Source organism: Bidens hawaiensis, unplaced genomic scaffold (genome assembly GCF_021521415.1).
Source record: "Bidens hawaiensis isolate Kalapana, Puna unplaced genomic scaffold, B.hawaiensis_p1.1 tig00036673_1, whole genome shotgun sequence".
Taxonomy (NCBI): domain Eukaryota; kingdom Viridiplantae; phylum Streptophyta; class Magnoliopsida; order Asterales; family Asteraceae; genus Bidens; species Bidens hawaiensis.
In genome coordinates this window covers 49,511-121,599 of record NW_027496390.1, presented here as the reverse complement: position 1 = coordinate 121,599, position 72,089 = coordinate 49,511, and the positions used below count along the sequence as shown (strand labels likewise).

The 72,089-nt window shown below is 39.5% G+C and overlaps 3 protein-coding genes and 2 pseudogenes across 5 annotated transcripts; 1 reads left to right on the top strand and 4 right to left on the bottom strand.

Moving 5' to 3' along the window:
* Positions 1 to 7,450: 7,450 nt before the first annotated feature.
* LOC143588645 (nuclear transport factor 2-like) lies at positions 7,451 to 13,209 on the bottom strand. Of its 2 annotated transcripts, none has more exons than XM_077069598.1 (9): positions 13,039 to 13,209; positions 12,807 to 12,941; positions 11,796 to 12,096; positions 10,771 to 11,117; positions 10,031 to 10,202; positions 9,136 to 9,257; positions 8,975 to 9,040; positions 8,244 to 8,328; positions 7,451 to 7,716 (listed from the first exon to the last, which is right to left on the bottom strand). In XM_077069598.1, the coding sequence occupies exons 1-9, from the start codon at positions 13,075 to 13,077 to the stop codon at positions 7,628 to 7,630; spliced, it is 1,356 nt and encodes a 451-aa protein (XP_076925713.1). In that variant the 5' UTR covers positions 13,078 to 13,209; the 3' UTR covers positions 7,451 to 7,627. The 2 variants fall into 2 exon arrangements, with proteins under 2 accessions (XP_076925713.1, XP_076925714.1); XM_077069599.1 differs by having other exon boundaries at positions 7,451 to 7,713.
* A 1,135-nt stretch (positions 13,210 to 14,344) lies between these two features.
* LOC143588651 (uncharacterized) lies at positions 14,345 to 22,556 on the bottom strand. Its single transcript, XM_077069605.1, has 3 exons — positions 21,691 to 22,556; positions 20,511 to 20,760; positions 14,345 to 14,658 (listed from the first exon to the last, which is right to left on the bottom strand). The coding sequence occupies exons 1-3, from the start codon at positions 22,500 to 22,502 to the stop codon at positions 14,467 to 14,469; spliced, it is 1,254 nt and encodes a 417-aa protein (XP_076925720.1). The 5' UTR covers positions 22,503 to 22,556; the 3' UTR covers positions 14,345 to 14,466.
* Positions 22,557 to 37,067: 14,511 nt separating this feature from the next.
* LOC143588655 (UDP-glycosyltransferase 83A1 pseudogene) lies at positions 37,068 to 38,844 on the bottom strand (annotated as a pseudogene). The gene is made up of 2 exons (XR_013145142.1): positions 38,358 to 38,844; positions 37,068 to 38,147 (listed from the first exon to the last, which is right to left on the bottom strand). The product of XR_013145142.1 is annotated as a UDP-glycosyltransferase 83A1 pseudogene (transcript).
* A 2,987-nt stretch (positions 38,845 to 41,831) lies between these two features.
* On the bottom strand, positions 41,832 to 53,228 carry LOC143588643 (UDP-glycosyltransferase 83A1-like; annotated as a pseudogene).
* A 2,521-nt stretch (positions 53,229 to 55,749) lies between these two features.
* On the top strand, positions 55,750 to 57,853 carry LOC143588644 (large ribosomal subunit protein uL14). The gene is made up of 4 exons (XM_077069597.1): positions 55,750 to 55,827; positions 55,907 to 56,191; positions 57,509 to 57,550; positions 57,642 to 57,853. The coding sequence occupies exons 1-4, from the start codon at positions 55,815 to 55,817 to the stop codon at positions 57,722 to 57,724; spliced, it is 423 nt and encodes a 140-aa protein (XP_076925712.1). The 5' UTR covers positions 55,750 to 55,814; the 3' UTR covers positions 57,725 to 57,853.
* The last annotated feature ends 14,236 nt before the right edge of the window (positions 57,854 to 72,089 follow it).

The window sequence follows — 72,089 nt, the reverse complement described above, 5'->3', positions numbered from 1 at the left end:
ACCGTATTTTTGGGACCTCCAGTGGAGGTTGGCTTCCTTCCCTATGTGTTGCGGAGGCTTAGGAATTTTCTCGGCTGAGGATGTCTCTGCATATGCCTTTGTGGCTTCCAGGGCCCAGTCGTGGAAATTGCAGGACCACATCTTGCGAAGCGCTGGGGTTATGGGGGTAGATACTGACTGCTCCCTTGCACTTGGTAATATTGGAACAACTCTTTCGGACCTTGATCTAGGCGGTTTTACTGATAAGGAGACCGCCCCCAAGAAACCTTAACAAACCTTGGCGAGTGCTCTTTATGGTAAACACGTACATGATTTGGAGGAGCGATTCGATATGACACCGAGACAAAAGGCAGTTTTTGCTTGTCTCAAGGGGGCTCATGCCCTAGATTTTTTGACTGTTGTACCCATTGAAGGTCTTGGGCAACGGATGTCGGCATTTGAATACAGAGCCATCCTTAAATACCGGCTCATGATTCCTATTTTCCATCCAAACGAATCATGCCCAATTTGTAAAAAAGCCTGTCTGGATAAATTTGGTGAGCATGCCCTCCACTGTAAGGAATTGCCGGGGTTCAAGTATCGTCACGACTGGATTAGAGATGTCTTATGGAATGTGCTTAGGCGTGCCGGGATCTCAGCCAAAAAAGAGGCACATGTTAACTTTCTGACTGATCCGAGAGAAGGAAGATCTACACTGCGTCCTGCGGACGTTCTTGTGTTTGGATGGGCCTCACTGGGGTGTCCCCGTTGGTGGGGCTGAGAGACAGTGGGTTCGTTCCGAGACAGGCGGTTTTGAGGGCGGAATCTAGGAAGGTTGCTAAGCATGAGGCAGCGTGTTTGGAGAATCAACACGTGTTCATTCCATTTGCCTTCGACACATTTGGATCTCTAGCTCCCGAGGCGGTTCGCTTCTTGGAACGGGTGCAGAAGGTGGTCCACAGTGACTCGCAGAGCCCGAGGAACCAAGAATTTATATTTAGTAGAATAGGCTTTGCGATCCAAAAGGGGATAGCGGCACAACTTGTTGCTCGCTTACATATTATCCAGATGTAGTTTGGTTGGTGTTAAATGTTAATAAAATCAAAAGTCAAAACTGACTAAAAAAAATTATCTTCTAAAAAAAATCAAATTGTCTCGTATAGTTCATACAACTCGTATAGGCCTCTATTCGTACAGGTCTTCTCGTATTAACTAGTCAACGGATTCTGACAAAAATATGACCCCTATACGAGTAGTATGAGCTATACGACTCGTATAGGTAGACCAAGGTGTCCAAACAGCAAAATGAATGTTTTAATAGACAAGACCTTAAAAAACGAATATGTATATTTCGGATAACCAAGTCGGGTATTATCTAATACAGTATTTGGACCCATACCCGTATAAAATTTATAGCTAATCTCATATTTGGTCTTGTGCCCAAGTTCTTATATTATTTTAGTACGTTGTTAATAATAGTGGTATTTATTGCAATAATATTTTATTAATATCATCTGATGAAATAACAAAACTTGTTAATCAAGACATGTTATTTAACAAAACAACACAAATACAAATAAAACAACATTCAATCACGTGGATACAAATAAACACTACTGAAATTTAAAACACCATGTTGAAAACACATACTTAAGGAAAATGCTTTTTTACATGGGTGAAGCTTATATAGGGATTGTTTTTTGCTCAGTAGTGCAAATTCACATGTTTTCGTTCGAAAATTTTTTGTAGTTAGTATGAATTTACCCGTTTTCGTCCCAAGCCATGTGAAGTAGAGTTTCTCCATAGCAAATGTTCTAGTCCGAATCTTGATATTCAATTCCCTTAACATGTAATACACATCAAAACAGGTCAACTTATAGTGATGAATTCCCTTAACTAGTAAGCTTTCGAAAGCGTTTGGAATTCGTCAATGTGCCAATACGAGTCCTTAGTTTAGTTAGTTCAAATACAATTTAGATTGTTCTTCGGGTGACTTAGTATGGAAAGCTAGCCTACGAGATCTTCTTCACGGAGGCCATCCAACCACACTATAACAATAGAATTCCCATCTCAAAAGCTTCAGTTTTGACCTTTATTTTAATCAAAGTTTTTATGTTTCATAAGGGATTACTCTATAAAATAGTAACCAACTTTGCAAGTTGTTCCAATCAGGTCACTGATACAAACTTTTGTTCCAATCAGGTCACTGAACTTTCATTTTTGTTCCAATCCTAGATATTTTACCTGAATAGCAGGTAATCTAGTTTTTTTTTTAATTTTCAATGTTTTTACTTTGCATAATAACTTTAAAAGGTTGCGAAAATTAGTAAAAATGCGAAATATAATTTTAAAATTCTGAAAATTTAAAAAAGAAGTTCGGAAAATTGAGGTTCGTTTTTGAACCAACGAATCAGCGCGTTTTCAACAAGTTACAACTCGTTTTAACAGAAAAAGCTCGTTTAAGCTATTTTTTCAGTTCGTTTCAGCACTTAACAGCTCGTTTAAGCGATTTTTTCAGTTCGTTTCAGCACTTAACAGCTCGTTTAAGCGATTTTTCAGTTTGTTTCAGCACTTAACATCTCGTTTAAGCGATATTAGGTTCGTTTCAGCACTTAACAACTCGTTTAAGCGATTTTTAAGTTCGTTTCAGCACTTAACAGCTCGTTTAAGTGATTTTCAGTTCGTTTCAGCACTTAACAGCTCGTTTAAGCGATTTTTCAGTTCGTTTCAGCACTTAACAGCTCGTTTAAGCGAATTTTAGGTTCGTTTCAGCACTTAACAGCTCGTTTAAGCGTTTTAAGTTCGTTTCAGCACTTAACAGCTCGTTTAAGCGATTTTTTTAGTTCGTTTCAGCACTTAACAGCTCGTTTAAGCGATTTTTAGGTTCGTTTAAGCACTTAACAGCTCGTTTAAGCGATTTTTAAGTTCGTTTCAGCACTTAACGAGCTGAAAAATCACTTAAACGAGCTGTTAAGTGCTGAAACGAACTGAAAAATCACTTAAACGAGCTGTTAAGTGATGAAACGAACTTAAAACGAGTTGTAACGTGTTGAAAACGCGCTGATTTGTTGGTTCAAAAAAAAATAAAACTTACCCGAAACCTGTTTTGACCTGTTCCGACCTTGACCCGTTCTAACCCGAACCTCAATTTTCCAAACTTTTTTTGCAAATTTTCGGAATTTTAAAATTATATTTCGCATTTTTTATAATTTTCGCAACCTTTAAAAGTTATTATGCATGGTAAAAACATTGAAAATTAGAAAAAAAAAACTTAGATTACCTGCTATTCAGGTAAAATATATAGGATTGGAAAAAAAATGAAAGTTCAGTGACCTGATTGGAACAAAAGTTTGTATCATTGACCCGATTGGAACAACTTGCAAAGTTGGTTACTATTCTATGGAGTAATCTCGTTTCATAAAAAAACATGTTAATATTAAAAGTTCCAAGATAGGGTCAAGTTATTCTACAAGGGGTAACAAAAATGAGAAGGGTGAGAAACCATAAATAATTGACATGTGTCAAATGGGGACCAAAAGAAAAAGAATATAGAGGTAATTGTACACATGTTCTCTCTTCACATGCAAGACACGTGTTAATACCCCCATCATTTTACAACGTCTATAACTTTTTCGCATGATATATTTTTTTAAAAAAAATTATCATAATAAAAAGCGTTTTTTTATCTTTAATATGAGTATGATTTTGTTATATAAAATTTAAAACAAAAATTACGTCATTGTGTCTTTTCGCACACCATTGTGTCTTTTTCGCTTATCATTGTGTCTTTTTTAGTTATTGTGTCATTTCGCGCACCATTGTGTTTTTTCGCTTATAATTGTGTCTTTTTTCGTCATTGTGTCTTTTCGCACACCATTGTGTCTTTTCGCTTATCATTGTGTCTTTTTTCGTCATTGTGTCTTTTCAGACACCATTATGTCTTTCCGCTCATTATTGTGTCTTTTTTCGTCATTGTGTCTTTTCGATTATAATTGTGTATTTTTTTCGCACACCATTGTGTCTTTTCGCATACCATTGTGTCTTTTCGCTTATCATTGTGTCTTTTTTTCGTCATTGTATCTTTTCTCGTCATTGTGTCATTTCGCACACCATTGTGTCTTTTTTCGTCATTGTGTCTTTTCACACACCATTGTGTCTTTTCGCTTATCATTGTGTCTTTTTTCGTCATTGTGTTATTTCGCACACCATTGTGTCTTTTCGTTTATCATTGTGTCTTTTTTCATCATTGTGTCTTTTTTCGTCATTGTGTCTTTTCACACACCATTTTGTCTTTTCGCACACCATTGTGTCTTTTCGCTTATCATTGTGTCTTTTTTCGTCATTGTGTCTTTTTTCATCATTGTGTCTTTTCGCACACCATTGTGTCTTTTCGCTTATCATTGTGTATTTTTTCGTCATTGTGTCTTTTCGCACACCATTGTGTCTTTTTTCGCCATTGTGTATTTTCGCACGCTATTGTGTCTTTTTTCGCTATTAATACATGTTACACAATAACTTGAAACGTAAAACACAATGGTGAATACGTATAAAACAATGACTTAAAACGTAAGACACAATGGCGAATACGTATAACACAATGGCCTAAAACGTAACACACGATGGTGAATATATATAACACAATGACTTGAAATGTAAAACACAATGGAAACAACATATTACACAATGACACAATGAAAAACAAAAAAACACAATTAAAAACAAAAAAAACACAATTAAAAAACCCATTATTTTTTTTTATTTTTATATAACAATATGATAGTCATATTAAAGATAAAAAAACACTTATTATTATGGTGAATTTTTTTTTTAAAAATAATGTCGTATGAAAAAGTTATGGACATTTTAAAATGATGGGGGAATTGACATGTGCCTTGCATGTGGAGAGAGAAAGTCAACAAAGATGGGTTATTACCTTCATGCCCTTTTCATCATTTTTTATTTATTAAATTAATCTCAGTCATTCAAATCTAAGATCAATAGACTGAATTCCTTCTCACCCTTCTCATTTTTGTTGTCCTTTGTATTTAAACTTTACCCTCCAAATTATATCAACAAATCAGAAGCAAATATAAAACTACTATCATCATGTAATGATCGATATACGCTTGTTACATAAAAAGAACTAGTATAGTAGAAGTTGGATTCAAACATGTAGAATCTACCGTAAGGAATCACACGCGTAAATCACCTTTAACTTTGATCTCTTCCTCTTTCGTTGGACATAACCAAACATAACCTAGCAAGCACCAATTAAAAGTAACCGTGCTAAATAATCATGAAACCCGAGTAAATTTCAATGGATGATATTTTAATTTCATAAACTCAGAATAACCTGTAATATGCCTACAAAACTTAAATGGATGTATAAACGACCAAACGTAAACTAACAAACATAAACGAATTTATTTGATCAGTAAACAAGCTAGACATGTGTTTGTGTTTGTTCGTGTAACTAAATGAACAAAAAGGCTTGTTCATGTTTGTTTGTTTATGAAATAAACAAACATAAACGAATATCCCGCCCAACAGTTCACTGAAAGTTCAGTTCGTTTACGTTTACGGCCTAGGAGGCTTCATCTTCGGTTTCGAGCCGTCATCAGCATGAAGATCATCATCGCTTACATATCGAGACGATGTTGGCTTTATGATTTTGGGAATAACTTTAGCAGCAGGACTCATTGAGGTCGTTTGAGAAATGGTCGGATGAGGGTTTTCCGACGTCGAATCTGGCGAAGAACAAACCGAAAGTCTTGATCTTGGTGAAGTTCTTTTCGAATTCGGGCTCGAAACATTTCGATGAATCCGTTTAATATTCAAACCGCGAACCGAATACCCTTCATCTGTGCTGGCAGTTGATCCATGTGGAGTATAGAAATCATGAATTTCTTCTTCTTCAGAAACCGGAAGTTCACTCAACGGCGGAAGTGGCTGCAAATCAGGACTCGGTCGATACCGATCGGATGTTTTAACCGAGTTCAGTTTATTGTTATTATTATTATTATAAGGTGACCCATTAACCGATTCAGTTCCGACGTAAAGAAGCCTCGCCGGCGGCAAGTCTTCAGTATCATTTACCGACTCAATATGTTGCTTTGATTTGTGTTTATAAACAAAGAAAGCCAGCCCCGAGAGCATACCCAGAGTCACAATCCCAACAGAAACCACAACCGCCAGTTTTTTCCCGGACTTGTTCGTCGGCGCCGGAGCAATTGGGTGGGTCGCCGGAACTTCCGGCGGCGGCGGCGGTTGATCTGGGGTTTGTTGAGTTGGGGTTTCGTGAAAAAATGGGTTGTCAGAAGTGGGTGACACCGGCGGCGGTGTGGTTGAGTTTGCCGGAAAAAATGGCTGGTGGAGGATTCTCCGGTGAGTGGTGGGTGTGACGGATGGGAGTAACGGTAGGGTGAGTATGAAGGTGATTAAGAAAGATTTCATTGTGGTTATTTGATGATTAATGGTTGTAATTCATGATATTGGAGTCGCCGGAAAACCTGCAACTTTTTAGGGTTTAGACAGAGGAAGCTTCTTTCTGTATTATCCAAGATCTAGAGTTGTGTTTTTGGGTTTTTGTTGATTATTTGTTTAATTAATACTTAATTTGATTTGTGAATAAAAAATGGAATTTATTTTGTTTTTTAATGAAGACGATGACCGCAGAGAGATTTGCTTGGGAAGCGGGAATCTTTCGTCCTTGAAAGTGTGTGTAGAAAAGTCAAATTTATGTTTTTTTTCCTTCTTTTTTTCAGTGAAATTTTTTTAAATAACTATAGTGTTCGTTCTTTTATAATAAAATTGATGAGTTTAAGGGGTGTTTGTGATTGTTTATTTTCACCAACTAATTTATAAACTTTTTGAAAAATAATAAGATGTTTGGGATTGCTTATATTGTGACTTATTAACTTAATGAAAAGTTATAAGGAGGCAAAATAAGGAATCCCAAACACCCCCTAAATGTAAATGCAAGGTTCGATGATTTTAAGTGGAAATAAACTGGTTTTTCATAGAAAGAATACAACGATGGCTAGATTCCACCTTTAATAGAGCTGCAAATAAATCGAACGAACATGCACGAACAATGTCTTGTTCATGTTCAATTTGTTAAGAAAATAATGTGTTCAAAAACACTTACCGGCCGAGATATATGCTCATGTTTGTTCATTAAGGAACGAGCGTGTTAACAAACGGTCCACAAACACAAATAAATCGGCAAAGTTTAGATATTAATGTCGATGTATTCAACAATGTGAATAATATAAAGGAAATAGGAACAATGCAAAAGATTATGTGTATTTTCATGTACATATTTGTCGTGTATACACAAACTTTTATAATGTGAGGTCAGTTTTTTGCTAATGTTCTAAAGTAACAAAAAGACATTAATCATTTACTATCTTAAAACAGTAGGAGATAGAAAAAAAAACTTCACAAAACATGCATCTCTCAAATTGACAGTTAAAAACAATCAACAGATTGATAGTTACCGCTTGCGCGATATACAATAGTTCTCTTAAACATGCATCGAAGATGTAAAACAAGATTAGCATAATGCAACACAAAATCACAACCCGAACATTCATTTCGAAACAAAAAACACTTAACAGAAAACCAAAGGCTCCACGAACACTAAAGATTAACGAAAACCGTTTCCTCTTGCATAAGAACCGCCACCATAACGACCTCTTGATGCGTCGCCTCGTCCTCTCCCGCCGCCTCGACCTCCTGCACAAATAACCACCGATACATAAATAATCATAGAGTTAATTGCATAAAAAATACTACCAAAAATAAAAAAAAACAGCTAAAATAAACTCAAACTTGTAAAAACCATTAAACTAATTGGTGTATTGGCCATTATTATTTAAAAAAAAAATAATTAGAAAGCATCTACATTTTAGAAAAGTTTGTAGACTTTAATGGGCTTTTTTCCATTTTGCAAAAATGTTGAATGGCAGCTCATCTAGGTTTGATCAATTGAAGAGTTGGCAACTCATTAAATTTAAAGGTTCACAAGTATATGTATTTTGGACAAGTTTAGAGACTTTAATAAACAACTAGAGACTTTTTAGTTACTTTTTTACTATATGAACATTAACATATCAAAAATAAGCTCACACACTTTTACATGAAAAATAAGAAAGTATAGTTGGTTTTGCTATCCACACATAACACAATTGTAAAACGAATCAGATTAATATCATTAATAATTAGTGGGATAAATGTAAAACTAGATAATGAGAGACACATACTTCCCCCACGAATAGTACCGCCGCTGCTGTTTGCTCTCCTTTCTTCAACATAGATTTGCCTTTCCGCTAATTGAAGTGGAGATGCCTAAAAAACAAAGATAAAAAAATAAGTAAACAATATACAACAATAATAACAATCTGAACTGCCCTTTCAACTGGCCTCTACAACAGACCTCTATTACGATTATACAATATTGTAATGCAAAAAAGACAAAACAGGTCCTTATTTTATCTAAATTGACATAAATACTAATAACCTGTTCTTGATAATAATTAGTAGAACATGTGACTGCAGAACTATAATAACTCAAAACAAAATTTAGGTTTTCAAAGATTTTGGAGTTTCTGTGCATAACAAAATGTCATAACTTATGTTTTGAATAATACACTTTAATGAATTTCTACATGTTAAAGAAACGTTATTCCATCTCAAAAACAGGATAGCATCATATTCATGTCATAATTAATTTTAAAAAAAATACATAAAGAACATATTCTTAAAAACATCGTTAAATCTAAAACAAACGACCCACACACCTACAAAGCATTAATAAAATCCAATGCAAGTGATACAAAAAACAAGTTTAAAGCAGCATAAAACACACAAAAACAAACCATTTAACTTACCAAATCTTTAGTTGAATAAATTGGTAATTTATATAAGTGCTAAACAGCAAAAACAAAATTTTAAAACAATTATAAATATAATTGAAAGCATAAGAAAAACGAACCTCAATTGCTCTTTGAACACCCTCTAAGTCCTCAAACTCAACAAAAGCAAAACAAACACCAACATCCTGTAATTAAATCAAACGTTACGTTCTAGCGTTCTACATTAAAACAATAAAATGACCCAAAAAAGAAGTGGGCAACTAGAACACAAAACAACCACCTTACGGTTCTTCAAGAACACACCGTCCTGCTTTATTTTACCAAAATTCTTGAACTCTTCAAAAATCTCAAGACTGGTAACAGTAGTTGGCAAGTTCCTTACATAAACAGACTTCGAATCGCCTAAAAAATAAATGTACATTATTATATGGGTTTTATGAGGTCGTATGATAACTATATATAATCATTTTGATCATAGATGAAACTAGGGGTGTGCATGAGACGGTTTTGGGCTCAGGTTGAACTAAAAATCAAAAGTTCAGTTTTTGAAAACCTTATGTTCTTTGGGGTTTCACAGAGGGTTTTGTTATTGCATATTTTACCATTGGCCTATATACTTTGGGTTAAAAATATGGCCCAAACTAATATAATTCAGCCTAAAACTTTCGGATTGAATTTTTTGTAAGCTATTGATAAGTTGAATATCACATATTTTGAACTAAATTTTTTGGGTTACAAATTAATAAAAAACATTTTTTTTTATTTTGCCATACGGGCTTGAAAATTTTATATTAAAAAAAATGGCCCAAAGTAGTGAATTTGAGTCTGAAACTTTGGGTCTGAAATTTTTGTTAATTAATGATTAAGCGATTATTAGAAAATTCGACCTATATTCTATAGGCTACATCACTAACTATTTTTTTCTAAAGTAATTAAAATCTATTTTTTGCGTTTTCATTTGGGTTTGTTTCAAGTTTTCAGATTTTTGGTTGATATCAAAACCAAAACCGAACCAAAATCAGTTTTTCAAAAAACATAAAACCAAACCGAAAAATAGTTTTTTCAAGAAAACCTAAAAACAAAATGTTAGTTTTCTATCTAGTTTGGTTATATTGGTTTCATGTACACCCCTTAAATGCAACAGATATAACACAATAAAACAAAATAAAATTCACCTTCTTCACTGGTGAAAGTTTCATTTGCCAGTTGAGGAGTGGAGTCTGATTGATAAGAAAGAGGTGGCGGTTGAGCAACCGGTTCAGGAGTTGAATGCCATTCAGAGACGGGTGTCACACTCTTATTAGTTGGTTGAGCAGAAACTGATGGTGAAGACTTCCCTTTAGACAGCTTTTAGGATTCAGCATCCATGACGGAATAAGAATATGTTAGTACTAATGAATACCAAGCGCGTGTAAAGCAAAAGTAGTGTGTTGTACTAAAACAAGAGTTATGACATGTTGCATTAGGAGTACAGATAAAGATTCACTTTTTTTCTTATGAACAATTATTATGGGAAATGAATGGGCAATGTGCATTTTGAACTGATTATGTGGAAGTGATCAATCAAATCATATAATAAGATAATAAAGCATGCTGCAGAACATATTATTGTCAAGCAGGTTTCTGTTCGATTTGAATAACCTGAAATTTGAATTCGGAATTGTTATTCTTATTTGACTTGAATTTCGGGTTATTAGAGTTCGATTCAATTGATGAACACCCCTAAATGTACCATCCCCATGTGAGACGGTGAGTAATTGCATAAAAGAAAACAAGTGGGTCAAAACTGGTCAAAAGTTACTTGAAGTGTGGTTCTAATGCATAAAACCTACTAATTCATTTTCTCCAATCATACGACAGCATTCATAAAAAAATGACTTTTGAACAAATATTGTTGTAGTAAAAGAATACGTACAATAGAAGCATATGTGAATTTGACAGGCTCTGCAACGGGCTCTTCGACAACCAAAACCGGTTCTTGAATGTATTCAACAGTGTTTTGATGTGCGGGCCCGTGAACATAATCATCGACCGTGTTTTGGTAATAAACAGGTTGTTGTTCATGTTGTACATATTCATCCACAGTGTTTTGAACATTGTCTTCAAGTGGCGGTTGTTCGTCATAAGATTCACTTTCATAATCATCTTCTTGTTCTTGCAGATGTGTTTCTAGTGACGGGTTGTAATAATCATCTTCATTGGTTGTTTCTAAATTTAATGAATTTAGATTTTCTCTTGCTTTAACCTCGGCATCTTCACTAACTGGCAATTAAAAGTTCAAAGAACTTAACAAATGAGAAAATGAATATTAAACACAAAGAAATCAATAGTATAACGTTGTTGGCGTATACACAGTAGAAGTGGTGATTTTGTCCCGCTTACCTATAAATGGGTCAATTTGGGTTCACATTTGGACCAACTTACCAGGAAAAGTGTATGTGAAACCGAAATAACTTAACCTTGACTGGATTAACAGACGTAACCAAACCAAAATAACTGGTAAAACCCGACAGTATGGTTTCATGTTTTATAAAAAAAATCAGTTTGTTTGCGATTTTGCTTTAATAAAAAAAATGAAAAACCAAACCGTTTGGAACATAACCAAAATGAAAAAAAAAGCAACAAAAAACAAAAACACATTTTAAGTAATATAGTATTGAACGCGTCAAACAGGCTGAAACTTGAAATTCTACCAAAATACATTTTAAATAAACTTCCTAAACAATTTTACTAAAATAAGTTATTATTCCACTAAAATAGCATAAGCTTTGTAATCCTGTCTACAAATTTAACTGTTTATAAAAAGAGAAATTTTGCACAAACATATGTTTTCACTTGCGAGTCAACCCAACCCGTCTGAACCATACCTCCATAAATACAACTTAAATCTACATAATGTAAAATAAAAAAATAGGGGGGAGGGAGGGGGATGGTAAATACCAGGTAACTCGGAAGAAGTGATTGGTTGAGTCTCAACTTTCACCTCGGGGCCCACAGGTGGTGGACGCTGATGTGTAACCTCCTCACTTACAAAGTGAAAGATATCATTCATCACAAAGTAACCCTTTTCTTGTGGCGCAAGAAAAAATGTCTGAACAAACTTCTTCCAACCGCTGAAAATTTTGGATTTAACGGAACCCGAAACCACAACAACAATGCCTTGACTCCATGATTCAAGTGAATTTATTGTCTTTATTTCAATCCCACTAAAATGTAGTGATTGAATAAGTGAATGTATTTGCTACAAAAATAGAAATCCAATATTCAAAATATAAGTATTTTCATTATCGTGGATATGCATAATAAGTGAATGGAATTGCTAAAACCAAATAAAGTAAGTGAATATAACAATTAAAGTATTGTGACAATATCCTAATTAGGCTTGTAAATGACTGAACAAACATGAACGGAGCATGTCCGTGTTCGTTCGTTTGACTTGAAGCGAACAAACAATCGAACACGAACAGAAAAACAAACGATATTTTCTTGTACATGTTTGTTCGCTAAGATAATAGATGTGTCCATGCTTATGTTCGTTCGTTAAAAACATAAACAATGGTTCACGAACGTATACGGACGACAAAACATAAAAGCTAAAACGAATTAAAAGTAAACGTGGACAACAATGCGTTGTGCCTGAAAATTTATTAAAACTTACGAGCCTAAAAAATCTAAACGAATTTATCATCTATAATATTGCAACAATAATCTAACTTTTTTAACAAAATGATTTCAGAGGTTTTATGATTGTAAGATACACTTTTATAGTATAGCAATCTTCACTTAGATTTGCAATTGGCACCCACCATAAAAACCGATATTAAAGTCAAAAGAGTGTGATGCATTATGCATATAGTGACTATTATATAATAACATTCAGATTATAAATAGTGCAAAATTACATTCAAATTTCAAGCATATGAAATCAACGAATAACGAAAAGAGATTTACGAATATAGCCGAAGCGGTCTCGGTGGATTCGCCATCAACCCGAACCATGGTACTGGAATCAGAGTAAAACTGATGAACGAATTCAGGCTGTTGTTGAAGCACCTGATAGTATTGTTGCACAAAGTAGGAACCAACCTAAACAAATAAATCAACAAAACCCTAGGTTAGCTTGAATACATGATAAAATCGAGTTGAATATTGATAAAATAGAGAAGAAGAAAAGAATGAATACCTGAGAGGCAGTAACAGAAGAGGAGTAGGAATTGGCCATTATTATTATTATTATTAAACCCTAACCCTGGAAGTAATGGTTTCTTCTTCACATAGAAGAGAGTGAAATTAGAGTTTGGGAAGGCGTGAACTGAGTTGTGGGTGAATATATATGGAAGCAGTGATGAGGATGATATGATATTGGTATTATTGATTGTGATGGTGGCTGGCTGCTGAGAAAGTTGCAGGGTTTAACAGAGTGAAGTGATGAAGATGAGATCTGCTACTGAGTCATTACCAATTAAATCCTGACCCTTGGATTGATTGATGGACGGTTCCTTGATTTTAGATTTTTATTATTATGACGGCGGTAGAGATTTTTCCTAAAACCGTATTCTTTTTTTAACGACCAAAAGAGATATTTCCAAAAAAAGAAAAAGGTTTTTAAGTCTAGATTCTAAAGCATTTGAATCTATAGACAAAAACTATGAAAACAATATAAAACCCGTTTTAGAAAAACGGGTAAAATGTTTTAACATAAAAAATTGCAAAAAAACATATATAATATCATTCACGCTTTGCAACGCATTAAAGGATAAAGAAATAAATAAACGTCTTACCATTTCTGATTTGGTTATGGTAAAACTGTTGCCTTTAGAAAAAAGGACCGTGGTTGGCATAGGTTACCCAACGATCAACTTTACAACGGCTGTGTTTGGCTCGTTCACGAACCAAGTGGTTTCGAGTGACCTGGAGTCACAAGATTTTTTAAGTCTTTATCACCTGATTTTGTTCTTAAAGAATAACATAACATAGCTTCAGCTAACAAAATTCAATGTAATTTTCACTTTATTCGTGTATCTAACTTTTAATGTATGAATGATTTCATATTTTAACTTTACATTTAATGCATGAAGTTTAGAACGGCTAGTCTCACTAATTCAAAACGCGTCTAAAGATATAGAGTGAGAGGAATTATGACACCCATTCCAAAACCCAGTCTCGGATTTCAGGTATTCCCATCATGTTTGAAGATCTTTTCAATCCTGTAAAAGATCCAAATTGGTAGTAGGCTGCTTGAAATACGCCTCGCTAAAAGTTCGAACTGAGACGGGATTAAACGAGCTCGAGCTAATATTAGAGGTCATTTAATAAAGGTGCTTGAGCATTAGCTTCGCATGTCAATCTTGACTTTGAATATACACACAAATATATGTACATAAATAAAATAACTATCCAGCTGAACCTAGCCAAGCTCGACCTTGGAAAACTACTTCCAAACCTAACTCAAGCTTTAGAAATAGATCTCTAAATGGGCCAAGCCTAAATAATAAAACAATCACATCTATATATTACCTTTGTATGGTATAAACCACAAGTTATGTATACACTAATATACTTTAAAATTTGGCAACCATGACATACATACATACATACACTAATGTACATACTATGAAACAAGAATCTGTACATTTGGTTGAGAGGATGAAAGAGATTCCCTATTGTGACTCTGTAAGAGGGATTCATGGGCAGAAGCGGAAGGCATGACTGGTCGAATGTTGCCTGGATTCAATGGAAACAAGAACTTGTAGTAACCGTCCATCATTGCATCAAGATTGCATGTCTCCGCAACATGTGGAATCTGTACCAACCAAAACAAATGCACAAATGTCATATTTGTGCTTTAAATGCATTTTATTTCACCAACAAAAGTTATATACAAAGGCGTAAGGAAATTTAAAAATACCACTGCAATCGCCTTTTATAGGCTTATAATTGGAGTTAGGTATAATCGCTAAATCGCCTTATGTGTCACATTTGAAGCAAAAAATATTTTTTTGTGTGGTTCTCCGCTAATATTAGATTAATTGACTTTTATTTAATGTATTAAATATATATTGGTGTAACAATATTTAGTATATATAAAACTATGAACAAAATAACAAAAAGGTAAAATATAATTTATATTATATATAAAAAAATATAATTAAAACTATATATAAATTAATCAATAACTAATAAACGAGCCAAGCTGAGCTCAAGCTTGAAAAACAACTCACGAGCCAAGCTTGAGCTTTCGTGAGCTAAAACAAGCCTGGATCCGGGCTCGGCTCGTTTGCACCCTCATCTGTAACGAGCGTGCCCCTACAAGCTTATTAATTAGATTAGAAGCTTATAGGGTGACATTATTGATCCTTCAATATGGGTTAAAACCTTGATGAGTTGAGTTTGAAAGGAGGTCATTTCGATCATACAAAATTTAAAATCAAATAATCAAAGAACCAAAAATGATACATTATGAAAAACTGAAGGTATGGAAATAAAGTTTTCACTAAGGCAAGGGTGTTGGTCAGAATGGATTTTAAAAAATGGTCATAACAGGTTTTGGCCAAAATAGGTTCGGATCATAATGGGTTAATTTGAAAAGGGTTCAAATTAATCATCCTTTTAACAGTAGCCAAATATCTAGTTGTGCCCAAGAAACTCCATGAAAATTTAGAAAAATAAACCGAATGACGTGAAAATCACAACAAGATCGTAGGCAAAAAGGGGATACAATTTAAGAGAAAAACTGTGATTGGGTTCAAAAAAACGTCTTGTTTCCCGTGGATAGATTAAAATCTCTTACTAATGATAAATGTCACTAGAAGCACAAAGATACCCTTAACACCTTATCTTTAAGTTCTTGTTTTGTAATTCAATTGCATGGCTACTAATAAGCTAGCTGAACTGCATATACTAAAGTCGCTTACATATTTCAACTTAAACTTAAGGCTAGATAGAGACACAGAGAGTGCTGAAAATTTTCAGTATAAAGACAATGCGATGACTGGGTCTAGCACCGTTGGTGGATTCAACTTCGTCTTTGCCGACAGTCATAACCATTGAAGTACCGAATAATCTGGTATTTCAATCGTAATGACTGTTTGCAAACACATAGTTGGAATTCACCGATGATACAAGGCCATCCAATAAAGCAAGCACCAACAATCACATATGTGTGTGTATTGTTAAATGTATTGCTAGTTGTTTTAATTAGGGTTTTAGCCCATGTAGTTTGCTAAAGCCCATGGGCCCTTTATGGTTTGTAGTTAGGGTTTTACTTGGGTATATATAGGTGGTTCTCCCTTTGTATTATTCACACCTTCAAGTAATAAACATTACTTCACTACAACCATCTTATTCTTTACATGGTATCAGAGCTACGGCTCTCGATCCAAACCCTAGCCGCCATCTGATCCGAACCATAGACTGACCCGCCCGCTACCAGATCTGAAACGAGCTTTAACCTCGTTATACCCACTGTTTTGTCACGAAATCTTTTTTCGAGACACCTCCTACCATCACCGCCGCCACCATCGTAACCAGCAACCTCCGAAACATCGTCCGTCAAAAAATCGCCGCCAGCTGACGCGCCGCCACGCGCCGCCCAGTCGCCGTCACTGTCTCCCACGCGCCGGCGCGTGTGGGCGCGTGACTGGGTTTCCGGTCACCGGATTTTTTCCAGATCTGTTGTTTTTTACTTCCGAAGCTTCCTGTGTTGTTAGTTTTCTGATATAACAACCTTTTCTTTTTCCGTCTGTCTCGGTTATTGTGTTCGAGTTTGTTCAAGCACCTAAGCCACCAGATCTGAAACAAACCCCAGCACCGGTTTCCGGATTTGTTTCAAACCCGTCCAGCCAGCCACTTTCGGAGTACTGTCACTGTTCACGCCGGATTTACTGTTCACGACGAGTTACTGTTCGCTGCCGGAAGTTATTGTTCACTGCCGGAATCTACCATGAGAAACGAAAAACACACGTATACATTTACTAAGGAGGAGTATGATCTGATTCAACGGTTTCTTGCCTCCCAGTTGAATCCTCCTCAAACCAACTCAGCACATCTGGGTAAGTTTTCTAGCCTCGACTCATCGTGGGTAATCGATTCTGGAGCAACACATCACATGACTGGGAATCGGGGTATTTTTTCTAGTCTTCAAAATGTTTCTCATGCACCGGTACGTCTTGCCGATGGATCTTCATGTCCCGTTCTCGGCATAGGATCCATCAGCAACTCGGAAAACCTAAAATTGTCTTCTATCCTATTTGTTCCTAAATTTCCTACCAGTCTTTGTTCAGTGAGTCAGATTACCAAACAAAACAACTGTTCTGTGACCTTTTACCCAACTTACTGCGTTTTTCATGAACTAGGAACAAACCGGGTAATTGGTACTGGTTTTGAATCAGGAGGTCTCTATCGTATATCCCCGTTTTCGCATCCTGTAGCAAACTTATGTGATTCCGCTGTCAAGGAGGCTCACTGTCGGTTAGGTCATCCCTCTACAGCGGTTCTAAGGCAAATGCGACCAGATTTACCACTTTCCTCTTTTAATTTTCATTGTGAGTCGTGTCAACTTGGTAAACATACCAGGCGTCCCTATCCCCCTAGGGTGCCTAATCGAGTCAGTTCTTGTTTTGAACTGTTGCATTCTGACGTATGGGGTCCTTGCCCTATCAAATCTACGTTGGGTTTTGAATATTTTATTATCTTTATTGATGACTATTCTCGCACTACTTGGGTTTATTTGATGAAATCTCGTAGTGAGGTATTTTCCATATTTCGAGAATTTAATGCTTATGTTCAAAACCAATTTAACACCACCATTAAAACTTTACGATCTGATAATGCTAAAGAATACTTTTCCACCGACTTTTCTTCATACTTAAAAACCAACGGCATTATTCATGAGTCATCGTGTGCGTATACATCTCAACAAAATGGTGTGTCCGAACGCAAAAATCGTCACATATTGGATGTTGCTCGCACAATCATGATCCAGTCACGTGTTCCTCATCGTTTTTGGGGAGATGCCGTTCTCACTGCCACATATCTGATTAACCGCATGCCCACGCCCGTTCTTCATGGTAAAACACCGTTTTCTGTACTATTTCCCAACGATGATCCATTTCCTCTCGCACCTAAAGTTTTTGGTTGCGTCGCCTATGTTCATGACCATCGTCCGAAAACCATCAAACTTGATCCCCGAGCCATTCGTTGTGTCTTCCTTGGTTACTCACGGGTTCAAAAAGGGTATCGGTGCTATAGCCCATCACTTCACCGATACTTTACTAGTGCTGATGTCACCTTTCATGAGTATCCTTACTTTCCCGAGTGTTCCACTCCTGTTTCTGACCTGTTTCCTGACCTCGATATACCCACATCTCCCTTCCTCCCCACCATTCCTGTGTCGATTCCCTCTACAGATCCTATATCTGCTAATTCTGACCCACCGACTGAACCTCCGCCACTACTTTTCACATATGCTAGGCGAGGTAAGGGTCAAATATCAGACACACTTGATTCACATCCAGACCGCAACCCTGAGATCTCCTCAGATCTTCCGTCTGCATCCGAACAATCTACACCTCTCACTGATACATCCTTACCCGATCCAGACACTACCCCTGATACACCCGTTTATGATCCTCCTGGTGCACCACTACCCGATATACCTATTTCTTTTCGCAAAGAACCCCGGAAATGCACTCGTTACCCGATTCAGGACCATGTTGCCTACACCCACCTATCTTCTGAATCTCATGCGTACACCTACCCTTGAGTTCTACCCGATTCCCAAAAATGTGACGAGCGCTCTCGCTCACCCAGGATGGCGACAGGCTATGGAAGATGAAATTGGGGCTCTAAAGTCCAATCATACATGGGATCTTGAAACACTTCCTAAAGGGAAGCGTATTGTTGGTTGTCGTTGGGTGTTTACAGTTAAACTACACCCAGACGGCTCCTTACACCGCTTAAAGGCTCGGTTGGTCGCAAAAGGGTATTCTCAGACATATGGCATTGATTATGATGAGACCTTCTCGCCAGTTGCTAAGATGCCATTTGTCCGTATTTGTATCGCTCTTGCTGCCATTAATCATTGGCCGCTCCACCAGCTTGATGTCAAGAACGCCTTTCTTAATGGTGTTCTTGAGGAGGAGGTATATATGGAGCAGCCACCAGGGTTCGTTGTTGAGGAGGAGGCCTCGAAAGTTTGCAGACTACGTCGTTCTCTATATGGTCTTAAACGGTCTCCCAGGGCATGGTTTGGTCGATTCTCTAGTGTTATGGGACAGTTTGGGATGACTCGGAGTGCCTACGATCACTCTGTCTTCTTTAGACACCAGAAAGGAAAGGATTATCATAGTTGTTTATGTGGATGACATTATAATCACAGGTGATGACGAGGTCGGGATCACCGAACTAAAGCAGTTTCTTCAGTCTCAGTTTCAGGTCAGCGACTTAGGTCGATTGAGGTATTTTCTTGGCATAGAAGTATCTCGCTCTCCACAAGGAATACTTCTCTCCCAACGAAAGTATGTCCTTGATATGTTGACCGAATGTGGCTTACTAGGTTGTAAACCTGTTGATACCCCAATGCTTCCTACAAAGAAACTCCTCCCAAAGGAAGGAGATCCAATGAAAGATCCTGAGCGATACAGACGATTGGTTGGTAAACTTAATTATTTAACCGTCACACGACCGGATATCTCCTTTACTGTCAGTGTTCTGAGCCAATTTATGGCTGCACCATACACCGGTCACTGGGATGCTGCCCTTCGTGTCTTAAGATATCTTAAGACCTCACCTGGTTTGGGTATATTATACTCTGATCAGGGTCATTGTCGTGTGGGTGCCTTCACGGAAGAAGGAGATGGTCGGATATCAGGGTTCTCAGATGCAGATTGGGCAGGTTGTCCGATTTCTCGACGATCTACCACCGGATATTGTGTGTTTGTTGGAGGAAATCTTGTATCATGGAAGAGTAAGAAGCAACACACGGTTTCCCGGTCGAGTGCCGAATCGGAGTATAAAGCCATGGCAGATGTAACATCAGAGATGACATGGGTACGTCGTCTTCTCATAGAACTCAGGGTTGTTTCTAATGACTTGATGAGGTTATACTGTGATAATCAATCAGCCATTCACATAGCCAAGAATCAAGTATTTCATGAAAGGACAAAACATATTGAGGTCGACTGCCACCTTATCAGAGATCGAGTAGTAGGCACACAAACTGATCCTCCATCCATTCAACCGGTTCATGTGAAGACAAACTTTCAGCTTGCAGACATTCTAACTAAACCGCTCCGGAAAGCTCAGATAGATTTCATTTGTAACAAGTTGGGCATGATTAACATCTATGCTCCAACTTGAGGAGGAGTGTTAAATGTATTGCTAGTTGTTTTAATTAGGGTTTTAGCCCATGTAGTTTGCTAAAGCCCATGGGCCCTTTATGGGTTGTAGTTAGGGTTTTACTTGTGTATATATAGGTGGTTCCCCCTTTGTATTATTCACACCTTCAAGTAATAAACATTACTTCACTACAACCATCTTATTCTTTACATGTATATATATTATTATTCAAAGAATAGATAACACTGAACTTATAAATTTTTTTAATATCGTATTTGACACGCTAATTACTTATAAAAAAATGGAATAAGCGTGTACCTGATAGATATCGCGCATGTAACCATGAAGATTTTGATATTCAACGACCTTCTTCTTTGTACATTTAAACATGACATTATATACAAGATCAAACCGAATCAAAGTGGTAAATAAACACACATCTGCTAGCGTAAGCTTATCTCCACATAAGTACCGTGAACCTCTTAAATGATCATTGATCATGTTTAAAGCACTAAACAGCTCGTTTACAGCCGTGTCATACGCTTCCTGACTTTGTGCAAACCCGCACCTGCACATCATTATCTAAATCTCACTCAATTACTTTGAAAGCACACTTCCAATCTTATATTCTTATATGATTAAAAGCTACCCGTCCTGCAACCTTAACTAAAGCTCACCCTGTAATAAGCTAGTTTAATAAACGAGATCGAGCCAGAGCTTCACTTTAAGCTCACGAGCCTACTATTTATATAACTTTTGTTTAACATATTAAATATATGTACATAATAATTATTATAATTATATATAAAATTATGATAAAAATAACTAAACAGCAAATATGTTATATATAAAATTAACGTTACAAATATATAAAAACAATTATAAAAATATATAAATAAATTAACACATAATAAACATGTCACGCTCGATCCGAGCCAGAGCTCCGCTCGTTTTGACTTACGACAGCTTGAGCTGAAGCTTGAATTAGGCTCTGCAAGTTTACTATACATTAGGTATTTATACATATTTTTTGTTATTTATATATATTTTTATATAACATTTGTATATTGTTTAGTTATTTTCATCATAATTTTACATATAACAGCATTATACAAAATATATATTTAATCACTAAATAAAAGTTATATAATAAAAGGCTTGTTCAAGCCCGATAAATGAGGCTTACGCTCGTTTCTTAAACAAGCTTATTTTAAGCCTCGTGCTCATTTAAGCTCGGCTAGATTCGAGCTTTTAACGGAGCTGATGTCGAGTGGCTCACGAGCCAACTTGGCTTGTATACACCCCCATATGAAAACTAAAACTACTCATGAACTGAGTTCGGGCTCAACTCTATCACATCCCTAAGGCCCTAATATTCCAATAGCACATGATCATTCTCAAACCGCAAATCCAAACACACCTTGACAATTCTATACTTAACAACACTTACTATGCAAATTAAAAACTAAATATCATAAAATTTTATAAAACATATTACCTGTAAACGCCATTATTAATACTTGGATATATAATCCGATTCCACTCCTCAATCTGACTCTTAAGCTCGGGCGGAGAAAGATCCGAATCAGGATTCTTTGCCACCCGATTAAACCCGGAATTCAACAGTTCAATAATATCATAACTCTCATTACATACAACCTCATTCCTATCCACATCCCACAGCATAGGAACGGTACACCTCCCATCGTACCCTCCCGAACGCCGTTTATAAACCTCCCTCACCATTTTCACCCCGTTAACCTTATCTCGAGTCGGGATAAGCTTATCCTTAACCGGGATAAGTATATCCCCCTGATCCTTGAACTCCCATGACCCGTCTAACCCCGGAGACGCAATTGAGACGGGTATTGTGTCTTGGAGGCCTTTTAAGGCCCGGACAATGAGGGTGCGGTGGGCCCAGGGGCATGGGAGTGCTGCGTAGAGGTGGAGGGTGGTTGGGTTGAGTTGGGTCGGGTCTGGGTTGCGGAATTGGGAGATGGGTCGGGTGTAGGATCCGGATGGGTCGGATGGGGCGAGCTGTGACATCATTAAGAGCCAGACGGAGTGCCAGGTGGAGCGGACGGTGGAGATGAGGAGTTGGGGTGGGAGTGATTTGCCCCAGATGAGTTTGGTGATGGAGGTGATGAATTGAGTTGGTGATGGTGATGGGGATGTGTTATTATTATTGGTTGACATTTTGGGTGTGGATCGACGGAGGGTTTTGGGTTTGAGGTTCAGTTGCCGGAAGCCGGTGAAGGTGACGGTGGTGGTGGTTGGAGAGGTGAGGAGGAGTGAGGTAACGGTGGCCATGGTTTATCTGGTTCCACGAGCACTTATTTTTGCCTACCTGTGGTTTGCTTTTAGAAATTCAATTTTCGTGTTCGTCTGTTAATCTTTTATTAACAAACGAATCGTTCACGAACATTCTATCAAACGAAAATTCATGTTCTTGTTTCTCCATTAAGGAATTGACCGTTTGTGAATGTTCGTTAATATTGTAAAGGGACAAGTGAACATTAACAAACACTAATGAACAAATGAATACACAGACATTGATGGACAAATGAACACTAACATAAACTAATGAACAAACAGACATAAACGATTACATATTAATTTCAAAAAGTATAATCATTACCGGACTTTCACGAACACTACTGGACAAGCGCGGTCTCTGTTTGTGTTCTTTTGTTAAGCTTACCGAACAAAAGTCTTTTGTTCATGTCCGATTCGTTTATTAAACGGCCAAACATAAACGAACTTCTTGCCGGAAGGACGTCCGGTTCGTTTACAACCTTAGCGGCGAGGCTAGCTTTTTTTCGAACTTATGGTAATAGTGGCGAAGCTTGGACAGAGACGTGAAAGAGGCCATACTCAATACGTATGACTTGGTCAAATAAACAAAACAAAACAACACAGTATTAGTATGTTATAGAATGAGCGTTTAAAATGTTCATCAACCTAAGCTAAAAGATTTGATGAAACTCATTCAACTTTTTCGTGTTCTTGTTAACTATAAATTCAACTGAAATAAAATTTTAAACTCCAACTCAAGTCATTCTTTTCTTACGTTTTCAATTATCAACCAACAATTGAACTAACCTGAAGAGGTAGGTCCCAGCAGAGACCAGTTGGTCCCGCAAGACTCACCTTGAACAGGGTTGTCTGCGCAAAGGCCATCTGCTCCCGCAGGACCCACCATGCTCATAGAATCTTACGCGCAGTACGCAAGCTGTACACGCAGGGAAAGCCTCCCAATGGTGAAGTACCCCGCCTGTTCCCGCAGTTGCGGATACAAGCCATCAGGGAAGGCTACCCGCAGACAGCAGGGCTACACGTACAAGACTAGCTACTTCAGCAGTCACATGAAGGCATGAGCAAGGCGGGAACAATCCCGCCCAAATGAGCCAGTCTGATTCTGAAAGATCTTTTGTACCATACCTACCAAGGTATGGATAGGACAGACGATCTGACCAGAACAGCCCATGAGCCAATCACAGGGTGACAGCTCACCGACAACAGTGCGAGGAGGAGCACCCTCTAGTACTGTTTGTCACTATTAGCCGCTGCCTACTCACCAACCCTCACTGTGGAGCAGGCGCAGCCTACAGTTGGTGGAATAGTATTACTGTTGGCCGTAACCTATTCACCAACCAGCATGGCCTGCGTACAATCCACAGTCAGTGGGACGTGCATGGTCTACAGTTGGTGGAATAGTGCAGCCGACTTTATTACTGTTGGCTGTAACCTACCCACCAACCAGTATGGCCTGTGCGTAATCCACTGTTGGTTGAACAGGAATACTATTCAGCCGGCTGTACCTTCTAGAAAACCTACCTTCGGCTATAAATACTCCAATATCTTGGAATGGTAAGATCATCTACTATCTCGTATAACTTACTTGATAATTGCTCTAATAGTATTCATATACTTTTATATTCAAAGAGCAATATAGACTGATTCTCACGCCGGAGGGTGGTCACAAGGAGGAACCCCCCCCTTCTCAGTGACGAGCTTACGGTGTCTGTTTTGCAGGTTCCCTAAAGTACAACTTACTCTGCTAGACCTAACCTTCGTGGGAAACATTATCTAGCCCCCAGATTATCCATAATCTGCCCGGGGTCACTTAGTGTTTCTTCATTGGCGCCATCCGTGCATAAAGCTAGAACTACATCTTTCTCCAGTTTTTCAAAACTTCCAAGATGACTAGAGAAATTCCGGTAACCACAACCCCAGCCACTGGGGTTAACACCGGCAACACAATGTTTACAAACACTACCCCAGCCACCCAAGCTGGGGCAAGTGAAGTACATTTTACGAACACTACCCCAGTCACTCATGTAGGGGCAAGTGGAGTAAATATTCCACTGGGATTCACTGATGCCCAGCTGGAAAAACGACCTCGAGCCCCTCGCCAAACACTTGATCAAGTGAAGGCATGGGCCGAGGCACGTCAAAGAGAATTTCAGGCTGAGTTGGACGAACGCTTGCGTTCAGTCCAACAAGCTGAGGAATTCGGTAGTACTCGCCAGCACCTCAACATGAGTAGTGAGTACGAGTACTCAGACGGCGAGGGGGAAGACTCCGACACCGACGCGAACCCTCGCCATAGGGCGAAAGGGAAGCGTAAGGAAACGGATCCCCAGCCAAAAAGGAACTTTGGGGAAGCATTCCAACCAGTCACGGAAAAAAGCTCTCGCGACTTCTCCAAGGCCTTTAGACCTACTGCTACAAACGCAGGAAGGTCAAAATTTGCAAGGGACATTGCAGAAGCAATCGCCCCGAGGAGTGCCAAACAAATGTCCAACGTTGGCACATACGATGGTCTATCCGACCCAGATGACCATCTGAACAGGTTCATTGCGGGGGCAACCGTCAGTAACTGGACGGAACCCACGTGGTGCTACATGTTCCAGATGACTCTGGTAGGAGCAGCCAGAGCATGGTTCGACCGTTTACCGGTCCACCACATTTATGACTGGGCAGACTTCCAGAACAAGTTCAGTCAACAGTTTAGTCAACAGAGGAAACACACTGAGGAGCAGTGGACGATCCTCAACTGTGTCAGAGAAGAGGATGAATCCTTACTAGACTTCATCACCCGCTTCAACTCCAAGAAGGTGAGTCTGGGCAATATCAGTGAAGACCTCGTTCGCGCCGCTTTCATTCAGGGCGCTGAATACCCAGAACTCATCCGCACTCTGACGGGTAAAGACGGTATGCCATCCACGTGGGATGCCATAATGACGGCAGCCAAGCGCTTTGCCGAAACAGAGAAACAGCTGGGAAGAGATCTCCCCCACAATACAAACCTCTACACGCAGAGGACAAGGGAGAATAATGTAAGAACCGCCCGGCTAAACAAAAAGAGGCGGCAAGGTATTTGGCAGTCAAGGATAAACTTTGACGCCCCCTCAAGCTCTCGCCCTCTGGTTGGCGGAAGGGACAAAACGCACCCTTTGAACCGAAAAAAAACCGCTGGACGCCACTCACCAAGAGCGTCACGGAGATATTTGCCACGGAAAAACTGCCATGGCCAAAAGCTCCAGTGATCCGACAGAAACCCAATGCGGATCAAAGCAAGTCTTGTGACTTCCATGGGACAAAGGGCCATAGCACTGAGGAGTGCACATCCTTGAGGGACATCGTCGAGACATTCGTCAAGGATGGGAGGCTCGCACACCTCGTGGCATCTATCAAGAAGGGAGGAAGGAACGACAACAGGTACAGGGGTAACGGACGGAAGCCCGTCGACATTAGCATCAACATGGTCCATGGTAAGGTCAGAGGAAGAAAGAGACCAATGACCGAACCATGCGCATGGAAGGAAGCAGAAGTGCGCTTCCCGCGAGTGCCGGGAGGCCCAAACAAAGAAGGCCCCATTGTCATTAAAAGCCAGCTGGGGCACTACATCACCTCCCGCACCCTCGTTGACAATGGCGCATCGTCGACAGTGATGTACAGGCAGTTCTTCGACAAGCTCGATGATGAAGACAAGGAACGCCTGGAGACGGTCTACGCTTCAATGGAAGGGTTTGACGGCAGCATGAACACTCCCTTGGGCATCCTATCTTTCCCCGTCACTCTCACTGATGGGAATTATTCACGCACGGAGGATGTGGATTTTGTTGTGATGAAAAAACCACATCATACGTATGACATCCTATTCGGGAGAGACGGGATGGCAAGATTCAACGCTGTGGTATCCTCAGTCCACGGCATGATGGGATGGCCAACAACTGAAGGCGTAGCGATGATCACGGGCATTCCCCAGGTATGCATCGCATCTGTCTCCTCTAAACCCAAACCGAAGATGGCCAAACAAACCATCACTGAGCCTGAACAGTGGGCATTCAATGGGAAATATCCCGATCAGGCCGTTACCATTGGCCCGACAATTGTTGATCCAACACGCACCTTACTCAAGCGCTTACTGCAGCGAAACGCAGACATCTTCGCGTGGACACCAGCCGACATGACTGGTGTACCCCGGGGAAAGGCAGAGCATAAGCTCAAATGCGATCCGGCCGTAACGCCGATCGTACAAAAGCGCAGAGTAATGGGGCCCGAGCAAACCAACGCGTGCAGAACCCAAGTCAAGGAACTCCTTGATGCGGGCATCGTGCGCGTTAGCAAATATCAAACATGGGTTGCAAATCCCGTAATGGTACCGAAGAATAACAAACAATGGCGCATGTGCATAGATTTCAAAGATTTGAATAAAGCATGCCCCAAAGATTGTTATCCGTTGCCAGAAATTGATCTCAAGGTGGATTCGGTGGCACCATTTCGCCTTAAATGCTTCTTGGATGCGTATAAGGGGTACCATCAAATCCACATGGCTGTGGATGACCAGGACAAAACCGCCTTTCGGACGCCCGATGGCACATTTTGTTATAAAATGATGCCGTTCGGACTTAAGAACGCGGGGGTCCACGTACCAACGACTAATGGACAAAGAGTTTCACGCCCAAATTGGGAGAAACTTGGAAGTCTATATGGATGATTTGGTCATCAAAAGCCCCGAGCCAGAGACGATGTTGAAAGACATTGAGGAAACTTTCAACACGCTCAGAAAGATAAACATGAAGCTCAACCCGAGCAAGTGTTCATTTGGGGTGGAAGAAGGGAAGTTCTTAGGGGTCATTATTACTAAAGATGGCTTCAGAGCGAACCCTGAAAAGGTCGAAGCCATTGTCAAAATGGAATCACCTACCACCATAAAACAGGCTCAAACACTTAATGGACGACTAGTCGCGCTTAACCGCTTTTTGGCAAACCATGCGGATAGGTCGTTCCCTTTTGTGTCAACACTAAGAAATTGTTTAAAGAAAACGCACTTCCGCTGGACACCAGAAGCGGAAGCAGCTTTCCAGGAGATTCGATCACGCCTGATCGAACTCCCAACACTCACAGCACCACAAGCGGGAGAGGAGTTAATCCTATACCTCTCCGCAACAGATAGAGCAACCGGGGCAGTCCTGCTTGTAGAACGAAAAAGGCATCCAGATGCCAATCTATTATGTTAGCCGCGTGCTGGCAGACGCGGAAACCCGGTACTCTACCCTGGAAAAACTGGTCTTGGCACTTATACACGCTTCACGCAGGTTGAGACGATATTTCCAGGGTCACCCAATCACTATTCTCACCAACTTCAAACTCTCAAATGTTCTAGGCAAACCCGAGTTATCGGGACGCCTAGCCAAATGGGCAATTGAATTGGGAGAATATGCGATTCAATACAAGCCGAGACCAGCCATTAAAGGCCAGGTCCTGGCTGATTTTATTGCCGAAGTCCCCGCTGCGCGGGAGAAAGAGTGCCAGGAGGAGGTTCAACCCTCCCCAGCACACGAAATCGATGAGGTCTGGCGACTCTATACTGATGGAGCAGCTAGTAACGAGGGTTCAGGCGCAGGGTTAAAATTAACAAACCCAGCAGGCCAGGAATATACTTATGCTATTCGGCTAGATTTCCCAAGTACGAATAACGAAGCTGAATATGAAGCATTCCTGGCCGGATTGAGGATTGCGCGTAAAATGGGTGTAAAAAATTTGGAAGCCCATGTAGATTCCATGCTAGTGGCAAACCAAATAAACGGGACGTACACGGCTGTAAATGACACAATGGCCCTGTACCTTGCCCAGGCCAAAGCCATCATGCGCGATTTTAATGATTGTAAAGTGATACATGTCAAGCGCAGCGAAAACAAATCTGCGGATGCGTTAAGCAAGCTTGCATCACTGGCCTTCACCCACTTGGGTAAGGACATCCGCGTGGAACTCCTCGAAACACCATCAGTCCCGCACAAGGAAATTTGTGTCATCCAAACCGGTACAGAAACATGGATGACCCCAATAATAAAATACCTTGAAGCAGGAACGTTACCAGAGTCGAAGTCACAGGCAAGAAAACTACGCTGTAAAGCACTGAATTATCAGCTGGTCAATGACACCCTTTACAGACGTAACTTTCTTGGCCCATTGTTAAGATGCGTGGACAACCAAGATGCTGACTACCTCCTAAGGGAGGTTCACGAAGGCATCTGTGGAGTACACGCAGGCCCCCGCGCTGTGGTAGCCAAGCTAAACAACGCGGGATACTTCTGGCCGGGTATGCATATGGACGCGTTGGCATACATCAGAAAATGCAGATCTTGTCAGCTTTACGCACCCAACACGCATCGCCCGAAAAATGAACTTGTTCCTGTCACTTCCTCATGGCCATTTCAGAAGTGGGCCATTGACGTGACAGGCCCATTTCCAACAGCAGCTGGGAATGTTCAGTTCCTAGTGGTGGCCATTGACTACTTCACCAAATGGATAGAAGCGAAACCTTTAGCCCAAACAACCGCAAAGCATATCAAAAAATTTATTTGGGAATTTATTATTTGTCGTTTTGGACTTCCACAGAATTTGGTAAGCGACAATGGCACCAACTTTGCTGACAAGAAGCTACAGCAGTGGCTGAAAGAACTTCAAATCACCCACACCTTTACCTCAGTGGCACACCCGCAAGGTAACGGTGAGGTAGAAAGAGCAAACAAGAGCATCGTCGAAGGCATCAAGAAAAGACTCTTGGAACACAGATCCGGCTGGGTGGACGAGCTTCCGCATGTCCTTTGGGCAAACAGAACGCTGAAGAAGACCAGTACGGGAGAAACCCCGTTCAGTCTCACTTATGGCACTGAAGCCATGATCCCAGTCGAAATCGGTTTACCCTCACCAAGGGTCTTAATCCAACCAGAAGACAATGATGCGGAAAGACGGTTAGACCTTATGCTAACCGAAGAGCGCAGAGACTTAGCCGCCGTGCGTGAAGAAAACTACAAACGACAAATGCAAAAGTACTACAACACGCGGGTAAAACTCTGCAACTTCAAGGAAGGAGACTACATACTGCGTAACAACGAGGCTTCGAACCAACAACGCCCAGGAAAGTTGGCCCCGATTTGGGAAGGGCCATACATCATCAAAGAAGTTCTGGGAAAGGGCGCGTACCGGCTCGAAAGGCTCGATGGCACTCCCATCCCTAGAACATGGAATGGAGCTCAATTACGCAAATGTTATATGTAGATCAATTCCAACTTGTAAAGAAAAGGCCTAGAGCCACTTCTAATGGAAATGATTCTCCTTTCACGATGTATTGATAGCTTGTAACCTATGAACTTCCCTTACGGGAAGAAGTAGTTGCGTGTGGAAGGCGGCAATACCCGCATAAACACAACGCCAAAATGTTAAAAAAGTTCCTAAGGAAAACCTACACGCAGGTCAGATGTAGGTAAAGTTTAGCCATCCTTGGAAGTGCAAGTGACGGTCTTACCCGCACAATCACGAACAAGGAAGCCAAACTTAACTTACCGTCTACCACGTTATAAGGTTAACTTATGAACACTTAAAAAAAGGACAAGAAAAACCTACACGCAGGTCAGATATAGGTCTAAAGTTAAAGCCATCCTAGTAAGTGCAAGTGACGGTTACACCCGCACAATCACGAAAGAGGGAGCGAAAACTTTAGTCCATTATCAACCACGTTCAAAGGTTTAACTTAATGCCTTAGAAATTTTGAAAAACCTACACGCAGGTCAGATAAAGGGTAAAGATTAGCCATCCTACCAAGTGCAAGTGACGGTTTTACCCGCACAATCACGAAGGAGGAGGCGAAACTTTAACCCATTATCAACCACGTTCAAAGGTTCTTATTCTAAGCACTTGGGAAATTGCTAATTTAAACTAAGTATGCAAGTCATAAGTTTATAAAGCAAAGAACCCAAGGAAATAACAATCTTATACGCAAAGAGATTAATATTTCACAATCAATTACAAGAAGGGCTGGGTAACTACCCGCCTAAAAGAAATCTATACAAAGCAAAGTCTATCCTAGCAGCGGGAAGGGATCTTCAGGATCAGGCTTCAGGGCCACCTCCGCTTGGGCCAGCACCATCAGAGCGCGGCTGCCCAAGGAAAGCCTTAAGGATGTTTAGCCCATCATCAGCAGCAGCGACTTCATTCACCTTCTCCACCACTGGATGCGGGAAGGCAGCATACTGATTCACAGCTTGGTCATAAGCAGCTTCAGTATTAACATTGAATAAAGGGAAGTTGGAGGGCGGAAAGCCTCTCTCAGCAAACCCTAGACCAAGCAGGAAGCCAGTCTTCTGCCCATCCTCATGAGAAGCGTTGAGGGCTGCGCTCATTGCATCGTCGTAAGAGGTCTCTGAGAGGACCTGACGCACAACCTACAAAAGAATACTTAGAACATTTTCTAATTACGAGCAGAAAGCGTAAAGAAAAAGAGGATACCTGAGGCAACGCTTCTCGAAGCAACCATTGGAGGGTAGCTTGACTTTCTTTACAAGCACGTTCGGCTCCGCTTTTATCAAGGTTGGCAAGTTGAACTTCCTTGGCGGCAGCTTCTTCGACGCTTTTGAGTTTCCTTTCAGTACGGTCAAGCACCCCCCTCTGGTCAAGGATCTCCTGCAGCTTCTTGGCATCTTCCATTGCCAAGGCGTCATGAGCATGCTGAAGAGCCTTTAATTTGCATTTAAGCTGCTCATTCTCTTCGCGAAGTGGCTCAGCAACAGCTTCAGCCTTGGCAGCCCTCTCAGTTGAGTTTCGCGCAGTCTCCTTGGCCAGCCGAAGCTGTTCATTCACAGCTTGGGCAGCCTTGGAGCGGGCCTCGAGTCGCGCCTGGACTTCAACCTCAAGGGCCTTGAATGCCTTCTCCTTCTCGGCTGCGGCAGCGGCCAACTGCCGGTTCTCCTCCCGAAGAGCCCGCGCTTCAGATATATCTTTGGCGCGAGCTGCTTTTAACTTGTCGTTTTCACGACAAAGCAGCTCGACGCGGGGCTGCGTTCGGGCCTGGAGAACCCGAAGCTCATTGGTTAGCCTACCCTCTTGGTAGCTAGCCATGGCTTCCCCCAACGCACCATGAGGAGCAGCGTGGCGAGCCCAGTCCACGCACTCCACAGGGGTGCGAAGGGTTGTTCCTCGGCGTATGTTCCATCTTGGAACATACACTTCATTGGAATCCGACACTGCAAAAGAAACAAAGGCAGTTAGGAAAAGATGATAAAAATATGTAAAGGAAAAAGAACCCTACGTACCTGTAGGGTCAATAACAGGCCGATAGCCGCCAAACCCATCACCTGAACCTAAAGGAAATCCATCCAACAGGTCAGGCAGACGGGAAGGTGGCATAGATCGGCGGGAAGCCTGGCGCATACCTGAAGGTCCGGCCGTCGGTGCCGGTGGCGCAGGTATAGTGGCAGCCGCTGTGGTAGCCATGGTTGGCGCCACCTCCTCAGCAACAGTAACCGCCGGCTCCGTGAAAGATGCTGTAAAAATTGCACTCACGGCCGGCGGAGACACCTCAGCTGGAACAGCCTCAGGAAGGCTGGAACCAGCGGAAGCAGGCGTAGACGCCTGGGTCGATGCCTCGGGAAGGCTGACCGAGCCTACCGTCATTGGCGGGGGAATACTTGCTCCAACTCCACCCTGGAATGCGTCAACATCCACACCTACACAAGCAAAAGTGTTAGAAAAATTTATTTTAAACAACAAATCTAGACAAGAATTATGGGGGGTACTTACGGGGTTTCTTGAGCTTGAACGCACGGACGAGCGGGGGCGAACCCGATGGAGCCGGCCTCTTGCCACCGGTAACCGTCGTTGCCGCTGCCTCCTCGGAGGTGACACCTGCAGCCTCCGGAGCGGTGGTCTCTTCACCACCGGGCTTCCCCGCCACCTCTGCATTATCTGACTCCGAGTCAGATAGGACTACCGGGTCGGCCGTAGAGGCCACCTTCTCCTTGCCCTTCGCGACGGCAGCCTTTCTCTTCCGCACCAGTGGAGGACCTTCTGCGGATTCCTCAGAAGAAGAAATGTCATGAACTCCAGCAGCAGGCACAGCTTTGAGAGGTTCAGGGTAGAAGATAGGCTTACCTGGCCGACGGTGGCTCAGGATCTCTTGGCCTGGCGGGTAAACCTCCACAAACCGACCCGCAGTCTGCTCGAGGATGGGCAACTCGTTCTCGTCCAGAGCACGAGTACCCATCCGCGCAGGACCATCTTCCTCCCGCGGATTCAGGAGCGACTGAAGATCGTTACCCTCTGAAATCAACAAGAAAGTTAGAAAAAATCGTAGTCAGCAAAAAAGAAACAAGACATACCATAAGGGGTAGAGTTCGAACCATATTCAAGGACGATCGGAACCTTATCCGCATTCGACGCCTTCCACACCCGGCTCATCCCCAGCATCACCATCGCCGACTCCGGAAAACGGAAAACCGGGGACTGGACCCGGGATATCTTCGAAAACCATTCCGCCTCCTCGTAGTTAAGGGCGGGAAGGTTCGGAAGCGCCTGGCCATTCTTAAACTTCATGGCGATGGGGACGGCGCGAGCGGATATGAAGAAGAACTCTCTTCTCCATGAGCGAAGACTCCGCTCGGTGGTACAAATCTTTAAACCCTTTATACGGGTTGTAAGAGTGTACCACCCCTGGATGCACCTCCAAGTGTAGAAGGTCATCAGACGGTCAACAAAGGGCTCAAGGCCCAGTATCCGGCACACCCACTCAAAGTGCCGGACCTTGGCAATGGCCATGGGGTGCACCTCTGTCAGGTGCACACCGTGCCTCTCCAGGACACGGTACACAAACTTTGTCAACGGAAACCTAAGGTTTCCGTAGACAAAGAATGCAGCATAAACCCCGATCTTGCCACTAGGGGCATCGTACACAGTATGGTGGGGTTCAGGAAACTCAGGCTCGAGAGACTCGAGCATGAACTTCCTGACGATATACTGGTACAGATCGACAGGAAGAGAACACTGGCATTCGCCAGCAGTCTTCTGATCATCAGTATCATGAGAAGACATGGTGGAAAAAAGAAAAAGATTTCAGAGTAAGGCTTTACTGAACAGAAAAATTTGCCGGAAATTACTTGAGAAGAAGAAGAAAGGTGAAAGTGTGAATTACAGATAACTCTCTTCCCCTTTATATAGTAATCGCAATTAATGCGGTGAATTTAATGCGGAGGAGAGAGAAATCAAAGGTGCAATGAAACTATGACACGTGGCAAAAAGCAGGCTGGCAACAGCTGTTGAAAGGACGTGTGCCAGTAATTTCGCGGCCACGCGCCAGAAAAATCACGCCCACGCGCCTGAAAAAGCGACTGGAATGACCATGTTCTGTCACGTCACCATAACTTCCTGCACGTCCTGACACAGTCAGAAGAAACTGTCGCGCGACGTTTCAGAGGTTTGGACTGTTCTTATCTTTTCACCAACTCTTCGAATTTCAAAATTCAAAATTCGAAAATATTAAAAAGTAAGCGGGAAAATCCCCCCTTACCTTGGCAAACAAGTAACCGTAAGACGGATGCGGGTACAGTGTTAAGGCGAAACCCTTCACACACCTAGCACCCGCAGGGAATTGAAGCCAAGAAAACCTTGGCAAACAAGTAACCATAAGACGGATGCGGGTACAGTGTTAAGGCGAAACCCTTCACATACCTAGCACCCGCAGGGAATTGAAGCCAAGTATTCCTCGGCAACCAAGTAACTATAAGACGGGTGCGGGTACAGTGTAAAGGCAAAATCCTTCACATACCTAGCACCCGCAGGGAATTAACGCCAGGAATACCTTGGAAGTAAAGTAACCGTAAGACGAGCGCAGGTACAGTGTTAAGGCAAAACCCTTCACATACCTAGCGCCCCGCTGGGAATTGAAACCAAGAAGGATCTTCTGGGCAATGCTTGCGGAAACGGAAATAACATCCCCGCATAGCGGGAGCGTCGAGAACTACGTTGTTTGAAGCTCCAAGATGGAATTGGTGGTCTTAACATAATTGATCACTATGTTCGAAACTACCAAAACCTCATGGAAAATACATACAACTGGGACTCAATGCTCCTGACTTGCGAGGAGGTTACAGACCTACCCGCATCATACCCAAAGACCAAGCAGGAAACTCGGGCATTTCTGCAAGTGACAAGGACTTCCCATGGAAAACCTTACAAAACCCTTTTCAAAACCCTTTGCTTAAGTCCAAAAGTTCACCTCACTTTATTAAACACGCATGAGAAGAACATTGGACTGGGGGGACTTGAAGAGGTAGGTCCCAGCAGAGACCAGTTGGTCCCGCAAGACTCACCTTGAACAGGGTTGTCTGCGCAAAGGCCATCTGCTCCCGCAGGACCCACCATGCTCATAGAATCTTACGCGCAGTACGCAAGCTGTACACGCAGGGAAAGCCTCCCAATGGTGAAGTACCCCGCCTGTTCCCGCAGTTGCGGATACAAGCCATCAGGGAAGGCTACCCGCAGACAGCAGGGCTACACGTACAAGACTAGCTACTTCAGCAGTCACATGAAGGCATGAGCAAGGCGGGAACAATCCCGCCCAAATGAGCCAGTCTGATTCTGAAAGATCTTTTGTACCATACCTACCAAGGTATGGATAGGACAGACGATCTGACCAGAACAGCCCATGAGCCAATCACAGGGTGACAGCTCACCGACAACAGTGCGAGGAGGAGCACCCTCTAGTACTGTTTGTCACTATTAGCCGCTGCCTACTCACCAACCCTCACTGTGGAGCAGGCGCAGCCTACAGTTGGTGGAATAGTATTACTGTTGGCCGTAACCTATTCACCAACCAGCATGGCCTGCGTACAATCCACAGTCAGTGGGACGTGCATGGTCTACAGTTGGTGGAATAGTGCAGCCGACTTTATTACTGTTGGCTGTAACCTACCCACCAACCAGTATGGCCTGTGCGTAATCCACTGTTGGTTGAACAGGAATACTATTCAGCCGGCTGTACCTTCTAGAAAACCTACCTTCGGCTATAAATACTCCAATATCTTGGAATGGTAAGATCATCTACTATCTCGTATAACTTACTTGATAATTGCTCTAATAGTATTCATATACTTTTATATTCAAAGAGCAATATAGACTGATTCTCACGCCGGAGGGTGGTCACAAGGAGGAACCCCCCCCTTCTCAGTGACGAGCTTACGGTGTCTGTTTTGCAGGTTCCCTAAAGTACAACTTACTCTGCTAGACCTAACCTTCGTGGGAAACATTATCTAGCCCCCAGATTATCCATAATCTGCCCGGGGTCACTTAGTGTTTCTTCATAACCTAATTTCAAAACTGAATAACCGAACCACTTCTAATCTATGCTAGTCGATTTTCAAAGATAGATGACACTATTAACTCTTTTACGAACACAACTCCAACCACATGAAAACACTATAACCTTAATCGTACAACAAGCATTTCTGCATGACCTTTTTGTAAGCTGAATACCATACGACATCAGCTTGGAAAATCATCATTTTGGTCATCATCATACATGCATATTTTTGCAAACTAGAATGGTGACAAGACACATTGTAGGACTCGAGTAGAATACAACCTGTTGCAAACACCTTTAAGAATCATGACCAAACAACTTTGTTAACAAGTGAGTTCTCGTGTGCCCACTTTTACATAATTTTTATTTTATTTTTATTTTATTATTATTATTATTTTTTTTTGCGGGAAACATGTTATACTTATGCACTTGTTCGTGAATATTAATGTATATGAAATGAGTTGGGAATACTATCACATTTAACTCCCCACAATTACATGATCATATAACTTGGAATTAAGCCGTGGAATACATGAATAGTACTATTTGAGATGGCACCCCTTTGATGGTTGGTTACTTGGTTGTGCCAACTTTGTTGTCAAATGAATGCATATTATCCATTATTAATGTTACATAATAAGACAAAGTTTTGGGTCGTACAATGAAGTCAGGGTTTGGCTATGGGCTCATTGTAATTTCACATGCTTGATATAGTGAAAGGAATTGTTTACTTGTGTCTTAAACTCACTATCTCACCAACTATTTTTAGTCGGCGTTATGCTTTTCAGTAAATGGTAACTAAGCTATCAATATGGGGAAAACGATTAGGAATATATGAGTAAACCTTCTAGTTTGAATCTATGTTTAAGCATTTAGACTATATTTTGTGGACCTTGTCTTCATTTTTAAGACTTTGCATCGTGTTGCTTCTAACTTTAAGATTGGAAATGGAAGTGTAGTATTCACATATGAACAATGTTGTTTTGAAACCATATTTCATTGCACCACACATTTACGTTTTAGTAGGGTGTGACTATAACTTATCTAAATTACTGATTTACTTATCTAAATTGCACCACACATTAATGAGGGTCAGAAATTTTATACTGTTGGAGTAGCTGAGATGACGGTTTGAAATTATGTAGCATTGTCGATGCTCTTATACTAGATAATAATCACATAATATAACATGGCTAGCTTGTATATATAATAAAATAAATATAAACAACATCCAAAAAGCAATATCAACAATACCAGGCTAAACCTCACTTTAGTAGAGTATCACACTACTTAAATACATTAAACATTTGTGGCAGAATTTTCTAGACAATAAACTGAACTTATTAGCACTTAACAAGAGAATAGAGTGTTGTTGTCTGATGTAATTTGGTTTCATAATAACAGCGCATATCACATACGAAAACTGTCTTCATATTTCTTTAATCCATTCAATAAAATTGCTAAGATTTTTGTGTGAGCAACCTCCTTCTCTTACACTACTAGTAACCCTTTCTTTAATATCCAACGCCTTTTCTCTGAATGATTTGTCGCTGAGTAGCTCCTCCACCTTACTTGTTATTTCTCCTTGAGTAACGATGCCTTCTTCATTTTTTAGCCGTAGCCCGCTCCTCCAAATGTCACAAATGTAAGTCTCATTGTGAAACTGATCAGCGAAGTATGGCCAACACAAAAAAGGGACTCCATTTGTGACACCTTCTAAAGTAGAGTTCCAACCACAGTGACTCATGAAGCATGCTATAGAAGGATGAGTTAGGACCTTTTGTTGTGGTGCCCAACTCACGATTCTTCCACGAGAACCTACTCTTTCCATATATCCATTCGGGTAAGTAGTTGTAGTCTCCTTGGTCATACCCGGGCGCACCACCCACAAGAACGGTTTGTTGCTGAGTTCAAGACCAAGTGCCAATTCTTCAAATTGAGTTTGGTTGAATATAGTGAAGCTTCCAAACGCAATATAAATGACTGAACATGGTTTTTGTTGATCTAGCCATGTTAAGCAGGCCGCGTCCTCTTGCCAAAAGTGACCAGCTTGGTCAGCAAGCCGATTGCTCGCGAGCAAAGGGCCTATTTGCAACAACTGCGGGTACAAGCTAAATGCTGCATACTCCAACTCAGTAGTTGAGTTGCATATGAACCATTCTGTCAATCTAGAAGCCTCTTCAGCTTCTTTTACAAGTTGAAGGCGGCTTCTATGGTAGCCACGTCTGTAAAGCACGCCCATCCGAGGTTCTTAGATTTTATAGCCGGCATGGTTTCTGACAACCGGATTATCTGATCTTTTAGAGGCACACCTACATAAATAGTCCAGAGAGATTTAAATTAACATCTTGGAGTCAAAGTACACTGAAGATGGCAACACACATGTTTATCTAATTATTTTGAAAGTCTAGAAAATAGGAGTTTGTTTGAATTCTAGTATGACAAATATATGTCTAGGTTATATATATACAAATGTTTGGTATATATACAAACATGCATATAACTAATCATACATGTCTTACCTTTATTGTTTATGATCCCATCATCAATGAGTTTCTGAAAGGACAACATGGGGACCAATATAGCAACTGAGGCAGGCCAGAAGGCTGCTATTCTAATTCCCATCTTCTTTGCAACTTTTAAGGCCCATCCCATGCAATCATCAGCAATAACACAAGTAATTTTACAACTCATGTCTTCTTTGTTAATTGTCTCTATTAGTTCTTCAAGCTTGTGTGGCATGGTTTGCAATATTGACAAGGACAACTTACAAATGTCACTCCTATCCTCCCATATTTCTAACCCATCCGGGATCGAAACCATCTGCATTAGATCTCCAAAACCATCTTTGTCTAACCAATTGTTTGTCACGAGCTTGTGGTTAACCTCTGTGTTGACATAGGTAACCTTTACTCCTTGTGCGACTAGCTGTTGAGCAAGCTCCATTGTAGGAATTACATGGCCTTGTGCGGGATAAGGTATTACTAGAACATGAGGTTTTGCGGCCATGATTTAGAGATTTTAGAGAGTTCTTAAGAACTTGTGAATATTCTTGATGCTTCTATATATACATGATTGTCATTTTATAGACGAACAGAAACGGCCTTGTAGATTTTAGTTTTTTTTTCTTTTCATATATAATTCCAACTTGGGTTAGTTTGTTTTGTCATACATGGTGTGTTATTCGTTCTCTTGTGGCCTCGTTGATGTTAACATGACCTCTAAGTCAAATATATGTTAATCAAATATTTCTGGACCAAGTAACAATATTTCTTGGACATGGTTTGATGTCACACCAGTTAAGTCTATATATATTAATCTCACCTTCTTATCATTTAGGTACGGTACCATCGTGGGGACGCGATGGAACTGTATGAAAGCATGATGCAACAAAACAAATAATACAACGTGGAACTAATGGAAACCAATGGAAGGATATGTGGTATATAGATCTTATTTGCACACATTTGTATATGGTCAAATAATAAATTAGCTAGGTCATCGGCAACATGCTAAATTATAGAACACAAAATTAAAGGAAAGTAAATGGTAGTCAATATTATGCCCAGAAGATGCCATTTAACATGTGGTCTGTTCAGTTGGTATAGAGGTAGGGTATCAAAAAGACTCAAATACCCTTAAGTATCACCCGCGGGTAGGAAAGGAATCCTTCATATGCCAGCCGCGGAACATATGGATCATCCGCATAAACATAATAGAGGAAGAACACCCTTACATCACACGCGGAAGCATCCAGGCACCCTCAGACGTCATCCGCATGATAGCACATCTATTCGCCGAGTTGACCGGAAGGCAATGCCAACGGAACAGCTGTAAATAACTAACTATCTTCTAGAAGAATAACCACGGTCGTTACTTGAAGAATACGTGACACATCGACCAATGAATGGACACCTGGCCAGTTTGTTATAACCGTGCAAATGGCCAGGGATCAATTCGTCCTATCATAGAATGACGCGTGTCCAGGTTGTTATACCTATGCACATGGGACGTATGGCTCAACCTATCACATAAGGACACGCGTCTAGACGGTTATTGGATATCTTCTAGAATGAGACAGCTGGCTCAATCACAATTCCCACATCCTTCGGCTATAGATACCCTCTTCATATGCACGAGGTACACATTCACTCCCAAGTATTTACTCTCAATACTCTAGTACTTTCTCTACGTTAGAACGGTACTTATTCTCACGCCGGATGGTGGTTACGGGAAACCCCCCCTCTTGTCCTTCCCATAACGAGCTCACGGTGTCTGTTTTGCAGGTTTCGGTCACTGGACTTTGGGAAGTTGTGCTCATATCGTGTTGGTTGTTGTTGTATCTCACCCGGTTGACTCATTAGATCCAGTTTCCGTATAGGGGATCGGATTAGTGTTTCTTCAGTTGGTTTATGCGCGGTGCCCAGGTTCTTGTGTTGACTTGGTCAGCGGCTCAGCGCATGTATCCACATCATCAATCCCCTTTTGGTCCTCGTGGGTGATGGGTCGGGTATTGGTTTCGATTCATATCAGTTATGAATATTTGTGGTTTGGAATATTCCAGTTATCAACAGAAGTTGGAAGTTTGATGTGCATTTTTATGGGTATTTTTTTGATAAATACAAATGTGGTCACACAAACATGCATCGTTATTCAGTTATTCGTTAATCCTTGATGGGCGATGGCCAAATGAAAGTAGTACACAAATAACTTTAATTAATTTGTGGTGATTACTTGATGGCGTGTTGTAATCCAACCCAACCCAACCCAACCCAACCCGTGAGTATACATAACAACATTTGAATAATAACGAATTATGAAATTATATGAACCTTCGTGAAAATATATAATTGTGATTTTGAGAATATATATATATAACGGCATTCCAAAAAATAATCTGATCGATTAACTTCTTTTAATTACGTGATTGCACTTAGTGTACCGCTCGGTTAGGTTGTCACTCAAAAAAGAGTAGTACTCCTAATGGTCTTTTTTGTAGACATTTAATGTTTTGAAGTGATTTTTTGTAATGTGAGATAGCAAATAATTAAAGCCTTACGGAGATAGTCTACATTTTACAGGAATATTGTAAGTTACAATAAAAATACTCTCCTAGCTCACATTGGAAATTATATTACAGTGACGTGTATAAAATAAAATAAACATTACATAAACATAAAAAAATTCATATATAGTCTTTGGCTTTGTTCTTCACTGCAGCAGTTGAACAAACTTCAGTTAGTGTTGGTTAAGGCTTCGTTAACGCAAGTCTCTTAAATTGATTTTGAATATCCTCTATGAGACCTTGTCTGTCACAGTTATAACAACCAAAACATTTTGAATAACCTCTATTTGTATGCTTGTTGCAAAACAAAAACTTAATAAAACTACCAACAATTAAGGTAAAATAGATGGATTTATAAGTTAACTATGCATGCCTATGACGTTCGCCAACAAAGACACCTATCAACAGTCTATATTAGCGACACCGTTACAACCTAGAATCGTATAAATGTATAGTATAATAGGATAAAGTTCATTGGAACTTATAACCATAAGACAAGAGATCAACAATTTGACATTACTCTAGACACACTCTAACTTATCTCAGACCACAAAGCAATTTATATTATTAATTAATTAATAATGTCTCAACTCAGATACAACCAAATTACTGATGCGGTAGCTGAATTGGTGGTTCGAAATTATGTAGCAATATAACATTGTGGGTGCTCTTATACTAGATATAATATAACATGGCTAGCTTGTATATTTAATCAAACAAATATAATATAAACAACATCCAGAAAGCAGTAAGCAACAATACCAGGCTAGACCTCACTATAAGTAGTATCACATTGCATACATACATGAAAATTTTGTGGTAGAATTTTCTAGACATTAAATTGAACTTCACTTAACAAGAAAAATAAGGAGTGTTGTTTGATGTAATGTGGTTTCATAATAACAAGACATGTCACTTACGAAAACTGTCTTCATATTTCTTTAATCCATTCAATAAAATTGCTAAGATTTCTGTGTGAGCAACCTCCTTCTTTGACACTACTAGTAATCTTTTCTTTAATATCCAACGCCTTCGCCTTGAATGTTTTGACACTGAGCAGCTCCTCCACCTTACTTGTTATTTCTCCTTGAGTAACGATACATACTTCGCTTTCTAGCCATAACCCACTTTTCCAAATGTCACAAATGTAAGCTTCATTGTGAAACTGATCAACGAAGTATGGCCAACACAAAAAAGGGACTCCATTTGAAGAGACTAGGCCTGAATCACCAAAGAAGCCCAAGAAAGCCAAGGCCCACTAGCAGTCCAGGCACATCAAGCAGAATCCAAGATTAAAGGGACCAGGCCCAAATTACATAAGAAGCCCAAGGAAGCCAAAACCCATTAACAGCCCAAGTACACCAGACAGAGTCCAAGGTCAACGATGGACCTGTCCTTATTGATCTGAATATTGCAGGAGTGATAGGGACAAAATCTTGGAGGGAAAAAGGCGTCCAGCGGATAATAGCGAGTTTTATGTTTGAGTCAGAGAGACCAGCGGGTAATAGGAAGCACCCTAGAGATAACGGTCCAGAGGGAAAGATTCCCCTAGGACATTATATATGCATGCATGTATCTTTGTAAAAGGGGAACATGAATACAATATTTTTTTCTCATCTAATATCATTCACACACAGTCATCTCCTAAATCTGTAACATAAGAAAATCTCAAATAATCACTCATTCGAACACCACTATCCACGATTCAAAAGAGGTTTTTACATTGGCGCCATCCGTGGGACCCTTACAACTAAGAGGTTCCACACTACGGTTTCGGAAGAGATGGCTGATCAAAACCCAGAAAAAAGCACTTCATTGTTTCGACCTTGACGGTCAATGATGGCAAGGCAACCGAAACTGTAACTAACGAGGGGACGAGTTTGCAGAATATGCAAGAAACTGGCGGACCGGTGATGATAGAGGACAAGACGGAGAAAGAGGACGGCTAGAAAGAGTTGGAATGGGGTCCAGCCGCCGGCGAGAAGTGGGAAGTAACCCCAGAGTTCATACGAACTCACAGGGATGCGTTGAAAGCTTGCTTGGACGAGCAAGAGAAGCAGGAAAAACTCATGGCAGTTAAAACTCGCTTATCATTCGATACACCTAAGCCCAAAGAGGGAGAAGGACCCGAGAGAGTGGCCGATAAGGATCATAGGGTTCTCTTAGAATCCCTAGTCACATTCTCTCCTCGGTCAAAGGTAAAGAGAAGCCAGTACCAGACACCCTGGATACCCCATACCGACCGTCAGATACCTCCGACGTGTCAAAATTCACCCAGAGGATATCTGAAGCCACCCTACCGCCCAAGTTGCGATATCCTTCCACGGTGGATAAGTACAACGGGACGCAAGACCCTGAAGACCACCTCCACGCTTTCCGAGGAGCAGGAATGGTCAGTGGGTGGTCCATGCCCGCCTGGTGTTTGATGTTTCCTCAAACTCTGACCGGGGGAGCCCAGGTATGGTTCGACAGTTTGGAGCCGGGGAGTATAGATAGCTATGAAGAGCTGAGGGGAAAGTTTTTGCGAAATTTCAGCCAGCAAAGGAAGGCTATGAAGAATCCCAACGAGATTCTACACATCCGAAGAAGAGATGAGGAAAGGGTTGAGTAGTTCATGGACAGGTATATAGCTGAGAGCATGAACATCAAGGGTGTTCCAGAAGTCATGAAAATAAGTGGGTTCATAAATGGCGTGAGATTCTCCCAGCTCACAGAAAAGCTGGGGGAAGATTTCCCCACCACTTTCGACCAACTGATGGACCAGGTACGGGCTTTCGTCAGAGGAAAGGACACCGGATCTAAGCTACGAGAGTGGGAAACAAAGAAGGGAACTAGTAAGCCAATTGGGGGTAAGAACCTAGGGAGTCCCGGCTTGAGCAAGATGCGAGCCCCATTCGAAAGAGCTCGTTTCACTCCCTACCGACCCCCGGTAAGTCATGTCGGGTACATACCCTCTACCACATACCATCCACCACGATTTCCCAGCATAAGACCGGAAGGAGGAAGATATCGCCCTCCCTACCAGGAAAAGCCCTCCCCAGGGGGAGACGAGGTACTGGCGACCGAAAAAACCAGGTACCCGGCCAAGGCCTCTAGTCCGTTCAAGCAGGCGTACAAACCTAACCCCACGGGATACTGCAACTATCATAAGAGTGCGGGTCATACCACCAAAAATTGTGTCCGGCTGAAGAGGCTGTGGGAAACCGCCTTAAGAACGGGGCAGTTACCTTTGCCCGGCAAAGGATCCCCATCCAAGGTGAAGGAGGAAGATGAAGACAGGCACTTCGTAGACATGATACGGAGAAGGGACGAAGGAGAAGGGAACCCGGGAAGGGTTCCGAAGATCATGAAAAGAGGTTTCCCCCCAATAAGCACAACATGGATGAAGGCAGAAGTACAGTTCCCGGGCATAACCGAGGAGGAGGCCAGGGAGATGCCTCTGAACATATCGGCAAGCATGGCGGGACATAAGGTTGCTCGAGTACATGTAGATGGGGGAAGCGGGGTGGAGGTGATGTATGAACATTGTTTCCTAAGACTGCAGAGAGAAATCCAAGAGAGGCTGGAAGAGGATATATGTCCGTTAATGGGATTCTCGGGGGAGGTGGTGGAACCATTGGGATCCCTCAACTTACCTTTCACCCTCCGGGATGGGGCAAAGTTCGAACGGTGTGCCTACGTTTCTTCGTAGTGAGGGCCCCGTCCAAATATAACATCATTTTAGGCAGCCCAGGCATGAAAGCACTCAGAGCAGTCCCATCCACTGTCCACGGATACATGAAGTTTCCTACTCCGAACGGGATAGCCACTGTCCAGTCATCCTCGGAGATAGTAGCTAGCGTCGGCAGGGGAACTCAAGGAAAGAGGGGAGTGGAAGAATGGGTACTCAATGGGGAGCACCCGGATCAAACGGTAAGGATCGGATTGCAACTTTCCGACAAAGGAAAGGCGGGGCTGAAGGAGGTACTGTTACGTAATTCAGACGTGTTCGCTTGGACCACAAGGACATGACAGGGGTCCCACGAAACCTGGTACAGCATACCCTCGACGAGTTCCACTGGATGGAGCCCGTCAAGTAGAAGAGGAGGAGTCTGGGCTTGCAGAAAAGCCAGGCTGTCCGGGAAGAAACCATGAAACTCATGCAAGCCGGGATCGTGCGGGCTGCCAAATACCCCCGGTGGATCTCGAACCCCGTAATGATTTCCAAATCCGATAACAGTTGGCGCATGTGCATCGATTTCAAGGACCTAAACAAAGCTTGCCCAAAAGATTCCTACCCCCTACCAGAAATAGAGAAGAAAATTGAAGCTCTAGCCCAGTACCCCCTTCGCTGTTTTTTAGACGCGTACAGGGGATATCATCAGATCCAAATGGATCCCCAAGATGAAGAGAAAACCGCCTTCTATACCGACGAAGGGACTTTCTACTACACCAAGATGCCTTTTGGCCTGAAGAATGTTGGAGCCACTTATCAGCGTTTCATGGACCGTTTGTTCGATCGACAAAAGGAGAGGAACGTGGAGATCTACGCAGACGACCTAGTTATCAAAAGCACAGATGAGGAAAGAATGTTGGACGACATCCGGGAGACTTTTAACACCCTCCGGCAAGCCAACATGAAGCTAAACCCCGGAAAGTGTTCATTCAGAGTCGAAGAGGGAAAATTTTTAGGTGTATTGATCACCAAGGAGGGATTTCGAGCAAATCCCGAAAAGGTAGAGGCGCTGGTTCAAATGGGGCCACCCAGAAACATCAAAGAGGTACAAAGGCTGAACGGAAGGTTGTTGGCTCTCAACCGATTTCTCTCGAATATTGCCGACAGAACGCTTCCTTTCATGGCAGTCTTGAGGAAGTGCATGAAGATGAATAAATTCTGTTGGGACACGGAGGCAGATAACGCCTTTCGAGAATTGAAGGCACACTTATGCAAGCTCCCGTTAATCACATCACCACAACCGGGGGAGATCCTGACGCTCTATCTCTCATGTACTAACAAAACAGTTAGCTCGGCACTTATGGTGGAGAGGAAAGAAGCTCAGATCCCCATATACTTCGTCAGCCGAACACTGAAGGTCCCGGAAGAAAGGTATTCCCCGATTGAAAAGTTGGTGCTGTCATTAGTCTACACGGCGAGAAAGTTGAGGAGGTACTTTCAAGCCCATGAAGTCCAGGTGCTTACTGACAAGCCCCTTCATCGGATATTGATGAAACCCGAGATATCCGGTAGGTTGGCCAAATGGGCTATAGAGCTGGGGGAATACACCATCGAATATAAACCTCGGACGGCTTTTAAGGGGCAAGTAATAGCTGATTTCCTCACCGAGCCCCCACTGGGCGAAGACACAAGATCCCCACCTCAGGAGAAAGACCATAAGAGCATTGAAACCGCGTCTAAGAAAAACATTGAAAGCCCGAGAAACCAAGAAGAGCCGGTTTGGAACTTGTACACAGACGGAGCCTCCAATGAAGACGGAAGTAGGGCCGGTTTGATGCTAATCAGCCCGGAAGGGACTGAATTGACTTATGCGGTACGGCTACTTCCCCGGCACTAACAACGAGGCCGAGTACGAGGCTCTTATGGCAGGTTTAAGGGTTGCCAGGAAGATTCCGGTGAGACGCATCCAGGCTCACGTGGATTCTTTACTTGTGGAAAATCAAATCAGCGGGGACTACGAAGCGAAAGACCCCAAGATGGTGGAGTATCTAAAAAAGACAAAGGAATTGTTACAAGGTTTTAAAGAGGCGAAGGTCGTACATATCTCCCGGGGGCAAAACAAGAAGGCTGACACTTTAAGTAAGCTAGCCTCCGTGGCCTTTGATCACCTCGCGAAGGATGTCAGAGTAGAGACTATCCAGCAACCGTCAATCCTAGACGAAGTAGTCGCCAGTGTGGAAACGCCCGGGGTGGAGCTGGATGACTCCCATCTTCGGGTATTTACAAGCAGGAATCCTACCGGAAGATCGGCAGGAAGCCCGTCGATTAAGGATCAAGGCACTTCAATATGAAATCATCAATGGGATTCTCTACCGGAGGTCCTATTTAGGCCCTTCGCTGAAATGTGTCGATTATGGGGAAGTTGAATACATCATACATGAGATCCACGAAGGCATATGTGGAATGCATATGGGAGCCAAGATGGTGGCAGCCCGCGCCATGCGAGCCGGATACTACTGGCCTTCCATGTTTTTAAGCGCTCTCTGGGAAATCCGGAAATGTGATAGCTGCCAGATTTACGCTCCGGTGACCAGGAAACCCAAGCTCAACCTCATACCAGTTAGCTCCTCTTGGCCCTTCCGAAAATGGGGAATGGACATAGTGGGACCTTTTCCGGAAGGATCAGGGAAAGCTAAGTTTCTCCTCGTGGCCATTGACTATTTCACCAAATGGGTGGATGCTAAACCCCTAGCCACAATTACCGGACAACAAGTCAAGAAGTTCATGTAGGAAAACATCGTATGCCGGTTCGGGATCCTTCACACGATAGTCAGCGATAATGGGAAACAGTTTGAGGGGGGGGGGATTTTCCGAGAATGGTGCGAGCAGATGCATATCAAGCAGGTCTTTATGTCCGTGGCACATCCCCAGGCAAACGGCCAGGTGGAGCGAGCCAATCGAAGTATAGTGGAAGGCATTACCAATCGTTTGGGAAGGAGACAGGGATCTTGGGTTGAAGAACTGCCCCATGTCCTCTGGGCTAACCGGACCATGCCTAAAGTCAGCCATGGGGAAACACCTTTTAGCCTAACTTACGGTACAGAGGCGGTGATACCCGTGGAGATCAATGTCCCAACCCACCGGGCACGTTTGACCGAGAAGGAAAATGAAAGCGACCTCAGGCTTAATTTGAATTTGCTGAAGAAAGAAGAGAAGCTGCCGCACGACGAGAAATCAAATATAAGAAGGCGATGGAGAAATATTACAACTCCAGGGTTAGAGAAGTTAAATTCAAGGTGGGAGATTTAGTGCTTCGGGAGAACGAGACAAGCAGGCAGGAACGCCAAGGGAAATTGGGACCTCGATGGGAAGGACCCTATCAAGTCATCTGGGCTGGAGACAAGGGGGCTTACAAGCTGGCATACCACACGGGAAAGGAAGTGCCCCGTACCTGGAATGCCATGCAGTTGAGAAGATACTATGCTTAAAAACCCCCCACCGGGGGAAGAAGGAGAAGGGGGCTTTTGAAGAACCAACCAACAGCATTTTGTGACAACTGGTTTAGCATCCCCTCACGGACGTTATGCAATAAAACACCTCCCTGAGAGGAAGTCTGAGTAATGGGTCATTGATACTCTATTTTTGTTTTGATAATCTATGTAGGCAATTCGGCTCTGTGCCCATGACAAAAGCATTTATTCTTGTAATCAAATCAGACAATTTGGCCATGTGCCTGCAATAAAGAATGGAAAAACAACTAAATGTTCTTTGTGTTTTCCATAACAAGATAAGCTATCTAACTTAAGACATCGATCCCTGAGACGATGACCAATTAAAGTTAGAAAACACCCCTCCATCACCAAGGATGAGAGGAAGGCCTCGCCGATAGGCTACATGGTTAACCAAAAAATCATACGAAATAAAATCAAACGACCAAACAAGGTCCGAAGCATGACCAAACATAGCACAATGCGAGTAATAAAACTACCAAAGCATTACATTAGCAAATAAAAGTCCAACCCCTAACGGGGGAAAATGGTGGTTACATCAAAAGCATAAACCCATCAAGGGCTAACATGCACGAATATCCTTACACAAAACAAGTAGACAGAAAATACAAAAGACATCAAAAGCAACTGATGAAACAAGTCAACAATCATCCCCGAGGGGTCGGGGTGGAGGGATCAACTACCAAGGACATAGCTCGGATCTCTTCCACTGACACATGGGGGGTAGCAGAAAGCTGGTCCAAGAACGGAGGCTCGTAGGAGACGTACGTACGGAAGGCTGCCTCGGCCTCGGACTCCATAGTCTCGGAATAGGTGGGTACCTCGACAAGAGGAATACCTTGCGCCTGGAAGTCGTAGCCCTCCCTCAGACCACTCTGGTACCCGGAGAAGACAGCTCGGATCATAGCATCTCTAACCAAGTAAGTATCACGACAAGTTCGAGCCCGTCCAAACACCAGTTTAAACTCTTCAGACACCATCCACTCCCGATCAGCTTTAAAACCATCAAGCTCCTGCTCCAGCTTCTCACACCTCTGCTCATAATCCACCACCAGCTTGTCTTTATGAGCCCGGCTCGTCTTGAGCTCACTCTTCAACCTCTCATTTTCCTCCTGCGTTCCCTTGAGATTAACCTCCAACTATCAAACAAGAAACACCAGGGAATAGATAAGCCCCACACATACAAAAAAAAAGAAAAAAAAAACAACAAAAACAATACCTCCAAAATCCTATCCTTATCAACCCGAGCTTTAGATTGCTCAACTTCTAGCCGGATAACTTCGTCCTGGGCTTTCTTTAAACTGATTTGCAGACCAGGTGCCCCAAGAGCCTCCTCTTAATCCAAAAGGATTTGCTGCCTCAAGTGCTTAATTTTCCCACGACTTTTCTCGTCCAGTTGTTCGAGACGGCGATTGTCTTCTCTCAGTCGTTGTAACACCTGATCATCATCAATAACAAGCTGACGAACAGCTGATGCGAGGGCTAGAGATCGATATAAATGAGTCCCAAGGTCGCCAACCAATTGGTTCCGGTCCAAAGCGCGGATGTGGGATGAGTCAACAGGGGGAATACCACAGGTGAGAAAATCATGTGCTTGTGCAGGCGTCAAGATGGATGCACCGGCTTTCAAACCCCACTGGGGAACAAACACGGGGTCGTCATCAAGTGCCTCCATGTTGGGGGCAGGTAAACCTTGGGGGCAGAAGCAGATGTCTCAGGACGTTTGCATGGAGAACCAAGCCGTGCTGTCCCAGATTCCACAGAAGCATGCATATCTGCGGGAGTAACGACAGGAAATTCGAAATCACTGTCCAGATCAATAGGTTCAGCAAGAGATGTCACCGGATGAGATGAAGACGACTGGCCAAGATAAGGTCTCTTCGAGTTTCTTAAGCGGTTCTTCAAGGAAGCATTGAAGACACTGGTCATGGCGCCCTTCCGTTTAGGAGTGTCCAACACATCAACACAAACAATGGGAGCAGACGGATCTGAGGAAGCTGTCTCGGTCTCTGAGCTAGCCGGAGGAGTCACAGGAACTGATACAAAGAAGGCAGCCTTCAGGGGGCATTTCAGCAAAGTCTCTTTCAAACTCATTTCTGCACAAAGAAAGTAACAAAGTTAGAAATACCCAATCGATCAGGGAGTAACTAGCAAGAAAACAAGAAGGGGGAAACCTCGGTTTCCTTCGAAAATGGCCGGACGAGTAGAAGGGTCTGACCATATCCGACTCAATCCGGCCATACATAGCAAAGGCTCAGGGTAAGTCATGGCTTCAGTAGGATTGGCAACCAACAGCCTATAAAGTTCATCTTGGGACGTCGGAGGACGAGGGGTCACATCATGAATGAGGGAATCCGTACGGCGCCGGCTAAGCAAACCCGGAGCAAAGTTGGGAGACACGAAGAAAAAGCTATTTTTCCACTCCTTGGGATGGAATCCAGTGGGCATTTTTATACATCAAGGGGGATGTTTGTTCACGGGACGGTGCTCGAAGGTAAACCAATCACCATCCGCCTTTAAACGATAAAATAGACGAAATAGAGGCACGATGGCGAAACCTTTCATGGCCCGACAGGCTATCTCAAAGTGAGTCACCCGTAAGAAACCCAAAGGGTGGACTTGATCAAATCGTAGTTTATGATATTTCAGTAAAGCCAACTGGAACTCAGTCAAAGGGTAGCGAACATTAGCATCCTCTAGGGTTCGGGTATACAAGGTGAGTAAACCAGGGCGACTGAGAGCAGTCTCATGAGGTTTAGGCAACACAGGAGATAAGGATAAGGGTATACGGTAGCGAGTACATAACTGAAGTATCTATTCTTGGGTAAGGATAAAGGTTATTGAGGATAAGCCCTCACGGCTCATGATACGGGGAAAGAAATAAAGCAAAGGAAAAGGACACTAACCTGATCGGAGAGGGCAGATCAGATGAAAAGGTAAGGGTCGCCGGAAAATATGAAGGAAAGATCAATCGGAAAACGGAGGGTCGCTAGAGATATTATGGAAGAGAGAAAAGAGAGAAAGGAAGGTGAAAATAATAAGGGTGACGAGATATAAAGCCTGCGCTGCAAGAAGGCGTGGTAAAATGTGCAAGTTCAAAATTAACCACCCATTACTATCTCCAACATGGGCTACAGCTGGGCTAGGAGAATAATAAAACCCAAGAAGATGGAAAAGGGGCATGGGCTAGTAAAGAAGCCCAAGCCATTCTTTGCAGTACTATACCAGGAAGCATGTAAGAATAGAGAAGCGAGACTCAAAACAAGTCTATTACTGTCGTCATAAATAACAACGATAATAGACTTGGGGACTTGAAGACTAGGCCTGAATCACCCAAGAAGCCCAAGAAATCCAAGGCCCACTAGCAGTCCAGGCACATCAAGCAGAATCCAAGATTAAAGGGACAGGCCCAAATTACATAAGAAGCCCAAGGAAGCCAAAACCCATTAACAGCCCAAGTACACCAGACAGAGTCCAAGGTCAACGATGGACCTGTCCTTATTGATCTGAATATTGCAGGAGTGATAGGGACAGAATCTTGGAGGGAAAGAGGCGTCCAACGGATAATAGCGAGTCTTCTGTTTGAGTCAGAGAGACCAGCGGGTAATAGGAAGCACCCTAGAGATAACGGTCCAGAGGGGAAGATTCCCCTAGGACATTATATATGCATGTATGTATCTTTGTAAAAGGGGAACATGAATACAATATATTTTTCTCATCTAATATCATTCACACACGGTCATCTCCTAAATCTGTAACATAAGAAAATTTCAAATAATCACTCATTCGAACACCACTATCCACGATTCAAAAGAGGTTTTTACACCATTTGTGACACCTTCTAAGGTAGAGTTCCAACCACAGTGACTCATGAAGCATGCTATAGAAGGGTGAGCCAGGACCTTTTGCTGTGGTGCCCAACTCACGATTCTTCCACGAGAACCTACCCTTTCCATATATCCATCAGGGTATGTAGTTGTCGTCTCCTTGGTCATACCCGGGCGCACCACCCACAAGAATGGTCTATTGCTAAGTTCAAGACCAAGTGCCAATTCTTCAAATTGAGTTTGGTTGAATATAGTGAAGCTCCCAAACGCAATATAAATGACTGAACATGGTTTGTTGTTGATCTAGCCATGTTAAGCAGGTTGCGTCCTCTTGCCAGAAGTGACCAGCTTGGTCATCAAGTCGATTGCCTGTGAGCAAAGGGCCTGTTGGCAACAACTGCGGGTACAAACCAAATGTTGCAACCTCCAACTCAGGAGTTGAGTTGCATATGAACCATTTTGTCAATCTAGATGCCTTTTCAACTTCTTTTGCAAGTTGAAAGTTGGCTTCTATCGTATTCGTGTCCTTAAAGCACGCCCTAAAAAGGTTCTTAGATTTTATAGGCGGCATGGCTTCTGACAACTGAATTGTCTGATCTTTTAGAGGTATTCCTACATAAAAGGTTCATAGAGATTAAAATAATATCTTGGAGTTTGAATATATTGAAGTTGGAAACACAAATGTTAGGTGTTGTCAAGTTATGTTATGTGTTTATAGATAATAAATATAATCAACCCATTTAAGATAAACCCAACTCAAATATATATCATACATGTCTCACCTTTATTGTTTATAAATATAATCAACCCATTTAAGATAAACCCAACTCAAATATATATCATACATGTCTCACTTTATTGTTTATAATCCCATCATCAATGAGTTTCTGAAAGGACAATATGGAGACCAATGTAGCAACGGAGGCAGGCCAGAAGCCTGCTATTCTAATTCCCATCTTCTTCGCAACTCGCAAGGCCCATCCCATGCAACCATCGGCAATAACACAAGTAACTTTACAACGGTCTTCTTTGTTAATTGCCTCTATTAGTTCTTCGAGCTTGTGTGACATGGTTTGCAATATTGATAAGAGCAACTTACAAAGGTCACTCCTATCCTCCCATACTTCTAATCCGTCTGGGATCGATACCATTCGCATTAGATCCCCAAAACTACCTTTATCTAACCAGTTGCTTGTCACGAGCTTGTGGCTAAATTCTGTGTTAACAAAGGTAACCTTTACTCCTTGTGCGACTAACCTTTGAGCAAGCTCCATTGTAGGAATTACATGGCCTTGTGCAGGATAAGGTATTACTAGAACATGAGGTTTTGCCATTTTAGAGAGCTCTTAAGAACTTGTGATACTTGATGCTTCTACATATATATTTGATTATTTTATAGACAGAAACGACCAATGCGGATTTTATTTATTTTTTCTATATATCAGTACGGGTTTATTTGTCATATATGGCTAGCTTTAATCAATTTTTGTTTGTTCTCAGTGTATGGATGTTTTTTTATTGATGGACCATGACATATTTTGATCAATATGATTTTATGGACCATAAAAGATACTTTTAAAACTTGTGGGGTAAGCATTGCTAATTTATGTTTCTATATAGACTACATTTTATGTTTAATGTTATTGCTATTTGTACTATTAACCTAAGGTTATAAGTATGGGTCACATCGGGCGGTTAGAGGGGGTAATACTGAAACGATTGATAATCGATTGATAATCGAGACAAGCCTTCAAACGGTGTGATATCCGTTCGATTGATAATCGAGACAATACTTCGACATATCTTAGTTCGTTCTCTATATTCTCAGTTACATCTTATTGTGTTGAATACAATATACACACTTAGGTATCTTTGACCGTGCTAAGTGGTAGCAGAGCCTAGTTAAAAGTGAAAACCAGAGGCTTCAATAATCGAAATCAAGAGAAACCAAGGCAACCTACATGTCAAAACCGATTTTGAAATCACCGCGTACTTGTTACCATTACTGAAAGAAAACCGAAACACATAAAATCTTAAATTTGAGATTAAATTAAATACACAAAAGGATTGTCAAAGAATTCCACTATGTCTCTTCCGTTGTTATTTACCCATTTTCCTTAAGGACTCCACACTGAATTTTTGCTCTTTTATCTATTGTGAATTTGGGGTTGACTTGGTTGGTAAAGACTTTTATCTTTTAATGTGAGGTCATGAGTTTCAATCTAAACAAATGATAAATAAATAGAAGTATCGAGCGATTTTAGCCGTTAAAAAAATTACTTGTCATGTATGAATAGTTGCGGTTAGAAATGAATATTCCAGTTATCAATAGATATTTGATGTGGCCTTTTTTTGTGTGAATTTTGATTATACAAATGTGGTCACATAAAAATAAAAAATGTATGGTCATGATTTTATTAACTTTTTTGTTTTTATTTTTCATAGAAAATAACGAATTATGAAATTACATGCACCCTCGTAAAAATATATAATTATTATTTTGAGAATATATAGCATTTCCAAAAAATAAGTATGTGTTGATTATTTTAGTTACACGAACCGAACTTTTATGTCACTTATCTTTTTGTTCGAGTCCCAACACCCTATTGCGGTGCTCCTTGGGTACTTGTTTAATATCTGGGGTTCGAACACGACACGGCAACCTGATGTGCTAAACACGAACATGATAACTAATTGTGTCACTTTTTTTAAACACGAACACGAACCTGTTTAGTAACAGGTTAACCTGTTAAGGGACATGTTTAAACATATATAATGAATAATACATGTGTAATGATACAATTTTTTTCAAAACAAGCATAAAATTTATATTAACACATAATCCATAACATATTTGAAACAAAAAACACAATCATTATATGACACAAAAAATCAAAATTCGATACCATGTTTAAAACAAAAATTCATATAAGCAAATCAACATCCATTAAAAATATAATAGTGGGTTCTGACGGGCATTAGTGAAATGTCGTATATAAGTATGACATTAGGAGTGCATATATATATATATATATATATATATATATATTATATTAAAAATCTACAAAGGTTAGTAACATGTTAACATGTCTTTAACCTGTTAAAAACACGTGTCGTGTCGTATTAACAGGCCTGTGTCATAAATTGACAACCCTAAATTAATTCATGATAATACCTTTTTACCAAAAAAGTACACTATGCAATTTTATACTTTTTTAAAAATAATTATAATTAGTATACTAGAGTGTATCGTTTTTCCTTCTTGATGCATAATTGTCAGACTCAATCACTCAAATCATCAAAACCAAGTGTTAAACTAGCCATTTTCATGTTTAGCACTTATATCAATCGCATTGTCTCTAACATATTAAACACGACAAGACACGATTCGCCAGTCTACTCATATTACTTTGATATGATAAACTACCCGTCTATCTATATAATTTCTTTCACCCTCAAATCTCAATAGTAGAGGTGTATAAAACCGGTTTGAAATCCAAACCGAACCGGTTTGGTCAACGGCTGGTCAAAACCGGTTTGACACAAACCGGTTTGGTTTATAAACCGGTTTAGAAGCAAGATAGGCCAGCCTGGTCAAGTCAGTTCGGCCCGGGTTATAAACCGGTTTTCTTAAACAGGTTCGGTTTTAAAACCGGTTTGGTAGATTTTAAGGGAAACCGGTCCTGAAACTGGCGGTTTGGGTCGGTTTCTAAACCGGTTTGGGTGAAACCGATTTTAAACCCAAGCCAGTTTGGTTCGGTTTGCCTAAAACCGGTCCCAAACCGTTTTCTTTACACCTCTGCTCAATAGCCAATCTCCTTTAATGGGCCTGGCCCAAAACCAACAAAACCCTAGAAACCAATCAACCACCATCGTATAAGAACAACAAACCCTCATCATCTCCGCCGTATAGTCACACAACCATGTCGAAGCGAGGTATTCTTCAACCTCTTTCCAATTCCATCAATTCAAACAACACATGATCTAATCTCCATCCTCAATTGTTGTTTTTCAGGTCGGGGAGGTTCCGCCGGGAACAAGTTCCGGATGTCACTGGGTTTGCCGGTGGCTGCGACGGTGAACTGCGCCGATAACACTGGAGCTAAGAACCTGTACATCATTTCAGTGAAAGGAATCAAGGGGAGGCTTAACCGTTTGCCGTCAGCTTGTGTCGGTGATATGGTTATGGCCACTGTGAAGAAAGGTAAGCCGGATCTCAGGAAGAAGGTTATGCCTGCTGTTATTGTTCGTCAACGCAAGCCTTGGCGCCGAAAGGATGGTGTTTTCATGTACTTTGAAGGTCAGTGGTTATTATTATTATCTTTAGGGTTTTAGGTTTAATTAGATGTTTATTTGGTTTGTGATTATTGTGTTTTTATGTTTATTAGTTTTTTTGTGTTTAATCAGATGCTGATATGCTGAATGATACTTTTTTTAGATGCTAATTTAATGTTAGTTAGTTTTTTTTGTCTAATTAGATGCTGCTTTGAAATATGATAGTTGTATTTTTATGTTTAATTAGGTAAGTTTAAGTCTATTTATTTGCTTATTTGAAGTATGATAATTTTTTATGTTTATTTAAGTTTTTTGGTCTAAATAGATGCTGATTTGAAATAGATAGTTGTATTATTTTATGTTTAATTAGTTTTTTTGAAGTCTGTTTAGTTAGGTTTATTTGAAGTATGATAATTGTTTTTTGTGTTTTGTTAGGTTTTTGGTCTAAATAGATGCTAATTTGAAGTATGATAGTAGTTTTGTTTCTATGTTTAATTAGGTTTTTTAGGTTTTAATTGTATTGAATATCCAGCTGATTGATCTTACAGTGTTAAGATCAGCATCACATTTGATTAACCAATTTGTTATTATTTTTGTTTTTTTGAATCAAGTTTTTTACGCAGTTTTAGCGTTGTCTCCCACAAGTTGATTGTTAGTGTTTCTTTCGTGATCTTTGGTTAGGTGTTGGACAAGGCTTATGTGATGCGGCCTAATACCATTTGGTTAATTACTCAAATGGCTAACATAAGTGTCTTTTATAATGGACATATCTACATATATGTAACTTTAATTTTGTTTTAGATGTCACCTAACATAAGTTAAGATACTCATCTATCAGTAGGAATAAATCTGGGATTGATTATGGTATCATCTATTTTGTCCATGCATTAACTTAATTCTATTCTTTTTGATGTCTAATCATGTGTTCGTAAAAAAGATGGTTCCATAATTGATTCTTGGATTGTTCCAGTTAGTATGTCACTGATTAATGGAATTATGGCTATTCCTTTAAATAGTTCAATTATGTTATGACCTTAAGTCATTTGACTAGTTATGTAGATTGTATGAGGTTACATTATATATACTCTGTTCAATATTCTGGCCATGTTGGTCTTTTTTGCTATCAGTAAACATTAAAATTTCGAACCTAATTGTTTATAGAATGATATTATTGTTTATTGTGTCAGCTGTTTAGGTTTGATTGCTGCTGAAATATGTAGAGATTTATAAACACGTTATCTTTGATTGTTTTGATCTCACACATGAGATTTATCTTGTTTTCTATTTTTATGCATTTTGTCTCTACTAGCTCATTTTTTTATTATAACTTTTGTTTATGCAGACAATGCTGGTGTTATTGTGAATCCAAAGGGTGAAATGAAAGGCAAGTTTTGTTTATTTATATTGACTGTTCCAACTTTACTATCTTGACTACGGACAGTTATTAAGTTCTTATATTCGTTGTGTTATTGCAGGATCTGCTATCACCGGACCAATTGGAAAGGAGTGTGCTGACTTGTGGCCGAGGATCGCCAGTGCTGCCAACGCCATTGTTTAGGGAAACGTTTTGGTTTGAGGTTGAGTTTCATTGTTTGTACTTGGTTTTGTTTTGATGATCAATATGTTAGAAGATTTTTTGTTTTGAGAACTTTATATTTTGAATGGCAGACATGGATTATTGTGTTTTGTTTTTGGTTTTCTGTTTTGCTTCTAGTTTGTTATTTGCTAGCCATGAAATCTTGATTCGCATGTCTATTAGGTTGATTTTAAAAAAAAATCCGCGTGTTAATTTTGTTTTAAAAAAGTAACAAAGGCATAAAAGTCTGAACGTGAAATGTGTTTTAACTAGCCCTCACCATCACCAAATCAATATGTAAATCATTTATCATGATTGGATCATCATTTTTCTGGTGAAAGTATGTCAGAAGCAAAAATGTTCCCTTAAAATTTTCTGACTAAAATTTCATAACATTGCATTTGTGTTGATTTGAACCCTCGATATCGCTTTTAAACAGGTTCGGGTAATGGTATTGCAGTTTTTCTTTTTATTTTGGTGAAGAAAAGTATTAATTAAAAATAGATGATTTAAAAGTTATTATTTACTAAAGGATAAATAAGTGTTTTATTGAAAACAATTCTTTCGTACTCCTAATTTAATCGGATAAGGTTAATTGTTATTAAAATAATAATAGGTTTTACATTTTATAAAAGTAGGTGGCTGTACTTTTTAATATAATTTACATCTTTCAAAAATCACTGTTTTTATCATGTTGCCGAGTACATCTTTTTATATGTTTTTTTTCATTAAATCCAAATAATCTAATGCATACGAACATGTAATAATATTTAAAAAATATTATATTAAGTTCAAGTATAAAACTATATCAAAAACTAAAGAGTACATAAGACCCGCATGTTACGAACTTAAAGTTAATAAAAATAAGTGTGGCTAACGGAAATAAAACATTACACTTGAAAAGAAACTACCGAGAGTCCGAGACTGCTTCGGATATATTCGTAAATCTCTTTTCAGTTATTCATTGAATTGATATATACTTGAATTTTTTTTACCAAATCACTTAAATTACTTTGATATTAAACCTTATAAACAAACTATCAGTGTATCTATCTAATCTCCTTTAATAGGCCAGGCCCAAAGCCCATTAAAACCCTAGAAACCAATCAATCTGTCTTCCATTCAATTCCAACAACACATGATCTAATCTCATCTTCAATTGTTGGTTTTCGTTGATTAACACTGGTGACTCGTGTGTGTATATTTAAATTAAATTTTGTATTAAGCAAGCATTAGCATCAGCCTTAGGCGATGAAGTTTGTGGACTGGTACCTGAAGATTGGCGTTGTATCCGCCGCAATCGGAGGATCTATGGAGTATTTCATGATTAAAACTGGCTTCTGTTAGTAAATTAATTCATTCATTTTATTAATTGAATATTTGATGCTAAATTCACTTGTATGGTGTGGATAAATGGGTTGTTCATGAACTTAGGATGGTTGGGTAACGGGTCGAAACATGTTTTAGGTGAACCGGGTTATTTGTATTCACCCATTTGATATTTTCTCAGTTCTTTTATAAAAAAAAAACTATAATCGTTTAATGTGATTTGCCAAAACTATGTTATTGCAATCATATTATTATATGATCTTTAAGTTGTTATGTCAAAATGGGACAATGTTGATAGTTTTTAAGTCGTGCAGACAACAAGGTGACGGTTCTTGAATCAGAAAAGAGGGCGTGGGAGAATTCACCGGAAGCTCAAGCCAAGCGAGAAGCCTTGAATCCTTGGAGAAACACCGATACAAAACCTTCTTAGCGTTTCCCATGTTTCGGATATCCTCTTTTCTGTATAACGATTAACGACTATGGTTTGCGATCTAAACAGAAAAAAGATTAATTTTGTCTTGTATTTTGACATCAACTGGAGTTTGGTGCTGTCATACCATCCATTTGATTCTTGTACTACTTTAGGTTTCTATATTTGCAGTTACACACCCATACAATACACATGAAATTAACTAGGTTCTTGGGCTCTATTGAAATTAATTGTAGATGGTAATTGATTTTTGGTTTGATATGTTTCTCGGTTTGGTTTTAAGGTATTGGTATCTCATTAATCTGTATAAAGAAATTTTGTGACATCCAAAGGATGTGTACGAATGGATCTCAATATTACTACAGATTAAAAAGAGGATTTTGGTGCTCCAAGACTCCTATTGGGTAAAATGGTTGCACCTTACCGAAAACGTTTGGGTTTAACCAACACTCAAGTTTTAACAACCGACGCAATCCCAATACTCCATCTCAATTTTTGCACGTTTTTTTGTTTTGTTCCGGTACCAGAACGAACGTAATCAAAACCGAAAGAATTCATGTTTACTCACCACCTTAGAGAATTGGCTAGGTTTTCCGTACGGGGTGACCCAAATGTTAATTTGACAAATTGTTTTTTTAGGTTTAACTACTTAAAGTGCTATAACGAACGTAGTCAATACTGATCAAACTCACATTAACTCGTTGCTTCAACGCCCATGTTTTACTGATCAAATTTGCCGCGCAAAAGAAGCGGGTAAATCACTAGTATTATTTTATTCATGGTTTTGTATATTTAAATTTATTTTGTGTATATTTTGTATGATATATAAATAACCTTGTGTAATAAAAAGATTAATAATAATAGCTATATTTGTACAAATTATTTTAAAAATTACAGCCATCAAATTTTATAAATGTAATATAGTGACCTTTTATTAAAATTTTAATAATAATTTACTAGTGAGAGGTAGGGGGTTCAAACCTCACAATCGCCAATTTATATGGGAGATATGAGGGATAACCCTGGCTTGCCAGGGTTCGAGTCGTGATCTCACCCAATTTTACCGGCTCCTCACTGTCGTGCCGTTGTGAGGTCGGGTTTTATCCGGGGAATCCCTCAATAGATGGACCGCTAAGGGCTCAGTCCATCCGGACTCGTGGTCGGCTCGGGCTACCTTTAGCTAATGGGGTCCGCGTATGAAATACCCGGCGTTACTTAATTGGTCGTTCCAAAAAAACTAACAATTAATCTTATCCAATTGAATTAGGAGTGAGAAATAATAATCTTCAATTAAAAACCATTTTATAAAATACTTTTTTAAATCACCAATTTTGATAAATTGTTTCTCCACCAACCCATTTTGGTGAAAAAAAAAAAGAAAAGAAAAGAAAAAACCTTCAATACTAAAAAAAATTACATAACTGTGTGAAATGCATCTATAACTCAAAAAAGAGATGGTTGAAACTTTAAAGGATGAAGAGCATACAACGTTTATTAGTGTTTGGAGGATTGTTACCACCGTCAATTTCATAGAACATGTTGATCTTGAATAGTTGTAGTATTCTTGTTATTGAAATATACTTTTTTAACTTTTAAAATAGGCAAGGGATCCTCCCACACCACCCTGCATCTTCATACACCATTTTTTGTCCTATACGGCTCGTATAGGGCTATACGGTTGTATAGGACCTAAATCGTGTTAGAGGTTGTCTGCCATCGTTTGTTGTGCCTCGTATAGGCCTATACGGGTCGTATAGGTCTATACGGCCGTATAGACACTTTTTAAAAAAAAAGAAATGATGACCATATATACAATATATATGATTTATACGGGTCGTATTTGGCTCGTTTATAGACACTTTTTTTTAAAAAAAATGATGACCATATATACAATATATGTTTTTATACGGTCGTATTTGATTCATTTATCTTAATGGGTTTAAATGTTGAGCTCAAGCTTAGCTCGTCAAAAGCTCAAGACTGTCTAGGCATATTTGTTGCTCACATATAATAAAAATTTGAGGTTTTTTTAACATCTAGTCAACATACATTAAAATAAAAATGCATCCCAAAATTTGAGGTTTTTTTTTAAATCGTTTTCCAGTAGCGATTAAGGCAGTCTGAATGTTTCTGCAAATGTTTTCTATACGATCGTATAGCCCTATACGGCCGTATAGCTTTTATTTTCTATACGGTCGTATAGCCCTATACGACCGTATAGCTTTTATGGTTTTGTCTGAATGCAATACGAGACATTTAATGCATATACGGTCGTATAGGCTGCAAAAAGCTGTTTTTTTTGTCCCCTTGTCAGGCATGTATACCCTATACGACCGTATAGGCCTATACGAGCCGTATAGCCATGTGGGGGTGGTGTGGGAAGATCACATCCCTTAAAATACCAAAACTCAGCTGGCACATACAAAGAGCGAGCTAACATGGTTCTTCAAAATTGGGAAGTGCGGTAGCCTAGATATAACAAAGTCGTTTAAAAAAATATATATGTTTACAATCTTTGAAATATCGATAGTTAGACATTCTATATACGAAAATAATGTTAACAAAAATAGACATGAAATTTGAAACTCAATAGTGATGAATGATAAGTATTAATTTATATTCTGGTATCTGTGATTGTGTATATTAGCAAAACTTGGAAATTCTAGATGTTATGAAATAAAGTTTAAATGTAATTTAATTAGCATTTATTCAAGCGTTATGTAATTATTAACTAAATTGTTATATATACCCACCTTAGAAGTGTCTTAATCTCAACCCTCTATTCTTTTGCGAATCCACTCCACATGGCTTAGGAGTCATCGAACCACCCAAAAACACTAATTGACAACGTCATCAACAACCTGTTGTTTCTCTCTCACAAATACGGTCCATTGAGAGGACCTTTGGTCGGTGTGGCACCATTTCATTGTCATGTTTACAGTGTCAACTCATCCTCAACAAATATAACATCTTTAGATGAAATAAAAGTAATCGTTCAATCTCAAGTCAAGGCGCAGATAGAGGCTAGAGTAGCCGCTTAAATAGCACAAAATGTTTCTCATTATGAATATAAATCAAAAGCACCATTAACAAAATTGTGGCACACAATTTCTCTCGCTATGCACCCTTCCCTCCTTGACATCTTTGATCACACCCAATTCTGAAAAATGGCCAACAACCTTTGGAACAAATCATTCATTCCTACATGCTTTGAGATTGTTTTATATAATGATTAGGTATAAAGGGTAGTTATTTTTTGTTGAATTATGTTTTCGTATTCCGATCTTTGAAAAAGATAAAACTTTGATAAAAGTCTAAAGAGATTAGTCTTGATTCGATTTTGGTTGCAGGAAAATGTTATATGCACCAAATAAATTGTGAGGATAATAATTGTCACACCCCAACCAAGGGCGGAACATGCCGGGGTGCAACGTGATTGGACAAATACACAAGACACTATTAAAGTGACAATATTTAATCAACTCATTTACTTCACAAATCAATAAACAACACATCTTGGTCATACAACAAATTGAACACAAGTAAACAAATATATTGTTCGTTTTACTAATATCCTAATAGTCTTGGTAACGTTTTTCGTCAAGTCCTCAAGTCGATAAAAGTCAAACCTGTAACAATGCATAAAATAATATTTTGTCAACACGTATGTTGGTGAGCAATTTCATAGTTTGAGTATATATAATATGAGCGAAATCCACATACGTATATGAGACTATAAATAAAAGCATCAATCGTGGCATATAAAACATATGTGAATGAGGATCCTTTCTACTCGGTAACAACCGACATACTCGGATAATGAAACCCTATTCTACTAGCACAAGGCTAAGTAGTTAGGGGAGCGTATGATCATACTTAATGAGGCTCAACAACGACATAAAAATAAACACTCGCGCACGTAAAGCATATAAGGCATATAACACACAAAAGAGCAAGTATTCCAAGTATCATATACCCTAAAGTTTGTGGTTTGAGAAACGTGTATAATAAATTATTCTTGTTTTGAATAAGTATGCATGTTACCCCCAAAAGATAAAAGTGAAAACGGGGGATGAAATGTACTCACCTCGATTGATGAACCGAGAAATAAATAGACAAATAAATGAAGCTCGAACGGTAAACGAACAGATCCAACTTGAAATGATAAAGACTTTGGCTAAAATAAATAATGTAATATATATTAATGAACTTGAAACCACAATGAAACTATATTGGAAACGTTGAACGAGGAGGTTCGGTTGTCAATCGGATTACCGGTTAATTTGTTACTGATTAGAGACCCGTACTTAATTGGTAATTTAAAATAAAATAATATTATTTTATTGGGCTTTTAAATAACTACACCAATATTAAATAGAAACGAGACGGGTTTTAAATCAAGAGCTCGGTTGTATAAAGAAATGAATTGATAATAAAGTTTATAATAATATTATTAATGATAATGATAGTAATGATAATAATAATTCTAAAAAGATATGTATATGTATATATATATGTATATATATGTATAAGATGATGATAATAATAATAATAACAATAATTATTAATAATAATACTAATATAGTATAATACTAATAATAATAGTTAAAGAATTAAGATCTTAGTATTAATTAAAATGTTGTTGATAAAAATGATGATAATAATAATAATAAATAATATTGATAGTAAATAATGGTACCATACACGATGTTGGTTCGATTTCTAAACGAGTTCACACAATAAATATAACAGTATTATTGTTAATAATTAATAATAACAATATGATTTAATGGATAATAATAATGTGATCTTTTGATGATAATAAAAACAACTTTAATATTTATAATAATAATGATAATAATAATAATTTTAATATTTATAATAATAATGATAATAATAATATTAATGAATACATATAATAGTAAGTTTAACGTAATAATACTAATAATAATTTTTATGTAATAATTAGCACTAATAGTAACCGAAACTTATTAAGTATAAATATAACACCAAACCGGTCTAGGATGAGACTCGAACCCGGTTGTTCGTCTTTTCCCCAAATCACACCAACTCCATACCCGTCCAACCCGTTTCCAAGAGTACAACCCATAATTAAAACCGATTATTAACCATTTATATCCGATAATCGATATACGAAAAACAAATAACACTAAAACCCAATATTAAATACCTTATAGATGTTTATTAAGTCGCCGGGGTTGATTCCGGCCGCCGAAGGCGCGCCGGAAAACGGAACAAAGAGAGAGAAGAGAGAGAGGGGGAGACGGGGAGGGGGAAGAGAGGCCGAGAAAGAGAGAGCGAGCAAGAGAGAGTGTGAGAGAGGGAGACGGAGAGCAAAGAGAGCGAGAGAGGGTGAGGGACGGAGAGCAGAGAGAGGCTGGGTTTTTGTTGGCTGCCGGAAAAACGAGCAGGAGGGAAGGAGGGCTCGCCGGAGGTCGCCGGAAAACGAACGGAGAGGGAGAGGGATGCCGGCGGCTGGGTTTTCGGACCAGAGGGAGGTGGGTAGTGGTGGTGGTGTGTCGGAGGTGAGGAAGGAGAGGATGGTGGCTGAAATTCGCGTCGCCGGACTCTCGCCGGAGATTCGCGGCCGCCGGAAAACGCAAAGGGGAAAGGGGGGCGGCTAGCATGTTTATGATATTAGGGTTAGGGTATTTTCTTTTTATATGCATGATACATATTTACAATAACAGCCCTCCAAGTTTCTATAAATGTGTAATATGAGTTTAAAAGGTTTCCAAAGCTTAGAACGAGTTTACGAAAAATCAGTTTGAACCCTTTATGTTTTTCTTAACGACACTATAACATGACAACCACCGATTTATTTAAGATCGAGGTCTTTAATAATATTATATAATAATTAAATAAGGTTAAAAAATGTTGAGCTGGGTTTACGTATTAAAAGTTTACAAAAACGAATATAATTCGAGATCTGCATTTAACGAATGTCACTGTATCCCCAACTTTTTGAAAATTTCGTCCCGAAATTAAAATAAACTTAAAGAAAAGTAATTATTAACGAATGTTGTCTTTAGTAAGATAATTGCTTGAATAAATTTTAAGCAAACGAATAACGTCAGATCCTTGCATGATTTGAAAAAAACACTACAAATGAGAAACATAATAAAGGCACTTATATATAGGATGTACCAGCGGCATATCAACAGGCCCTTAATCATGTTTCGCATTTTTATCGTTTTTCTGCCATCATCCTTGGGTCTGAGTTATCGCACACAACCGTACTTACCATGACTTCCATACGGGGATTTCGATAATTAAGTGTGCAAACCCATAATTATTTCGATCGTCGTATGGTCCACATGGTTCGTTCCATTGCGTGGTTTAAAAGACATATTTATTTTGAAATTTTTAACTATTAAATGTGTAAATAAAATTTGTTAAATTTTCCCAATATTGACAAAACAGTACTAGCGGTTGAGAATTTCGGGATTGACTTTTTAATAAGTAGGAAATGGGGTACATAATTGAAACAATTAAATTTTTATAGTATAATCAAGGTGAAAATAACTATTTTGGTTTAAATAAGTAAAGACGATTGAATAAATAACAACCAGGGTAGGCAAATACGAAACACGAATTGAAGTTAAATGTCCTCAATGTGAAAAGAATAAACAAATCCTTAAGCTCCATAGTTGTACGTCGGGACACTAAAATTTAGTATAAAATTCGATGAGTGAAAAATAAGAAAAATCCAATAAGTGAAACGAGGATCCAAAAAGTGAAAATGAGAAACCCGAAAGGTGAGTGCATGAGGTAAGGGTAAACTACGTTACAATTTCAATAATGTCGTGCAATGAGCTTCATACGTGAACAAACTCGAGGTTATAAGTAATTAGGATATGATTACATGAAATGTAACAACATGAGAAATGAGGTGAGTTTCTTTGGGGTGACGCATACATGTATCAGTATAAATAAAATAGTATTTGATTAACAATCACAGCAATCGATAAAACGTGATAAAACGTGAATACGGCCACTATTGCGAAACCATTTATATAATCTTCATTATAGTAACGGTTTCTAATAGCGCCAAAACTTGTAGACAACCACACATAGGCCGTGAATGGATTAGATGAAATGATGTAAAATAATGCATAGAATCTTGTCTTACTTGAAAAGCACAAATGCTCAAATATGAATAACAAAATTTATGAAATATCGTTTGAAAAATAAACAAAATTTTAACGAGCTTGAGATTTCAAAAGTATTACACAAATTGTCATAGAATAACTTGAATTCGGTAAAAATCAAAACACCAAACTGAAATCTCATGTGCATAAAGTTAACATCAAAACATCTCATAAATGGAATAAAAAATATCGCAATAATCGTGTGACTCGAATTAATGATTAAATATGTAAATCGCGTTTTATATGCACTTTGAAAATATAAGAATAACATCGAAAACGAAGTCTCAAGTAAAGTCGTTTTTATTGCTTCCCAGAAAATGTATATAATAACAAACATCGCGGTAATGTGTAATTAGAGAAAGGTGTAAATCATTATCAAATGTAAATCTTGTAAGCCGAGTTGTTAAAGGAATTTGTATACTTAAAGCTGTTGTGAAGAAAATAATTTATGAAGAAATGATGTTTGAGATAATAAGAGGTAATAGTTCGCGTATGAAGTATAACGCATTTATAAATGCGTCCAAAAAAGATTTGCAAAGCCATGGTCATTGAGTTCATGCAAGATGGTGAAAAGTTGTAATTTGTTATTGAATAAATCTCGAATTTGACATTCAAAATGAAACTTCATATTTATAAAGTTATTAAGAGATTTATCGCCTTAGGTGACAATATTTATAATCTTGAAAACACGTATATGATCGTTTAATAATCTCCTCGAAAACAAATCCTCATAATAAAATTTGTTGTCATGACAATACCATATATATGTATGTATATATGTTTTTTTAAATGCTTTATAAAATACGAGCGTGGCACGTAAACCATTATTATCATTTTATTATTATTATTTTTATATAATTTAAAAGTGATTATTTGAACGCATGAGATTGTTATACGTTCACTAGTTGTATATATATATATATATATATATATATATATATATAAAATTTAGGGAAAAATGAAGCTCGTGTGTGCATGGAGGGGTCTTAGGCTTCGTACGGTGAATGGGTTGGAAATTTTAGTAGTAAGTGAGAGTGTTTAGGTCGGCTTGGGTAGTTGAGTTTTTCTTGAGTTGAATCGATGGGGTTTGTTGAGTTTAGGTCTTTTGAGTGGGTTAAGTTTGGATGATTTGTGTGAGTAGTTGGTTGGGCTATTAGGATGATGCTTGCTTATTTGAGTTCGGGTAAGTTGATGGGTTGGATAAGTCGACCTTGACAAGTTTGGGTTTAGATTCGGTTTATACATGTATTTAGTAAGGAGTGTTTGGGTTTCTATTTTGATATCAAACTATATGGTTGGATGTAAACGGTGTGGCGATATGGTTTGGTGAATTGACATAGCATGGGTCGAAAGATTTGAGTCATAGTTGGGTAAGCTTTGGTTATTGTATGTTCAAGGTATTTTGTGGGTGCGTTTGTCGGTGTCTTTGAAGTATTTAGATAGTTAGTTTGATAGGTGTTCGTGACGTAAATGTGTCGGTATTTAAGGCTTTTGTTGGGTTAATGTTGTACATCTTTGATTTTGCATGGGGTTTGAGTAGGTGAGGGTATAACGTTGATGTGTTAGGTTTCGTTCATATTGAGGGAATATTTGAGTGCGAGGGAAACTTTTGAAATGTAAGGATGGTTTGATTTAGGATGGTAGTATGAGATGAGATACTGGTGTTTGGAAGCTCGTGGTTGCGTATAGGGAGATTTTTTTTTACAAGTAATAAGTATTAATTTTGAAAATATCATATTTTATAATTAATGTTTGAAGCATCCATGAAGATTTTGATAATAAAAAAAATTTCAAGTTAATATATATATATGAATATATATTATATAAATAGTATTTTTGAGAACCGAGCGTGTGAATCACACAATTTATTTTTATTTTTTTATAAGGATTAATATAATTTTTTTTTGCTTATGAGGGAATTTAAAATCCGTAAGTTGAATGTTAAAATTGTTATGAGGTCTCAATATTGAATGATGAGTGTCGTTTTGGAAATATAAAGTTGCGAAATGAAATCTTTTTTTTACCAAGTTCGTTATTTAATATCGTGTAATGAAGAATATCATGGTAAGTTAAAATGACCGGAATTGTAAATCGAGGAATCACAAGTAAACGATTTTTTTTGTCTTTAAAATAAAATTTCTATGAAATTTTGCGTGAGGATTTCAAGAATATTACAAGCTATAAGTTTGTGACTTTCTTGGAAGATCATGGCAAAACTATCATAAACATTTTAAAACGCGCAAAATCGTATGATTTAAATATTTTTATTTGCGAAAATTTATAATTAACCAAAGATTGTCTGATGAAAGTTGTTATGAAAATAAAATTGGGTAGTGTAAAATTTACCACGTGTATTATTTAATATAGTATAATTAAAAATGTCGTGAGAAGTTTAAATAATTAAAATTTTGAAGTGATCGTCCAAAATAAACAGAATAGTTATAAAAATAGAATTTTTATAAAATTTTGTACAAGGACTACAAAGACAATTTAAAGTTTATACAATAGGAAATTTACTTGAAAAGTGAAGGTGAAATTTATCATAAAACCTTCTTAATATGATAAAATTTATATAATAAGATTTTCGTTTGTAAATCGTCTTAATGAAAATAAATGGCATAATAAAAATTATTATGAATAGATCAAACTCTATATATACATATATTTATTTATTTTCCTTTTTATAACGAAGAGATTTTAATGAAAGAAATTGCAATAAAAATCCTTGTGAAATCAAAATGAGAAAATTGGTGTAAACTTTACCATATAAATCTAGATACAAAAGAATTATTAACAATAAGATAAAAAAATTTATAAAAATTATAAATAAAGACTTGTGATAAAGATTTATAACAAAATGAAGGTAAAATGGTTTAAATTCTTGAAATGTAATAATAATGTTTTAAGAGTTTAAGGCGGGAAAATCGTGCATGAACCACTATGACTTGATATTCCGACACTAAAAACCTTTATAACAAAAAAATACCATATTGGGGTCTAAACATGTGTACGTACCACCGCGTCTTTTTCATGTCTTCGACTCAAATAACGATTGTAACAAAAATAATAAATCAGAATACAACGTCATGTCAAAACACTAGTCCACGAAATCACCGTAGTTCTATTGTTTTAACACCGAAAGTTAGGATGGCGGGCGGAACGCTCGCATTCGACTACTTGAAGTGGTCATCTCATATGAGACAATCTTTAAGGAGATTTGAAACAACGGGATCCAAGTTAAGCTCGTGATCCATAACACACAATAAAAGCTAATGTTTTTGCGTATTAAGGCAATGATACCTTGGAGTACTATAAAGCGTGTTTATGTGTATAAATAAAATTAAACAAAAGTAAGGTAAGGATACCTTAGTAGTTTCGAGTATTTGTGTATATATACAATTTGATGAAATAAATAAGTATATAAATAAACAAGTGTATTGAACAATCAAGTAGGGTAAACACGTATAGGCAAACACGTATAAGGACCCTAAAGTAAAGACTATACTAGGCCATTACGTCTAACCACCTATCTTATAGTCTTGTGGCTCTGATACCAATCTGTCACACCCCGACCAAAGGCGGAACATGTCGGGGTGCAACGTGATTGGACAAATACACAAGACACTATTAAAGTGACAATATTTAATCAACTCATTTACTTCACAAATCAATAAACAACACATCTTGGTCATACAACAAATTGAACACAAGTAAACAAATATATTGTTCGTTTTACTAATATTCTAATAGTCTTGGTAACGTTTTTCGTCAAGTCCTCAAGTCGATAAAAGTCAAACCTGTAACAATGCATAAAATAATATTTTGTCAACACGTATGTTGGTGAGCAATTTCATAGTTTGAGTATATATAATATGAGCGAAATCCACATACGTATATGAGACTATAAATAAAAGCATCAATCGTGACATATAAAACATATGTAAATGAGGATCCTTTCTACTCGGTAACAACCGACATACTCGGATAATGAAACCCTATTCTACTAGCACAAGGCTAAGTAGTTAGGGGAGCGTATGATCATACTTAATGAGGCTCAACAACGACATAAAAATAAACACTCGCGCACGTAAAGCATATAAGGCATATAACACACAAAAGAGCAAGTATTCCAAGTATCATATACCCTAAAGTTTGTGGTTTGAGAACGTGTATAATAAATTATTCTTGTTTTGAATAAGTATGCATGTTACCCCCAAAAGATAAAAGTGAAAACGGGGGATGAAATGTACTCACCTCGATTGATGAACCGAGAAATAAATAGACAAATAAATGAAGCTCGAACGGTAAACGAACAGATCCGACTTGAAATGATAAAGACCTTGGCTAAAATAAATAATGTAATATATATTAATGAAATTGAAACCACAATGAAACTATATTGGAAACGTTGAACGAGGAGGTTCGGTTGTCAATCGGATTACCGGTTAATTTGTTACTGATTAGAGACCCGTACTTAATTGGTAATTTAAAATAAAATAATATTATTTTATTGGGCTTTTAAATAACTACACCAATATTAAATAGAAACGAGACGGGTTTTAAATCAAGAGCTCGGTTGTATAAAGAAATGAATTGATAATAAAGTTTATAATAATATTATTAATGATAATGATAGTAATGATAATAATAATTCTAAAAATGATAATGATAGTAATGATAATATATGTTGCAACCTAATTCATAGCACGTACGAGGTTCGCAGTCCTCCCCTATGCTACAAATACAACACGTATAAGATTCACAGTCCTTTCCTATGCTGACGCCTATCTACATTACGTATAAGGTTCGCAGTCCTTATCTACGTTTATATATATCATCTACTTCACGTATAAGGCTCGCAGTCCTTAACTACGCCATCACCAGCCGAGTCTATGTCCGACAGAAGCTAGAGGGATTTGCCATCCTAACTTACTATGTCGAACGTAGAACTCACATGCCATTCGTGTACCTATATACACATACTTACATTATAACATAAGAACACTCTAGGCATTCTTTACCTCATTCATTTAACAACCATACCCCTTGTCGTTACGTGCAATATCCGAAGATCGTTCACGCCCCGACAAGTATTCATTTGAAATATTCATACATCTTCGATATATAATATTCGTACCTTTATTTTTAACCTGACAGTACGCGAAATATCCGAAGATCGTTCGCGTACCGACAAACAATCATTCATATCTATCACACATATCACATATGACATACACTTATCACTTAGGATAAATGTATTAACAACACATCGAGTATGCACACAGCCCCGAAAACATAACAAGGAATGGGGCTAGAAACTCACCTGAACACGGTTACGTTCACCGTTAATCCCTTTCTTCAGTTGTGCACGGCTGACTGTATAACAAGTACACGTATCAAACAACTATCACTACTC

Excerpts from the sequence above, each read along its gene's own strand:
- LOC143588644 (XM_077069597.1), top strand. Across the intron at positions 56,192-57,508 it reads TGTTTTCATGTACTTTGAAG|ACAATGCTGGTGTTATTGTG; the intron begins GTCAGTGGTTAT and ends TTGTTTATGCAG. Across the intron at positions 57,551-57,641 it reads TCCAAAGGGTGAAATGAAAG|GATCTGCTATCACCGGACCA; the intron begins GCAAGTTTTGTT and ends GTGTTATTGCAG.
- LOC143588645 (XM_077069598.1), bottom strand. The coding sequence starts at position 13,077 with ATGGCCAATTCCTACTCCTCTTCTGTTACTGCCTCTCAG. Across the intron at positions 12,942-13,038 it reads CTTCTGTTACTGCCTCTCAG|GTTGGTTCCTACTTTGTGCA; the intron begins GTATTCATTCTT and ends TTATTTGTTTAG. Across the intron at positions 11,118-11,795 it reads CACTTCTTCCGAGTTACCTG|TTAGTGAAGATGCCGAGGTT; the intron begins GTATTTACCATC and ends TTTAATTGCCAG.
- LOC143588651 (XM_077069605.1), bottom strand. The coding sequence starts at position 22,502 with ATGGCCACCGTTACCTCACTCCTCCTCACCTCTCCAACCACCACCACC. Across the intron at positions 20,761-21,690 it reads ATTAATAATGGCGTTTACAG|GTGCGGGTTTGCACAAAGTC; the intron begins GTAATATGTTTT and ends AATGATGTGCAG. Across the intron at positions 14,659-20,510 it reads ACATGCGCGATATCTATCAG|ATTCCACATGTTGCGGAGAC; the intron begins GTACACGCTTAT and ends TGGTTGGTACAG.